Genomic DNA, 61,754 nt, shown 5'->3' with positions numbered 1-61,754 from the left:
AAAATCCAACCACAAGCCAACCTTGATTGCTAGTTTAGTTTTCACCCATGAACCAAACGGATATTGCAGGTATGAAGCACAGAGGAAGGAGCATCTTTGGCTTCTCTGTACCACTATTACCGCACGTGCAACTATTAAACATATTCCCTATTTGATGCTCTTCAGGCCATAGGGAAACTGAACACCAGCTGCTGGTTCTCCTTGCAAGGTGGCTTACGTGAAGAGGTCTCACAAAGCGCTCTCTGTCACCGTTTTTTATTGCCATGCAGGATCCCCAGCAGAAACCGAGGGTACTTAAACAGGAGCGAATAACTCACAGGTGGCTGCCCTGTACTGTGTTCAAGTTTACTTTGTTCACTTTTGTGTCAATGCTATTTCACGGCAGTAAAACACTGTATTTAAGGCTATACATACGTATACATTTAATGGCTCTAGGTGAGGCTGTACCACTGACTAGAAACGGCGCCTCCCAGTGATTTGCAGGACGACAGCAGGCATCCCCAGCTGAGGTCTCTCTCTGGGATCCATCTCCCGTGGCACCTCTCTCCAGGATGGCTGGGTGAGCTCATGAGGAGCCGTGGCAAGCAGCCCTTCAGCCACCTGTGCCTCCTCATACCCCTTAGTAAGGGGCTGACTGCCACTGCCTGCTTTGTGGCGCCGGGTGCCAGCATGAGGAGGGCCAAGACAGATCCACTCTTGTTCTGGTCTGCTGCAAACAGGCCTCAAATGGACTGTGGAAGCCGGAGAGGATGACACAAGCCCAAGTTAGCTTGCTTTAAATGGGTCTGGGTTGCTTTGAACTGCATACTGATGTGGGCCTGTACTTCAGCTATGCAGTCTGTCTCTGGGATTTCCCAGCCCTATGAAAAACTTTCATTCTCTGAACTCAGTCATGGTGCTGTTAGATCCTACTTACCAGAATTGCTAGCTTTAAAAGACAATGTGGATGATTTTTTTTTTTTTCAAAGTCGATTCCTCTTTATGAAGTTTGCAGAATGCTTTGAACTCCTTCAGTGAACTGAGCTATTGAAGTGCAAAGTGATATAATAGCTAAAAGCACTGCTGTTGAAATATGGAAAGCCAAAGAATGGTTTTGACTTGTTCAGGTTTGATGAGGTTACTGGACGCAGTGTGCAAGGTAAAGCAGATCAGGTCAGACTGGGATTCACCAGGACCTGGAGCATTAGTCTGTCGAGATGTGTTTCTAAACGCCATCTTAGCCAGCATTAATTTCAGGATAGATATGGCCTCGCGGCGTATGCTGCTCCCAGGCATCATGCAGTTCTGCTATCTGGGAAGAAACATGTCTTTCACACCTGAAACAGTTACTGCTGATTTTTCATTAAAAAATCGTTCCTTCTTCTTCGGTGTAGTCACACGTCTTTTAAGCCTGTCTTCAAATATAACCCTGTTTGTGTTTTCCCTCACCAGTGGAAGGATAGCCTCCTCTAACCCATTCCATTGGAGCAAGACACATTTTTTTAAGTGCAATTTCTAGATCCTATCTAAATTTCATTTAGTTATTTCCAGGCAAAGAGACATCACAAAGCCTATTATTATTTAAATGTCTCACTTGAGCTCTTAAATTGACTTTGTAATGTGTCCTATCTGTACTATAGCTGAACCTTTTTGAAAGATATTATTGCACACACAGTATTCAAATCACAAGAACATGCGAATCTCAGACTATTTCGTACTTTAACTGTACCTTATGTATAATTAACACTTTAGATATAATCATTTCTCTGATGTTTAGCGATGCCTCAGTCCTTTAGTATGATCTCTTACTAAAGTCTCCTCCTGTGCAAAATACTAATGAAGCCATCAGGCCTCTAGAGAAATTAATGTTAGCAAATCTGCTTCAGGATCAGGGCCTCAGTTACGCAATATCATAATTTTTCTGCATGGTGTTTCAGGTGGCATTCTTTTTTTTTTTTAATGTCTACAGGAAATTGTAGCCATAAAAGCGTAAGCATAGGCAGGGGGACTCAGAATAATTCCTAAAACTAGTCTTAAATGCATTTTGAATTGATTGGGTCTCATGTTGATTTAATAACACATTTACGCAGCAGGCTGCAAAATCCCCAGTATATTTATTCCATTGCTAATAAAATGATTTTTAAAGCACTTCAGATCATCATCAATTCATATCTACGCTAACATTTGAATTGGATGTGTATGAAAAAAAAACAAAAAACACCAGTAATTTTAGTATGAATCTGCTAGTTTGCTTTACACTGTAGAATGCATACACCAAATAAAATTCTGAGCCTTATACAGTATGCCTCATCTGAAGCCATTCTAGTCAGCATTTCTTTAAACTCCCCCATGAATTGGCATTCCTTCTTCCCACATGTGACTTGCCTTTATATGAATGGTCTAATTTTCAGAATAAATATTTACAAATCCAGTGGAAAACAACAGGAGATGCAGTGATCATTTCAGAATCAGATGCTAAATACCTACCTTTCTTTCAGGTGAGGGGGGAAGTTGAAATAATATATTTGGTACAGGTGACATCTGTGCATCTCACATTTTCAAAGAGAATGCAGTTCCTGCCTTAGTGGTAAAATCCAAACAATCTTTGCTTGTGCAGGGTATTGTAAGGAGATCTGAGCATCCTGGAAACATTTTTTGTTGCCTGGGAACCTAACTATCTGCACCTCCCTAAGGTGGGCCAGCGACTGGATAGTACCTAAGCCACAAGTAATAGAAAATGCTATAAGAAGGTGTAATGTATAGAAGGAATTCCTATTATACAGAAAAGCAAACAAATAAAACCCTACAGATCAATCTGACCCCCTTCTATATATTTGTTTGCACTGTTAGGAAAAGGAGGAGGAATTAAATAGAGACCTAAACACGGAGAATCAGTAGCAAAATTTGTGTGAGTTCAGGACAGCGTAAGAGTTTTTTCAAAGGTCCACTGCTGAAGGCAACACTGCACAATTTGGTAAACACACAGGAAGGTGAGGAAGTGAAATAACAGACTAGCTTGGCTGAATCATACGATCTTCAGTGACATGAAAGAATTAAAAAGTAGGTCAAATTACATATAGAACATGTACAGACAACACAGAAAGATAAAATCCCAAAATGTTAAACCATTGGAATTAAAAGATAGCAAGGAAGCTGGAAAATGGCATAGTGAGAAGAACAGGGAAAAAACTGTTCTGGAATTCCAGAGAGGGAGAAATCTATTTAATCATCATCACCCAATCACTGATGATGCTGAGACACCGGTATTCCTAATGTTATTTTTTAACCTTGGTCTTCAATTTAAGAAAGCAGATGTGATTTCACTGCTAGCACCATTGACAAAGGACTAAAAGCTTAGGCAAGGAAAATGAAGAAACTGCCTGGAAAATACTTAGATAAGTTAAAGCTTTTTGGATAGACTGGACCTGATGAAATTCCCGTATGTTTCAAGCAGTGTTAGAGCTGCAGCTTGTTTTATCTCTGAGAATAAAGAAGAATGAGGGAGGTTCCAGAAACAAACAAACAAAAAAAAAAACTGATTTGGACAGGCAATCCAACCATTTTTAAGCATACGGAAAGTAAAGCTATAAAATATTAAGCTAGATACATAAAGATATAAAGATATAAAGATATAAGTAGCAGCATGGGTTTGTCAGTAACAAGCAAGAGCAGATCAATCTAGCCCACTTCTACCAGATGGTAACAGGCTTCATGGTCACGGATAGGCTGGAAAAAGTGAGCATCATAGGGTTTCATATAAGTTGCTCTTACATGAAAGGGAAAAAAAATGGTTTAGAGAAATACATCATTTGAGTGCAAAATGATTGGGAAATAATTGGTACTCCCAAGCTGAAAGGATGTATTGAATGGGATTTCATGGAGATCCATCTTGAATCCAGAGCTACACGGCATTTTCATCAATATCTCGGATGACTAAACAGAATGTACTTATTCACATGCAAAGACTGTATCTACAGGAAGAGGCTCCAGCTATGCTGGCATACAGCATTACAATTCAGATGGATGCTGGCAAATTAGAGAAGCTGAAATGCCACTGAATAAGGAGAAACAGAAGGTTCTACACATCCAGAGGAATAATCAACTGCATAAATACCAGGATGGAAAAGCAGTTCTTCCGAGGAGAGATTACGGATCACAAGCTGAACAGTTAGCAGCGTTAGGCTGTCTTACATTATGCTGATGCTGGAATGCAGAAGTAGGAGTATCAAAGATAAGATAATGAAAAAATCATTTTGATCTCTCCAGCCATTGTTACTTAAACTGGAATAGTTTGCTCAGTTTTCAGTCCTGCACTCCAGGATAGTTGAAAACCAGCTCAAAAATAAAGAGGAGAGCAACAAAAATTGCAAAAGATTTAGGAAACCCATCCTACAAGGAAAGGTCAAAGGGACTGGTGTTCATTGGCCTGAAGAGGAGAGAGAGGGCAGACAGAGGTATTTCATGTACGTAAAGAGGAAAGAGAGAATGAACTTGCTTTCCATGTCTACCAGTTAGGTTAGGTATTAGGAAACTTCCTGCTTGCAAAACCAGTTCAGTAAGGATTGTACATTACTCAGAGGGACCAAAATCCCCGTCACTGCAGGTCTTTAAACATCTTCCTGCAATACAGCAGGGACAGCTGATCCGCACTTGAGATAAGAGGAGGAACTAGACAGCCTTTCAAAATCCCTTCCAGCACTATTTTCTTCATCTGCCCTGGCTGTAACTAAGGCAGGGATTATCCTTTGTTCTTTGTTTTCAGATTTTGCTCTAAATACTAGGTTTAGCGACAGGCCATGAAGAGTAGTCTTAGGAGCAGCTGTAAATACGTAAATCTTCTTGTCTTTCATGCCCCTTCTGCAAGCCTATTAAACTGCCTAGTGGCACAGTAACTTAACAGTACGCATACTAGATCCCATGTGCTTCAGAAAGCAATTTCCATTTAAGCTCCCTGTCTCGATACCAAATTTGATTGGAGACAATCTGAAGACAGCCTTCAAAAAAGAAGCCCTTTCAGAAGGGTAGTGGCATTCCACAACTGTAAGCCGATGGAGTTTGTTATCCCAGATGTATTGGCATGGCTCACCACACAACCTTGCACACCAGTATTATCCATTCACAAATGGTGGTAGAACAATTATATTTAATAATCATCAAGATTCCCATCTCCCAGACCAAAACAAAAAAAAAAAAAAAAAAAAAAAAAGACAATATAATCCCAACAATTCTTCAGATTTCCCAGCTAGCATTTGCTTTGTGTGTCTCCAGAAGGTTTGATTTGTGTTCGGTTTGCTTTTAATTAAAGAAAAAGAAAGTGGCATCATGATTCTGCTCTCATTCAAATTTAACTAAAATGTGGTATCCTCCCCTGAAATTAAAGCTATTATACACCAGTGTACACAGATCCACATGAGCAGGAACAGATCCCTGATGTATTTATACTTTACGAAAATAACATAAATACCTCACATCAAACAAACACTGCATACCCTTTTAATATAGTGATCATTTATGACAAAAGAACTTGGAAATAAAGGTATGCTGCTAAAACCTGCATAAATTATTCAACAGAACAATAAGGCAAGATAATTATTACTGGATTCATTCAATTGTTCCGTGTTTTCTGCTTTCCAAAGAAGGTTCTGCAACATACAGAAATTGTTTATTGTTTTATCTCAGCCCTCATCTTTGCAGCCTCCCTGTTCAAGGGTTTTCAAGTAACACATACATTTCTGAAATGGACAGAAAAGAAGCCAAGCCAAAAATTTCCAGAAAATTATCTTAGGAGACTACACTAAATATCAGCTGCCTGAAAAGATGTTATCTTGTGAATAGCATAAGTGAGTTCTTATACCAAAAGTTTGTCTGTGTGATGTCAATGTTCATTACATTACGAATCTGATATAAATAACACAAAAAATGTTAAGGTAAATGTTTTTAATACAAGAAAATTAGTGCACTTAGATTTCATTTGTACAAACATTTGTATGCAAATGCAGTCCTCCTGAGATGCATCTAATAATTCCAAAGTCAGGTAATTGTTTTAACTTTATATTAAAACTATGAAAATATAATATAAATGTGTCAAAACATTTGGCAGCAACATTTGTGTAATAAAAAGGATGCTTAAATACTGTGTTCTGTGATTACAGGCTCCCTTTTACAATCTTTTATGTTCCTTTGCAATAGTTAATATTTTCTGAAGAGGAAATGAAATAATAAACAATATTTCAGAATGCACAGCAGGTTCTCTTCTTACTTTCATTTAGATCCACAACATCTAAGTCATATAATACACAGGACTTCTGTAAAACAAATAAAAGCAAACATTTAATTAAGATAACTGCAGTACAATAGTTGAAAAACTTGAATTTTCACATATTTTAATATGCAAAAGACTCGATGGGGTCACTGGATATATTTTTCCTTTAAATGTTTAAATAAAAGATTGGAGTTTTCTAATAAATTAGAGGGAGACTGATGCCCATGCAAGTCACAGCTCGATGTATTTAAATTCTATAGCTGCCTCAAAGGTCTCTTCTTATTCTGAAGGTGACAGAGGATAGAAAACATCTTTTGAGGAGACACTACATACCATATGAGCTGATCCTGTAAATTTTTACTCACGTGAATTATTTAAGAGGTACAGGTTCTTCTGATGACTGCACTGATTTTCACTGATTTGGTGTTAACTACCCTAATCTTTGAAGTATTGAGCATGAGGTGCAAAAATCCAATTGAAAGGAATAGGGAAATATGGATCAACAGTACTCATTAGAAAAAGGCATAGATTATTATTTGTCAAAAATGGTATTGAACTGGTTTGTGAAATTCACTACAGTTCTCTACTTTGTTACTTGTGTTTTTGTTTTTTTTTTAAACAAACAAACAACCAAAAAAAAAAAAAAACACAAACAGAAATGGCTCCAAATGGAAGCAACCTAGTCTTTATCAGGATAGAAGCATCGAAATAGCACTCCACCCTTGTAAAACATTTATTTACAGATTGCAAAAGCAGATTTAAAAAAATAAAATCAGCAAAACCAGCACTCTTCCTTTCGGCAATAAACTTAACTAGATAATTACTGCTGACCAGAGAAACAATCAAAACCAGTTGTGCAATAGAGTACTAGTAAATGTTGCAACTTTGGACTCTAAAAATATGAATATTGAATCCTGAACTCACGGACAAAGACATTGAGATTACTGTCACATGCTTTGAAAAAAGAAAAGTCCAAACTTTTCTACTTGCCATTCTGCTGTATGCTTCTTGGCAGGTTTACCCAGTGTATAATGATATACAGAGAAGTAAGCGCAACCACTGGAATCACTGCATTCCTCTCTCAAACCAAACTTAACAGCCATAAACAACCATTTCTCACAATAACAAGAAGGTTCCAGAAAGGACAGATATCTGAGCTGGAATTCATGAAATTCAAAGAACAGGAAAAAAAGGAAGAAGAAAAAAAATTGCATCATGTAAGACAATGGCAGTCATGATTTACAATCCAGAAATTCCACATACAGTGTCACAGAGCAGGCTGACTATATCCAGAAAAGTTCACCAAAAATTATTTAATTGAATCAAAATGAGGGGAAAATAAAGGTTTCCTCATGTTAAAATAAGTACTATTCCCCTATAGCTGAGAATATTTAACACTAACTAAAATTCCAGAGAAGATGCATAATTTTTTTTTGTTTGTTTTCTGCTATGTAGGATGCTTGAATACATACAGTGGCGATTAGGTCTTGTGCTAGGTGGAGACTGTATTTGAGAGTTTTCATGTGTAGACTGTAAAGTATGAAATCCTTTTCAAAAGAAGGAGCAAGGCAGAAACTAATGTAACCAACCATAAACTTGTCACCTCAAGAACATGACACCACTCTGGTTCAGAGATAAGATAGGGAGGAAAAAAGATCTGGAAGATAACAGTACAAAAAGAAATTTAAAATGTGCTCTGTTGAGAGCAAGCAGTAACGCTGAGTGTTGATTACCGTGGACGTAAGCTAAGGAGGTTTCATCTCACACCTTTCTCTTTGCAAGAAGAAAATCAGTCTAGGTAGTAAGAGTGTTCCAGAAAAATAAATATTTGAACAATTCTACTATTCAAGTTTCACTTATTTAACTTCAGAGGAAACAGATAGTTTTGAAGTGTTGAGGGTTATATCTAACTTCATGCTTTCAGTTAAAGGGCAGTGATTTGCATATTCCTTAAACACTGAAAATGCTTATTTGCAAATATTGTACTGCTGGATAGTACTTTTGGGTGGCCAGTAATAGGTACAGCAAGGATCCTCAGGTGATTAATAATGTTGAAATCTATTTCACAATGAAATTGTTCATACCACCTGTAAAATCATTATCTGATAGTAGTTAATCAACAAATTATCCAGGACAGAAAGACAAGAATGGCCTCTCCACCAATAAAGAAGAGGTGACAATTTTGTTTTAAAAGTCATTGAAATGTTGATGACTTTAAGGATCACTTCAGTTTGATAAGACTCGTAAAAGATCTTCATCAAGCAGACAAGCTTGGGATTCATTTAAGCAAATGTGCTAGGCACACATTTTAAAAGTACATATTCATAACCCAAAGAGATACGAGTCCTGCATGAGGAGCTGAAGCAGAGACAGTAGTCCTGCGTAGTGCTGAGATCCAGTCAATCTCTGTGAGAGGTGCGGCACCCTCCTCTCATGAAATTAAGGAGGGCAGGTATGCAAATTTCCCCCATCTCAGAGAACAAGGCAAGCAACATTCCTTGCTCTGGGCTCCCTCCCTCTCAATACATCCTCCTAGATCACATTTCAGCTCAGCCTGTTGAAACTCACTTCCCTACAAGGCAGCCAACAAACAGCAGAAAACAGTGAAAAGGTGAGAATAACCAAAGTGGTATCGAGAAGCTCAAGTTTCTGCTGCAGCATCTTGGGCAGAACAAACCACCAAAGAAACAGACGCCATTCTACTCCACAGTGATTTCAGTAAGACATTGAAACCTACTGGTACAAAACACTAGTTTTTCCTGCTAAATACCATAGCAGACATGTCTCACCCAACAGACAGGCATCTCTTTAAGTGTTTTGAGCTCACTGCCGAATCAGTGGAGAAAATCAGGCAGAATCAGGTGCTGCCCGCAGCCATCTGTCTCTCCTCACTCGCTCTAAGCAGAGGTTGTATCACTCACTGACTTACAGTACCTGACCTCGCTGGAAATCTGCTCAGATTAACAGTGTTAAAACAAGTTGGATTCCCCTACTCTTGGCAACAGTTCTTGATATTTTTATGCTTTTTTAGGTATTTTGGAGACGGGGTTCACCATGGATTTGAAGAATGATACCATTTTTCAACATTTCAATGCCTCTAGTGTGTCTGCTGGAAAACTATTGGCTTTAGAGAAACAAGGACAAGGGGGAACAGGCTAAAATTGCGCCGGGGGGGAGGGGGGGGGGGGGTGGTTTGGTTGGATATTGAGAAAAACTTCTTTACTGGGAGGGTTGTTAGGCATTGGAATCGGCTGCCCAGGGAAGTGGTGGAGTCACCATCCCTGGAGGTCTTTAAAAGACGTTTAGATGTAGAGCTTAGTGATATGGTTTAGTGGAGGACTGGTTAGTGTTAGGTCAGAGGTTGGACTAAGTGAGCTTGGAGGTCTCTTCCAGCCTAGATGGTTCTGTGATTCTGTGATACACAGAAGGGACTGTAACTGAAGTTACTATTACTTGTAACTTCTTGAAATTCTGACAAAGATTAGCAAAGCATAGCAGAGGACCTTGTGCAATGAACTTCATTGGACTTCTGCACCTACACAGCCAAAAGAGAGAGCTCAGTTGTTAAGATCTGTCCTACTATCTCTTTAACCTGTCTTTTCTGCAATTCTAAATTTGAAATTGCTTGTTCAAAATTCAAAACAGTCATCTCCCAACAGGAAGGGCACAAGCAGTATCAGCAAGAGCTGGAGATACGTTAGCAGGGAGAGTGATCAATGTTGGGGCAGGGACAGGAGTAGGAGAGGACCAAGAGAGGATAAGACACAATGGGATTCCACTGCTGCAGAACACTCCCATCAAGAGATGGGAATGGAAGTCCTTGTTCCCAAATCCTACTATTCCACAATGTCCAGGACACATCTAATCCACTGGCAAAGTGTGGATCTCTATCTCCCTCTTCTGTTAATAACACATAGACTCTAACAACATTGTACTGCAATTATTTCACAAGCTTAAGAAGACAACTATGCTGTTACTCTAAGAAACCCCAACCCTACTGATACCTGTGTAAGGATTAATATCATCCAACCTCAAAAGCCCTATTTAAGAGAGCAATCAGGTTGCAAAGTCACGATCTTGCAGAAGCAACAAATTCCAGAAGTAAGCCAACTGTGTAACTTTACTTTGGTTTACTTGAATTTATTTAACTTCAATCATATGAAACCATAAAGGCTGTGGTACAGAGTCCTCTACAAAGTCCTCAATGTAGAGAGAAAGGCACCTCCAGAACACAATTATATCTGAAGATGTATTTCATTCCATTGAATATAGATGATTTGGCCTTTGAGCAACCTGGTCTAGTGGGAGGTGTCCCTGCCCATGGCAGGGGTGTTGGACCTAGGGGATCTTTATGGTCCCTTCCAACCCAACCCTTTCTGTGATTCTATGATTCTAGACTACATCAGACTTGTCATTTCAACTGCCTAAGGTTGCTCACTAAGATGAATCTCATCCTATATGCTCAAACATTATGATTAAGATCCAGAGATTAAGACTCAACATTTGATTCACATGACCTAATTACACGTTACTGTTTCCAGAAGAATACCTGGCTCATTCAATGTTCAGAACAGACCTTTTTGAATTAAAGTAGGTGTAGAGCAAAATTAGTCCTTACATTGCTCCAATGCTATGTGAGTTGGTACCATTTATCCTTTTTGCTTTAATATCTGTACCATGGTTCCCATGTGTGCAATGCTGAATATACTACCTACTGTTACTAAGAAGGTTATGAAGATAAAAATCTAAAATAGATCTCAAATACAGCATTAAGAGCATTATGAAAAACCTCACAAAGAAATTAATATTCTGTGGTCAGTACAAGATAAATAAAGGGTAAATAAAGCCTTGGGCTTCGTGCATGACTAAGGATAATAAATAAACACTGAATGTGCACTGCTTGAGACACAGGGATCTTTAGGACACACTAACAATTCCCAGAATCTCAGCAATAATGAAGCCTGATTTCCTATAGATTTGTGTCCTGCACTGAATTAAATTTGATATCTACAATGCGAGCTCCAGCTGGAGTAGCTGGTCAAAGCATTTTTCAGTCTCTCTCTGTGTAGTTACCTCTGTCTAATACTGTATGAACTATTGCCGAAGACCTTCTTTCTGCAGAGTGCTCTGACTCTCCTTCACCCAGCACCTTATTTTCAAGGAAGTATAATCTCAAAAATCTTGTTGCTTTGGAAAGGAAACTAAAGAGATCAAGGAAGAATAGAGTTGAGGCCCACCATCTTTGAATATTCATCTCAAATTACATCTAACTGTTACACTTTCCGTGTTAACCTCAACAGCACAAGGAAAGTTCTTAAATGGGTTTTGGCTGTTCTGTGCTCAGAAGATATGTATTTATTTAATATAACATTAAAACAATCTTAGCAGTTGATCGATTTTGGGATGTAGGCAGAACATAAGTTTCGGATAGTTTTATAGCAGTCTTCAGAAAAGAGCAAGAACTGCATTTTTTTTTCTTTTCTTTTTGTTGAATACAGTTTCCATCCTTCTGCTCCTAGTTTAGAAAAATACCAACCACCACACCCACAAAGACAGAAACACAAAGGCTTGTTACATTTTTTTAAAAGCTAGTTGAAGAGAGTACTGCTCGTCAGCCATGAAACCAAACAACACAAAAGCGCAAATGCTAACTGCATTCTGGGTGGTATTTCGGGGCTTTGGTTGTTTTTTGAGGACTGACTCACAGGTACAAATAGTTCACTGGCAACCTGAAGAACTGTTAAGGAACAGCTGTCAGCAATTAATAAACAGGTTTAGGCAAATCTTAAACTTGCAAGAATTGTGAATAATAACAATAAAAGTTATTTGTCAACGTGTCTAAGCAAACCTCTGGAATAAGTTGTAAGTGCCATTAACATTTGTTTCCACTACAGCCTTTCCAATACAATCAAATCAGTTATTATTTGGGGTTTGGAACTAGATGATCTTTAAGGTCCCTTCCAATCCAAGCTGTTCTATGTTTCTATGACTCTATGTTTTTATTTTTATTAACTGAGAACGATTGAAAACTGAGTTAACTATTCTCAAAAATATGTCATGACTCCACACCTGGAACCAACGTAAGCTTTCAAATAATATCTGATTGTTTTAATGAGATTTTCCATGCAAATTAGAGCTGTGGGTTTGAAACTCATCAGAGAATGTTTTTCATGGATTATAAATATCTGAAAAATTGACCAGTGCTTTAGCTATATGAATCACTGGGACATGGAAGTCTTCTCCCTCCCCTAAACCACATAAAAGTAAAGCCTCAAAAGAAGACATAGCATGGTCTTATGTAAGTAGTCTGTAGGCTTAAATCCACACTCTAGAAATAGGAAAATGCAGGACAAAATAATGACAATATAAATCTGCCCTTTAGGTCTGTCACATTTTAATGTATATATATATATAAATTTAATTGGGAACTCCTTCAAACTGCAACTTGTTCTAAATTTCAAGAGAATAAAGAAGCTCATTACTTCTATATGACCTCTACATTTCCAGACATTGATCTTCCCCATCTACATGTGTATTTGCTATATAACTAGTTAATAAAGAAACGCCTAGATTGTAGATGGTGAACAAGAATGTATATAGAAAATCCTAGATTTCCCAAGATTAATGTAGCCTACTACAACGGATCTGAAAATGGTCTATTGTCTGCCCGTCTGCCTGTCTTACTTCTGAATGGCCTAAGCCCACTTCCAAAAGACATGGCCATACTAGACTTTTTAAGAGAGCTCCTTCAAACAAGTTTTCTGGTAAAGCAACGGCATGCTTCCACTGAAGCATCTCATCAGTCTGGGATAGATGGTCCTACCACAGAAGTAAGCAAGGCCCTGCTACCTCAGATATATGTGTCTTGGGCCAAAATACTGTGCAATGATGTATCTCCTTTTTACAATCAGCAACTACGTATTTTAGCATTGCAGAATGGATGTATGACTGAAATCTCAGACTGGCAGCTATCATGTCATTTTTCACAGCTACTAGTCACACTTCCTAGCACATTTTTCCTTCTCCAAAATTTCATCAGTTAGAGGAAGTTAAAATTCAAGTAGTACATTCAGATTTCACAGTTTTGTGAACAAGCAAATTATTTTGTTGAACCTGAAAACCGTGATGAGACTGTATGGTAGATTTATTTATTTTTTCCCTGTGAATTCTTTCTTATCAGGCCAGTGGCAAAACCAATTGGGCTAAAGGAGTCCTTGTTTAAATCAACAAATGTCTTTCACTACAAATAACAAATGACACACCAAAGTAATGGCAAGTGAGGCCCCAACAGGGATTGCAAACATTTCTAGATGGAGCAAAATGTTACTACAGACAAACTTGACAAATTCTCATGGACATATTTTCCAAACACGTGTACACAGACTGTACAATTGTATTTTCAAGCAGTTCTAATTCAAGCCATGCTGGAGTACAATGGTCTGAATTTGTTTGCATGTCCACACTATAAGAGCCATGGATTTTCATGAAGATTAGTAGGAATACTAAAATTGCAACTAAAGTATAATGAATGCAGACAATCTTGGAGTGAGAAATACCCAAACACCTTTTCTGCATGCTGCAGAGAACTCTCTCAGATCTTATCCAAATGCAATATGCAGAAATGTTAGCTTTGCAGATATTTGTCTTTGCAGCAGTTATGATCATAGCTATTGCTTTGTATCTTTCATGCTGCATACTAACAAATATACTATTTATTTACAGTAGAAAGTGTCTTTTTCATTTACAAGAAATTCAAAGTTATCTTGAGACTTTTTCTCAGCTATTCAAAGACCTGCCATTCTCCTCTTCTAAATGATATTTGGCAGTTGAGTTTCATTTTCATGCTAAGGGAGTCAAAATCATGTATTTTAAAAACAAAACAAAACAAAAACAAAAACAAAAACAAACAAAAAAAAACACACCCACAGCTTGTGTTATTGTATATTGTATAGTAGGACAGGACCTTGATTTAGAAGCAGTCCAGCCCTGAGCTATTATTCTGACCATCCCCTACGGCTATTTAATCAAAACACTGCAACTTGTGACTTTGTCAGTAATTTTGCTCATTTATCTTTATTATGCCTTCAAGAGTATTCGGAATGGAAGGCTAGTTTTGTATAACTAATATTGGTGATGAATGGCAATGATAATGCATTGCATGAAGAACATCCATTAATGTCTAAAATAATATTCTACTGTCTAAAAATAAATTGCAATGCAAAACATTTTCATAGCTAATTAACAATAATTCAGTCCTACAAAAGAGTTTTGTATGGCAACTCTGAGTAGCAAGGACCTTTACACCAACACAAGCTAAGTGGTTAGAGATGCCAACTCTGACAGCTACAATATTGATTCTACCACTAATTAACTCAAATCTTTAAGTTCTAAGATCTTCAAAAGCACTAGTGTAAATCATCCAAACAAACAACTATGATCTTTGGATAAAACATTTGATTGCTGTACATAAAAGGTCTGCTCTTTCCATCTGCATGTGACCTCTTCACAGTATGCATATTCTGAGGAAACCTACAGAAAAAAACGAATCTTCCTGGCACAGAAGTGGAACTACAGTGTAACACTCCCCCCCCCCCCCAGTATTAACACTTCTGTTGAAGGAAACTGTGGGAAGGAAAACCACTAATGCAGATTTCCTGAATTTTCACCTTCTCCTTGAACAATATTATACGTTTCCTTCTTCTTCTGTTCTCTCCTCCCACAATTCTTCTTCCCCATATCCTCCCCATACGTCTACAGTTACAGGATCCCCCCCAAATATAACTACATAATGCAAAAACAGTCCTGGTTGTGCTTTGCTAAAGCTATCCTGTGTTTACAATCTTGTTTACCCGATCTCCCCTTTTCTTTCTGCTCAGCCTACCTTTTCCAGTATCTCCTTAGTCAAGAGTGAAAATGCATCCTCAATGTTCACATTATCTTTGGCACTGGTTTCAAAAAAGTGTATCCCATGTTCCCAAGCAAGCTGAAAAACAAATGTAGGCAACAGGATAAAGAGTCTTTAGGAAAAAATAAAATATTTACTGATACCAATAGCAATAGATATGTAAATGCTTCTGACAGTTTCTAACATGTTATATAAATGTTATATTTAATGTCATGTTATATTAAGTAAATGTTATATTAAGTAAATGTCAGCTCAGTGAAGTACACTGTATTCATTCTCATTTCATAAATTTCAGGTAAGTCTTAAATCAGTCTTCTTAAATTTCTCTATTTTCAAAACAACTTTTTGATCTATCTTTTAAATAAGAACAAACTGTAGTGGGCCTCTTCTCAATGTTTTGACTGATTTGGAGAATGAATCATCTCCTAGGCAATTATTTAGAGGAAATTAATGGAATGCCTGCAGAAAAGGATAGATAAAAATGTGACAAAAATGTATAAAAACAGTCATGATGAAATAAAAAAAGAGATGTAGCATTTCACTAAAGAGGCAGAATAGCACACAGATAACAGACACACAAAGAACTGATGTGTATGTGAAAATATATTATGGTAATAGGAGAACCAAGAAAATACTTAGAATAAATCTACAGTACAGATATTATGTTGGTTAATTTTATTTTATTTTTTAATTATTTAATTTTTATTTTTATTTTTATTTTTTGTGTCCCCTCAATTCCAGCATACCTCTCTTACAGCTGGATGGATACATATTGGCATGAGGAAAAAGGAACTACAAAATTCAGAGCTTTTTAAGGTCCTGAACTTCTTCTAATTTATACTGCCAAATACATGGAGAAAAACAGTTGACCATGGGGAGAGGCTAAGTTGAGAATATTTGCCAGAAAAAAAAAAAAATAATTAAAAAAAAAACTTAGTAGAAGGCCTATTTTATTCCCTTTGCAATGAAAAATCTCTCACTACACATCTGGAGAAGGCAATCTCAGTGAAAGAAAATACTCCTACTGCTTATACTGTATACAAAATCCTGTAATTACTGACCACTTAATTTATTTGTAATGTTCTTCATTAGGATAAAAAGTCTAATGCTGGCAGTTATACTTGTTTTCAATGTGCTCTAGAGCTAACTTTAAAAAATTCAAAAATAAGGCATGAAAGCATAAGAATTGATATGCAGAATTTTAGTAATGTTATAATGAAGACTATTTTAAAGGTGGAAAAAGGTTAGCAAAATGGTTTATTGTCCAAAATACTGTAATGAAATATAATTTTGAAAATGAAGAACATTTCTGTTTCTTAAAACAGACTGCTTCATGAGAGATTCAAAACTCCTGCTGACTGCAATGAACAGTTTTAGATACTGTAGCAACTTGTAGCAAAAAAATAAGATCACATTACTGTTAGCAAGTGTCAATGGTAAACAATGATTCATTATGGTTCATAAGGAAAAATACAGGTAGTTAAAATACTGGGCTAATAAAATGGGGAAGACTGCTTCATAATTTATAAAGTACATGGGTTCTACTATTAAATATTCCTTTTTTCTTTCTTGTGTCATGTAATAGACATCTAGAGTCTACCTGTGTAGAAACTCTGATAAACACACACCATTTGAATCGCGGAATCACAGAAATCAGTTGGAAAGATAACCCCACTTGAAATGGGACTACTGCCCATATAACATAGGGTCAACCATAGCTTTGCCTACCTGACCCTTGAAATCCCCCAAGGATGGAGATTCTGCAAGTTTTCTGGGACGCTCTTCCATGGCTAGACCACCCTTTTAGTGAAATTGGTTCTCCTCATCTCCAACCTGAACTTCCCAAGCCAGGATCTGTGTCCATTGCCATTTGCTTTATTGTCTGCCAGTATTCAGAAGAGTCCTTTTCAGCCATCCTTTTAACTACACATCAATTGCTGTAGACCAGTAACTGCTCCTCAGCATCCTCTTTACCCAGCTCCCTCAGCTCTCATGCGTTGCTTCCACTGGACCTCAGTTATTTGTCTGACCTTCTCTACTATCTCAGCATCATTCTTGAAACGGGGCAGCCCGAACTAACTCAACATTCCATGTGGTTTTGACAGCACTAAAAAGACAGGGGTAATAATTTCTCCAGATCTGCCATCCATTATCCTCCTAACTGTAGTCCAGCATGCTTTTTTGCAATGCGAGGATACCATTGACTTATATTTGAGCTGGTGTTCATTGTACATTGTCAGTGCTCTGAAACAGAGCTGTAATTCAGGCAATCACTCCCTGCTTGTACTGATGCCTGCGATTATTCCCTTCCAGGTGGCAACCTTTGTACTTCTCTGTACTGAATTTCATCAGGGTCCTAGAGAATTGAAGTTCTACCATTTGGTGTGCCGGTAACAACCCTAAATCTCATATCACATGCGAATCTCCTTCTGTCATCAGATCACTGATGTAGATGTTGAACAACCAGAGTCCCACCACAGACCTCTGATGTACTCTGCTCATTACTACCAACTACACAGCCTTCAATTACTACCTTTTGCATCTAGTCCGCATTTCCTAGCTTTCAAGTGAGAATGCCGTGCGAGGAAGTGACAAAAGCCTTATTAAATTCAAAATGTATCAAAACCACTGCTATTCCCTTATCCACATCCTCATTTCCTGGTATCATAAAAGGCAATCAGGGTGGCTCACGGGATTTGCCCTCTGTTGAACATTTCAGATCACATCCTTGTCCTTTAAATGGTTGGATAAGGATTTAATAAATCAACAAGAATGAATAAAGAACACCGAATAGAGAAGATTAATCAGAGAATCACAGAATGGCTGAGGTTGGAAGGGACCTCTGGAGGTCACCTGGTCAAACCTCCTTGCTGAAGCAGGGCCATCTGGAGTAGGTTGCACAGGACCATGTCCAAATGGCTTTTGGACATTTTTGAGCCAAATGGCTTTTGAGCCTCTCCTCCAAAGAGGGAGACTCCACAAATGTATGCATTAATGTATGTACTGTTCCAATTCTACTAAGTATAGTGGCAAGCAAGTTGTCTACAAATGTACATAAATGAAAAAAAACAACCCATACCATCAGCCCAGTATTAATGCAGCAGCAAGTATGAGCTTTGGCTAATCTACCTCAAACAACCTGGAAAGGCACACTCTAAGAATTTTTACCTTTTTTTTTTTTTTTAACTGTCAGGAATATCTTGAATAAATCTGTAAATAAAACTAAATACCAAACTGGTGGTGATCATGCTACTTGGAAACATTATTTTATATCATCCTTGAGAACAGTTTGGAGATCTCAAGTGAAATAAGCTCATGTCTCACAAAATAAATAAACAAACAAATAAATAAATAATTGCCAGTATCTCTTCCAAAGCTAAGTTTAATTCCAACTGTTTATTTCTTTTAACTAAAAATATGGTAATTCCTAGTAAAATGCTGCTATGATTTCTTAGTGTTGAATCACAGAGATTTGTCTGTAATATTCCTAGCACTGTGGAGTATTTTTTTTTCACGCATATTTACCTGTAAAATCAGTTCTGAAGTCAGGCACATGAAGAGCAAAAAGGAAAACAAACAAGCAAACACATCTGTCTATTTCTGTTAGAAAGATGTGACAAGAAAAATGGGCACATTCTACCAAATTATGTAACCTTCAGCTTTTTTACTTATTTTTCAATGAGAAAAATAATGTTATTTGTTTGGGGAAGAGGGGAATTGGAGGAGGAGCCCCAAAAAGGTTGAATTCAAACTTTTCTCAAAATGAATAAATAAAAGTTATTAATCTAAGAAAATACTTCATAGTGTTAAAATTAAGTATGTCAACTTATGAGTGACCAAAATGATACAATTACAAAAACAAGCTTTAAAAATATAATTTCTCTGTATTAAATTAGTTTTTACACGGGCATACCATGACCACTCAGTTATGACAGCTTGTTACGGAAATGCCAAAATCCATGGTAAGATTCCCGGAGAATCCTTTGATCTGTGCAAAATTCTGAGCAGAACAATGCTTACAGCTTATACTCACAGGGCAATATGAAATATATAAGTGCGAATTATTATGTGGCAGAGTTTGCATTAAACCATTTTCCCCTCTTAATATGGTATTTCCTTTCTCAGAGTGAGAGAAGAATATTAGCTTACCCTCTGCTAATGCAATCTTTCTCCAGCTAGCTCAGTCAGATTCTCTAGCATTTTAACATCACATTAAAAGAAAAATAGTATAACTGAAGAGCTGCCTCAGAACACAGGAGAAATCTGGAAAGCAGACACAGTGGTGAGGGGGTAATGACTTGTTTCTCAACAAAAAGACTGCATTAAGAGAAATTTTGATTGCATCGTTAAGGATGCAGAAGTCAGAAAAAGTCATTGTTAATACCATATGCAAAACCCTAATACTGCCCTCTTGTGCACATGCATCCAGTGAGCCTTCAGATTTATAACATTGTATTCCTTGAGTTAGAGTATACATGTATTTTTCAGCAACCTTTTTCCGTGTACACAGATACAGTACACCTTATGCTATTCTTTAAAGTTTCTTAATCTGGAATTATATAATTGGCAAGAAATTATCAGTGTTCTTTTCCTCAAACACAGTATAACCTGCTGACTCACCGTGCCTAAATGCATAGTAGAAGGGTTTGTTCCAACATACATACAACAGATGCATACAATTTTCAGCTGCAAAAATTACTGGTATATACTCCAAGCTAAACTGCAACATTAAGTCAGCACCACAGTTTCTTCTGCCACTGCATGCCTCCTGGATTTCCTGACAGGTTCTCAGTGACGGTCATTTGCCATCGCCTTTAAAACAGTACTCCCCACTTACCAGTTCTTCTTCTATAGTCTAAACTATATTATACTATAATTAAACTATAATCTCAGCTGTACAACCCACACAGTTAGAACTAGGAGGGTAGCTGGATGTCCCCTAAATGTATCTGTACAGTATTATTTAGAGCTATTTATAAACAATGAAGATCACAGTGCACAGGCTGCCAGAATAGCTCTTTACAGTCAGACTGTAGCAAAAAATCATTGATAAGTACATCAAGTACTATAAAAATGATGCAGAATGTACTATGCATTATATTTTAGCATTCCACATTACAACAGTACTCTGGAAATGTAGATGCTAAAATCTTTGTAAATATAATTTGAAAAATACAATTTCTACCATAATGCCTGAAACTATTTAAGTTCATTGTAACTTTTAAAATAAGAATCAGTATTCTGAAGAGAGCAACTAGGAGATATTTAATGAATTTCTGTACATATATTTAAAAAAACAAACAAACAAACAAACAACAAAACACAAAACACAACGAATGACATTGTTCTTCTGGAGCTATTTCTAACAGAGTTTTTGGAACCCAGGAGCCTTTTATCACTTTCAGTGTAGTAGTTCATAGTCACATACTAAGATACTTAGCAGAAGAAAGCACCAATGATCAATACCTTTTCTCCTTTACGTTTTGGAACTACACGTTCAGACTCCTTATCACACTTGTTGCCCAACAGTATTACGTCCACTTCATCACCTGCTTTCTGAAAGAGAACCAGCATTAGTAAGTGTCATGTTAGGAAAAAAGCAAACAACGTAAGCCTTTCACTTTCAACTCACACTAACCTTCAGCACTATTCCCTTGAAAGTAAAGGCTAAATTCTGTCCTGACCTTTTCATCTGTGGAAACATTTTTCATGAGTTCACAGGATTCTGAGGAAAACATCAAGACTGCATGGAGCAGAGAAAAGCCGCTTACAAGCACAGGGCATAATTTGGAACATCTTTCAATGCGGTATAAAGTATATGGTGCGTGGGTGCTGTCTTCTGATGAATGCTTGATCTTGAGGTTTTAAAGTGACTGGAAATGCCCCAAAGTCGCAGACACTGCCCTCCCTGAAGTAACGGATTCATGGATTAGCATGTTAGTCAGGTCTACATCTGGCACTCAAAGGGAAAAAAGGAAAGAATTTGCTGCACCTGAAAGAGCACCTCTCTGTACTTCACTTTTGCACACAGACAGTAAAATTACATTCAAGGTGCTCAAACTCAACATAAAAGTTTGATTATTCCAAGACACTCAGAAGAAGGCAATAGATTTTTAATGAAGTAAAAATTTTAAAACCTCATTGATTTCAGAAGGAAGAAAAATCTAGCTTTTTGACCTTGTCTCTATCCTTCGTTCCACTAATCCAGTTACGTACATGATGACTCTGGATGCTTTACATCAGTGTTATTTTAAGATAAGCCATTGTAACTCTACATGACTGGAATAATGACAGGGAAACGGAACAGTTCAGCAACAGAATGTGGAAATTGCAAACTGACAGTTGTTGTGAAAAACACAGTATTTAAAACCACTTTTGATGCTTCAATGGAGGAAGCTGAGGGTCTTAGTCTAGAGACAATGCACATGTGATCTGATCCCATGACATATTCTGAAAGTAAATGCTCTCACAGCTCCTCTGACGATTCAGATAGTTTGATCTCATGCTACAGATCTCTCTACAAGGATGCTGATGAAATCTCTGATCCCTAATAAATTCTTAATTTTTATAATACTAATAAAGCCGTAGGGTGTCTCTATCTCTTTCAGAGAGGATTAAAACTAGCTAATAGCTTGAAAATTTTTCTGTGGAAAGACTGAAAGGAACAGGTATATGCAAGTATATTCACCTACCCAATGTGACAGAAGATGCCTCATCTCCAAATAAGCAACAAGAGAACACTGATAATTCATCATTACAGCTGCACTACAATTCCGATATCAGAAGAAGCCAAACACTTTGAGCATTCACAACCACAATTCTCAGAATCTGTACCATAAGACAAAAACAGGCACAGACAACCCTCTTCCCCAGAGCACTCACAGCTGCACATGGACACAAGTACCCCCGACAGAGAAATTTAAAGAAAAATCTCTATTCATTAAAGGATGACAGAATCGTTATTTTTTGTCTTTTTTTCCCCTCTCTTTTACAACTAAGTTGCCTCATTTGAAGAGTACAGCAGTGGGCACAATTTATTATTAAGGAACACCATTTCACTTTTTTAATCCACTCTCATTTTAGAGTCAGCTAATCTCATTTCATAACCACAGCTGATGTTCAAGACAATGCAGTATTAAAATGAAGTAAGCTCATCATAAGAGTATAAAGTACAGGCCAAAAATAATGAATCAGTCTAACCTGGATTAATAGACCAAAATGTTGGCTGTTCCAGAATGCGCTGGAGCTTTACTCATTAAGGTGAATGGTTCTCCTACATAAAATTGCATACATCAGTCCTTAAAATAGGGTAGAGTAAATAGACAATTTAATCTCATCATGTAATCAACTTTTTATTTGAAAGAAGGCTGTATGCAGCTGAGGGTTTTACCAGTGACATTTGACTTCACTCTGAAGCAAAAGGTCAAAAGAAAATGCTAGCATCCTTTCTGTGCAAAAACATGAAATCCATCCTGTTGTGTATTTCTGCACAAACAGCACAACTTTTTAAAGTGGAAATGTTCTCTCTGCACAATTTCAAATAATAAAAACATCTGAAGGGTCTAAATACCAGGCCTTTCAGTATTTACTTTCATAAATAACTATATTTCTACATTAATACAATTTCATTATGAATTTTCACTTTGACTGGATTTTTTTTAAAGTTAACATCTTGAAGTTTCTTCATTTTAGAAAACTAAAGGATATAAACCAAAATTACCTTCATTTTAAATTTTGAAAACTGATTGTGCAGATGAAGTCCTAAAAAAATTACCTCAACATGAGTAGGCAGAAGTTTGACCATGTGCTCAGTTGGCATAAAAACTGCAGAGGTACACTGATTTCCATCGGCCAAAAATATGGCTCTTCAGTGCTTCTAAAAGCTCACTGTGTATTTTCATCCTCTTTTATTTATAGCATAGGAATAAGCCTTGCAAATGCAAAATCTATAGCTAAAAAGAGGATGATTATTTTACAGTTGTTAAGATGCTATTATGTAAGCCAGCTAACGGAGTCAGGAAGCATTTCTCCCATGTCATGGAAAAGTACTATTAAAATTTAATCAAGGCAAAAAAAAAAAAAAAAAAAAAGAGAAAATTTCTTTTTTTGAGCAGTGAAAAAAAAATGTTTTGTCTTGGTATTTCAAAAATACATCCAGAGTTTTGGTTGACTCTTCTCAGTTTTTATTCTGCTTTTAACATTTCAAAGTTCATATTCCACTGAAAATTCAAATTAAAAAAGTACGAACTTGGAGAAAACCTAGACTATATATATATATATGTAAATGTATTTTATGTCCAAAAAGGCTACATCAACACCCTATTTTTCTTTGAAATTTGAAGTTGTGAGATTTATTGAGGCCAACCAAGTGTTTTGACTAGTTTGGAAGAGTTTGGAGTTACCAGGTTTTGGCAAAAGCTGGAGTCAGGCTGCTGCTTGCCAGCTGCTGTGTTGGGTGGCCACATGAGGGAGCAGCACCATAGCCACAATCTCAGTGGTGCCACAGACCAGACTAGGAACACGGCTCACATCAGGTAACACCATCGTGTGCTCATGCAGCCTGCTCCAGCAGCAGCCATCCATCCCTGGCCCTAAATAACTACAGGACCACTTAACTTTTACCTAACCTGTGTGTTCAACCTGGTAAATGCATATTCTAAGTCACCTTGACTATGTAGGTAGTAAGAGAAACCAAGAGTGCAATATGGAGAATGCCTTGCTCATTCTTTTTGTATGTATTCTTTTTTCTTTGATGTTTTTCTGCACTTTTTCTCATTCTGCAGAGAAACTTTTCACAGACGTGTTGTGAATTTATACGTCAAAAGTAGCACAAACATCTGTTTGGAAAGAGAACGGCATCACATGTGTACTTACAGCTTACTGGGAGACCATCCCTTCACTTAAATGGTGAGAACAGACCCTACCGTGAACGGGTGGCCTCAGCCTGCCCCCTGCAGCACGCTGAGCATTATTAATCCAAAGCTCATCCAGACTCCTCTTTGCATCTATCCGGTGAAGCATTACTTTTTCCTTTTCCTTCCACCATGTTTCCACAGCATAGCTGTACAGGGCTGCACTGTTTTGGTAATCACTGATTACAGCTTGAAAGGGAAATGGAAGTTTGCTTGCAGGTCCAAACAGTGAAACAGAACCCAGATCTGATAAAAACACTATTGTAATGCTTCACTAGTTTGTATGTAAGGAAAATGAGTAGCATTAATGTAATTTTTCAGATATGAAGATGAGATCAGCACGCAGCGAGATGAAGGCAGAGCTGGGGAAGGTCATAAGGCAAGGAAGTTTCTTCCTCCTACTTAATAGACAACAATACAAAGAACTTACCCCTTCTACTAATGAAGAATAATTTGTTAAGAATACAGTGTCCCCACATTCTCTTTGACAGCATCATTTGCAGTGTTCAAATTACGATTCTCACAGATAACTCTTTCCACATATTTTTCCAACGGCCATGTTTTGACCTCAGTTACAAATGCCTCATTTCTGGGTTTTGGTGGAATTGTACAAGTGGTGGAATTGGTTTATCTATTAACAAACTTAGACTTGATTGGACATAAACCAATTTATCCTCAAACCAATCTGGGATTAGAGATAGAGCAATTTAGCAAAATGACAAGGACAAGAAATTTTCAGTTCTAATCAGAGTCGTAACAACAAACTCATCTACGAATTCAATCCTTTTGGCACCAGGCTTTCCCATCTGAAGAAGAAAAACTCAGAGCAATTTGAAGTCAAACTAATTTACATTTGCAAAGCATTTTGCTGTGGAGCTTTTATTTAAATATGATGCAGATATACTTTCCAAGATCCTAACTCTCAGATGCATCGCATTGCACAGAACCAGAAAAGGTTCTGTTCACCACACCTATACATCCAATATCCTGGATGAGGGGTCACTTATTTCAGATACCACAAGAAGAAAGCCAGTGTATTATAAAAACACCAGATTACATCAACCAGTTCTTGCACATGATTTCCAGCACAAAGGTAATTGTTAGGAACTGGTAATGCCATCTTCATGGCCACATCAGGAAACTAGCACAAAGAAAACCAGGGCCTGCCATCTATGTCAAAGTTTCTGGTGACCCATACCCCATGTGTGAATCATGGAGTGATTCAGGTTGGTAAGGACTTCTGGAAGTCATCTGGTCTAACCCCGTGCTCAGAACTGGCCCAACTTTGAAGTCATGTGATGAGGTTGCTCAAGGCCCTGTGGAACTGAATTTTACACATCTCCAGAGATCCAGATGCTCTCTGGGAACCTTTTTAAGGATTTACTACTGGGAGTAATTTTTTTGCCATTATGTTAACTGGGATCTTCTTCAACACATCCTGAAAAGAACTGCTTTCTGCAAATGGATTTGGTACACAGTTACTTGTATTTGATTTTTAACAGCCAAATAGAATCAGCCTTTCTGAACTCAACAGTCTAGAGGAAAAAAAAACACAACAAAACAAAACAATAAATATGGTATCACCTATGAATAAAGAATGGTTGCAGGTTCTAAAGTAATTTTCCTGCAATGATCATGCTCCTAATGAGTGCATTACAAATCCAATATACCTGTACTGGATTTGTCAATGAAGTCCTACAATGCTCAGTTGTGAGTATATTATTCTAGTAACCTTTTTATATACAATCCTGTTACTTAGTTCTGCTCTAGTATTGAGCACAAATGTTAGAACAATACAGGTACAAAACTATAGTTATGTCTTGAATTTCCTTAAACAATAATTCATTTTTAATAGGAGAGTTGCCATATTCCAAACTTAAAATAATTTAAATACAATGATAACATTACTGGCAATCTGATTGCAATAGCACTGACTGACCAGTTTTTCTAAAATCAGTGGAGTTTCTAAGAATGCTAAACTGCTTAGATTTTTACAGCAGTTGAAAATAAAAATGGCTTAGCACACTGAACAGATTTTTAAAAATCCTTCAATTTAAAAGCTCTGTGTAAAAAGAATTAAAAAGCAAGAGTGCAATTGTAATAACTGAATCACCTCAAAAATCCTGTTTGATTGGTTCAGGTATAAACTTTACCTAACAATCTGTCTTTTAACAAAACCTGTACCTGTTTCCTTTTTTATTATTTATTTTTTTACTATTTTTATTTTTAAGGATGCTGTAGTAACAGCCACTTTGATACTGGGCATCTGTGGGGAATTAAATACTGGTTTGCATGTACAGACCAAAGCAAATTCAAGAAATATTGATATGCTCCAGCAAGTAATTAATTTTCATGATATGCCCTATGTTGTAACAGTTATTGCTTAGAAACACTTCTTTTACAATGAAAAGTCCCACATATTTACACCAAGACAGTTCAGAAATTGATACTACACTATGATTAAATTATTTTTATTATTATCTAGCTCCATTACAACACTCACTAACTGCTAGTTTTAAGATTGGTACAATCAATCATGCAATTTACATTCCTAGAAATTGTTTGATATATTTTTTTTTATTTTAAAATAAGGAAGTAATTTTGGGGGTAAGATTAAACAATGCAATTATTAATAGCTTGAGCATGTTTACATGAAAACTTTTACGTGTCATGACCAGAAAGCAGGCTCATGCAGGTGTGATTTCCTGATGGATTCGAGCAGATCTAAGCTTTACCACTGTAGGACTGTGGCTACAAGTGCTCTTCCCATCCTTCCCTCCCCTTGTGAATCAACTATCTTGTTGATGTATTAAAGATGATAGGGCAAAATGACCCCTTTGGAGGCAGTATGAAGTTAGATAAATATTTCATACATATATATGTGTATATGTATCACAGAATCACAGAATGGCTGAGATTGGAAGGGACCTCTGAAGATTATCTAGTCCAAACCCCTGCTGAGCAGGACCACCTAGAGCACGTTGTGCAGGATGGCATCTATGCTGGTTTTGAGTATCTCCAGAGAAGGAGACTCCACAACCTCTCTGGGCAATCTGTTCCAGTGCTGTCACCCTCACAGCAAAGAAGTGCCCTCCCATATTCAGCCAGAATTTCCTGTGCTTCAGTTTGTGCCCATCGTCTCTCATCCAGTTGCTGGGCACATGACCGGCTCCATCCTCTCGACACTCTCCCCTCAGATATTTACATACATTGACAAGGTCTGCCCTCAGTCTTCTCTTTTTCAGGCTAAACAGGCCCAGTTCTCTCAGCCTGTCCTCATACAACAGGTACTCCAGGCCTCTCATTGTCTTCATAGCCCTCCTCTGGACTTGCTTCAGCAGTTCCATGTCCCTCTTGTACTAGGGAGCCCAGAACTGGATGCAATACTCCAGGTGAGACCTCACCACGGCTGAGTAGAGGGGCAGGATCACCTCCCTTCACCTTCTGAATGCAGCCCAGGATACCATTGGCTTTCTTGACCACAAGGGCACATTGCTGGCTCATGGTCAGCCTGCTGTCCAGGCTGCTCTCTCATTGGGACTGCTGTGTCAATGCTATCCATGGAGATATATCAATGGATATATATGGATAATCTACACTTTCAGCTTCAGGTAACAGTAAGCCTACTGTCAGATTGTGTGTTCAGTTAAATCATAGCTCATCCAGTTGTTACTTTTGTTGGTTTGCCTAACAGAAGGGAACATGCTTTCCTTAACATAATGATAAAACATGTGTGAAGTTGTGTGCAGACAAGCCACTTAGGATATTTTCATCAAGTCTCCTTTGTAAAACATTATTTAAGTTACACTCTGTTGACAGTAAGACTTCTAAGATAGCCATAAGGTCAAGGATAATATTGTACTAGGTCATCATAGATAGTAATGTTCTTAATACTGAAGCAATGTAAATGCAATGTCCTACCAACAGTATAAGATACCCAAAGTACGTATTATGGGATATATGACCATACATAGTTCATTAATTCATCTGTATACTGAAGGTGTGACAAGAGAAAAGGATGTCTTCGATGTTTTTCTTTCAGAGCCTGCTTTTCCAAGATGAGCTCTTCCATCCATCCATCCATCCATCCATCCATCCATCCATCCATCCATCATGTCACATTCCTACCAGTTTGCAGAGGCTGTAAGTATTATAAAAAAACCTGCCTGAATGTTTACTTGATTTTAATCAACAAAGAGCATTATCTTGTTTGGATTCTTACGCAGCCATACTAACTATAAACTTTTTGTGTCAATACATAGAAAATAGACCTATCTCTACCCAACAGCACACATCAAGAGGGACTGAGAAATATTATTCAGGCCGCTAATGGCAGAAAAAGGGGGAATGGTTTTAAATTAAAAAAGGGAAGATTTAAATTATATGGAAATTAGGAGGAAATTCTTCACTCAGAAGGTAGTGAGGCACTGGAACAGTCTGCCTAGAAATGTTGTGGATGCCCCATCCCTGGAGGTGTTCAAAGTGTTCAAGGATGGATGAGGCCCTGGGCAACCTGGTCTACTGGGAGGTGTCCCTGCCCATGGCAATGGAGTTGTAGCAAGGTGATCTTTAAGGTCCCTTCCAACCCAAGGCGTTCCATGATTCTATGAATACAGGCTCCTGGCACTGGTTTACAGGCAGCTCAGTGATCTGATGCCTGACAATTTCCTCCCTAGCTCCTTCCTGACCTTGTTCCCACACATTCTTCTCCCAGCCTTCCTATTCCTCTCCCTTATGACAACTCCATAAACTGCCAGACCTTTCTATGAACCTCTTAAGCTCACTAACACAGCGGAAAACTACACAACTGTTTTTGCTGTGTTAATTTTTCACCACATTAGTGAGGTGGAGTGAAGCTCAGAGGGGTCTAACAAGCTCCAGAAGCAGCACAACAGGAGCAAACTTTCACATGCAGGCAAGTTTGTAGGAACATGCTCCCTGCCTGGCAGTCATGCACTGCTGAATCCCTTCCTATGTCACATGCAAACAGACTTTTCTGGCTGCAGTACCACAAGCAGATGAACTAAACCAACAGTTTGCTGCACCAAAAAAGGGCTGACCCTGCTCTCTGCTATTTCCTCCCATTCTCACATGGGAATATACAGCAAAGAAAAACAGGATGTTTCATTTGATTTGCTTAATATGATTTTTGGGATGAGGTGATGACATAAAAAGTAATGAAATTAGGAAACGGCAATCACTGATTATTATATGGAATTTTGACATTGAAGCTAATTAAAATCCTGGGAGAAACTCACGGAGATTGGCTTGTAGGTCTTGTGAACAGCCACACCGGTGACAAGAGCACTGTAACATAGTATATGTGAAACTGGATTTGAAGATGTGTTTTAAACGTACTTCAGAAAACACTCCTGTATCAGCAAGGGGTTGCTCTGGATAATCTACACGGTCCTTCAGTTTCACATAACATTAAGCTTACTATCATACCATGTGCTGAATTAAATATAAGAAATTGTGGTTAGAAACATACAGCTCCAAGAACAACAATAAATTTTGTGCAGTCATTTAAAACATTAACTGCAGTAATTCATTAACTACCTTCATTAAAAGGTCAACTGCTGTGAAATATATTTACCTCATGGATATCTTTCATCCAGCTTGTGATGCCTTGAAAACTGTCCATATTTGTGATATCATATACAAGCACAAAGCCTTGTGCTCCACGAAAATAGCTAGTACTAAGCGTATGGAAACGTTCCTGGCCAGCAGTATCCCTGAAAGAAACCATAAAAAGTCACCAATAAATGCATAAATAAATTTAAAATCAATGAATAAACTGTAGAACCCCTCCCTTCAAGAAAAATCACTTTATTTTCCAGAGCTGAATACATTTTGAACCGTGTATGGAAGGAACAAGTGAATATAAGGATGGGAGGAAATCTGGGTGCCAGGTTTCAAGTATGTTTAGCAGTCAAAGAAATACACTGAAGTTTAGGTTGAGTAACACAGCCCTACTAGGAAAGCTAACCCAGTGACTGAAGTCTGAGTGTAACTTCAAGCTCACCACTTTATACACAGTTCAAGTTCACTTCCTTGTACATAGTTAATCAGCAAGATGAGTTCAACTCAGGTGGCAAAAAAAATAAATAAAATCTGGAGTACAAGCACTGCAGGTGTCAGATGACATCCTACACTCTGACTAGTACTTTGTAAACTGTGACACAGAAAGTGATCTGGTTTAGATGGAAGACAGGTATTTGAAATGAAACGTAATATACTGGGATGCAGAGATTCCTACACACAATTATGCCTTGAGAAAGCTGCCAACAAGCCTTCAAAACTTTTGTATTAGAACCTGAGATGGAGTAACTGAATATCTAACACTGGTCAGATAATTCAGATACAGAGTTACTCCTTGAGAATTAAATACTGATAACTATAGATAACTGTCTGTATTGGATGCCTGTAGACATAGCTGTCTGCATTCCTATATACCATTTAGAAAAGCCTCAAAAACAAACAAACAAAAAAGGAGTGTAAGTTCCCAAAGATTCATCTGAATAGTTTTCAGTCATTTGAGCCTGCATTTGTTGGGTAATGAAACATAACATTTTCTTGCTTTGTCACTTCCCTCAATGTTCTCATACAATTAAATATACTTAATATGGTTTGTAGATCTGCATTGTGTGCATGCTGTTAACAGCAAAGTTTTATTGCTAAAGCAATCTAGCAACAACTCTCTTTTTATCTTACTTTAGTTAAAAAGAAAGTTAATGCAAAAAAAAAAATTTAGTTAACGCAAAAAATATGCTCCCCTATCCGAAATTAAAATTTTAAAATGACCTGCTACATAACAGTTGCACTTAAATGCAGGCACACACATAAAAGCAGATGAGATTTTTCATGTGGTAATGCACGTTAATTGGCTTTCATTTGTGATATAAATTAAAACTTACCATATTTGAAGTTTCACTCTTGTATCATTAAGCGTTATAGGCTTTACTTTAAAATCAATGCCTAGAAGAAAGAAGAAAATCTGTAACATTTCTTGTAACACGGATTTGCTTTTGAAGAATGTTTCTTAGCTCTAGTTATCATGCAATTTTGAACGGAAGGTGAAAAGGAACTCTATCAAACAAAGAAAAACTAACCATATACATTCAAAATGGAAGCTGTAAAAGGAAATTATTCAGTGGTGAAGACAACCACGTGCCAATAAATACAATGGAGGGGCAGGTCAAAGCAAAGGTGCAGGTATTCTGAAACGACATGTGCTTATTTCCATTATTAGACAAATGATAGGACAGCAGTTGCATGGCTTATGCACAGTAATACTTGGCAAATACATTGGTGATTTCAGTTGTTTCCAGTTTCATCAAAAAGGCTATATATAGTTGGCAACAAATGCTTACAAAGCTGTTACACGCACAATACCATTTCTCAGTCTTCAGTCCCAAATCCCTAAAAAAAATAATCTAGGGTTACATGAACAGGAATAGAAATTATTTGCATTAGTTAAATGCAAAGACAAGCATACACTGGATTTCATTCAAATCAACAACTGTCTCTGCTTTCTCTGTAGTCTTTATCTCTGTGTATCTCAAAGCCAGAGTGTTAATGCTAAAATCAGCCACTAGCACTTGAAATCACTGCTGAATATCATCTCTACATACATTACAAATCCTTCCTCAAAGATACTTTCCTTATAATTTATAGTGCTTTATTATATTATCAAATTAGGATGACAAGTGTGGGAAATCACACCTGGATTCGTGCCTTGCTGAAGCTCCAAACTTAACATTAGAATCTGTTTGCTATCACCTGCTACCTTGGAGTGATGTATTTCCTCACTATCCTGCTGAAATTTGAAATACATTTCACTGATTTCTCTCTTTCTCTTTTTTTTTTTTTTTTTTCTCCCTGAAAATTAACCAGGCAATTCAGGCAATTACATTAAGTCAATTACATTAAATAAAGGTAAGGTAGCATTGTGGTAGCTGGCCCTACTGCGTTCTCCATGGCCAAGAATCCACAAGGTCAATACAAAAGGAAAGCATTCATGGCAATAAAATATCAATGCAGTGAAGGAAATGTTCCCTTCTTTTTATTTCTGAAAGCATTTTGTGCAAATCTTTGCAGAGTACATGTTCACATGCAAGATTCCAATGGTAGTAACATTTTCATGTGCATGTGGCAAAAGAGTTTAAAATTATTATGATAATCATGTCCTTCACTTGATGAATTTTTATTGAAGCTTCAATAGCAAGGGAAGATGAAATAATATAATTGGTATCTGTAATTAATATTACACAAAGCTTCCTTGATGGAATTAATAATAATGTCTGGAAAGGTAATTTAAGCCAGATTTGCTCATGTGCTCATGTCAGTTGAAATTTAAACGTTACAGAAAACATTTGCTCCTGAAATTCACATGGTTTTGTTTAATTATCTGTATCACTTTCTACAATTGATGTTAGAGCACTTGAGAGGGACAAGGCACTTACTGGGAGGCTGGAAAGTCACTTTCAAATGGTGCAAAAAATTACACTCCACCTAGGGATTCCCAGACCCATAAGAAACAGTTTTTATTTGACATACACTTTAATAATAAATTGATATAAGATTTTTTTTTATTATTTATAAAAAGGGAAGCAGAGTGCTGAATCAGACTAAAACTTAATCTAAATTAAAATAAGGCATATTGACTTCTTAAGTCAACTTCAAAATTTATTGACCTAAAAGGTCAATGAATGTTAGTGAAAAACAGAAGTCAATATGTTCTGCATGCATGAATTGCTCATGTCTTTATATGAAATTTCATGCAAACTTAGCAAATTGAAAAGACAAAAAAGAAAAATGAGAAATAAAATGCCAAAGACAGCTCACAGATTTCAGATGCTTTTAGGCCCGTGTACTATACAATATGATCAACATAACGAAGCTAGCATTGATTACTGCTCTTGGGATGAACGTTATTTGAATGCAACAGCTTGTACTTGCTTCTTCTAAGCTGTCAAATAAAACCAAGAATGGGTACATGGGGTACAAGCTCAAATTCTAGTTGTTATTTCCAAGTTTTATATGCGTATAAGTTTTATAGCCATGAGATCAATTTCTTTTCTTTACTTACAAAATAATAAATGTGGACGTATTAGGACTGAGAGACCTTGAAGACAACTAGGTCTAAGAAGCATTAAAATAGTTGTCCACACAGGAATTCAGCTGTGAATTGCCCATGTCCTCCCTCAGCATCTACGAAACAGTCTTTGACCATGTGCAAAAGTCCTCCTCAGAGACGTCTTCTGCAGCTGGCCTACAAAATTACAAAACACTTTTCATCCCAATATAGCTGGCAAGGTCCTGATATAAAAGGCACAAAAATACGTTTATACAGATTAAAATGTGAGTTTGAGCAACTCAGACAGACAGCAGTGTACACCCCGGTGCAGCTCCTAGCCAGTCATACAGCATCTTCAGCTTTCTCTGGGAAGAGATAAGGAGCTGGTATCAACTCCCAAGCTCCCATTGAGATAAACATAACGTGTTTACCTTCAATGTAATTAATTTCTGTTGATAAACTCTACTTTGTTTCCTTGTAAAGTAAGAATTGGGGTATCCACACGTCAGAACTGGCTGTCATAGTGCATTGAAGACAAATGCATAAATCACTTCAATTTGCAATTTCACTCTTTGGTCTTGTATTTTAGGCATAACAAATCTTTATTTATTTCTTTATTTTTTAATATGAGCATTTTGCATTTTAATATAAGCAAAAGTTGTGTTTTGAATAAGATTTCAAAATGAAATTATCTTTTTTTTTTTTTTTTAATCCTAAAATGGGAGTTGAACCACTTTCAACTATGAAAGTCTGGAGTGACTCACAGCTCTACAGAAGTTTTTCCCTTCCTGTTTGACCACAGCCACTATAATCCAGCAAAATAAAAACCTTACAACTGGTGAGATCACAATCCTGTTCACTTGTATACAAGAGGGTTTGTTTTTGTTCGTAAACTTTCCCTATGCCGTTATATGCAATGCCATTGTTTAAACAAAAACATTTATTCTTTATAGTCTACCATTGCCTACTATTCATAATACAATGCATCTGCCTTATGATGCATATAAGTTTAATTAGAAAACTATAACTGCTTATAATTTACCCAAACTGCATAATTGAGGAGGAGGAAGGGCACCCATCCTTGAGCATTTAAGTGCCACATAAACTGCTTTCAATGAAAATTTACTGTGGATACATTTTTTGTTTCATTTCATAAAATACATTATTTTAGAAAAATTCACTACTGGAGCCTACCAGAAATTTTGTAATTTTGTTTCCCTGCAATAACAGTAGTTTTTGTTTTTGTTTTTGTTTTTTCCTAGTAATACAAACCCGTGAATCATGATGACAAAGAAATGAGACTCTGCAGTTCCAAGACAACCTTTAACTTCTGTGAGCATGACCCTCTGTTGCCCAGGAAGGAGGTGACATATGATTTTGTCAGGAAACTCAGATGGCTGAGAAACCGAACAGCCTGGATAATCTTCCCTCTACTCTAACCAACGTTCCAGCTGGACAGGTAGGGTGAAATATCAATTAACATCAGACGAGCGTTCAACAGGCTGCATGACAGATAGGGTTCATTTGGCTGAGCTTGTGTGAGACAGGCATGCAAGTGAAAACAGTCATTTTGATAGCATAGAAAAAGAGGAAGAAGACATCATGAACAAAAAAATCTGAAATGTTGCGATGAGTCTTCTTCCTTTACACCATTACCGACCACAACCATGATGCAAAGACTCAATTTTCTTGGTCGTAGCTGTCCTTGTGAGCAAGGAATTTCCACCTTCAACATCACCACTTCGATAGCCCTCACCCACAATCATATTGATTTTAAAAGTCCATACTCTAACATGCTTCATAAAATAGAATTAAGTGGGATGCCATGTTTCAGAAATAACTTGAAAAATCATATGGAGTTAACAAATACCAAATTTGGGTGATTCATTTATAATTCAGATAAAATACATGCTTTAGAAGTTTTTAAATAACTCAGGAATAAGTTTCAGGAAGAAGTTTTATTACTATAAATTACTATTACTAAATAAGGTTAATCTTGGCCCATAATGGTTACAAAGCTGTTTTATCTTTGCTATTCTTTATAGTCTTTTAACCCACAACTGGGGAAATATATTCTTAATATCATGATATGCTGGGGTTTTTGACTCTGTGATAGATTGGATTAAGAGTACAAAAAAAATCTGTGTCAAAATTACAATCTCACGGTTACGTATCTAAGTTCCAATAGAAAATGGATGAAGAAAACTGATGTTTATGATGTCCATGATGTTTCTCATGGATGTTCCTTGAACCTCTTTCTTGTTAAACCTCCTGTAAATTATAAGGATCAATTTCACTACATTTCTGCTAGTTGCATCCTTCCCTTTTTGTCAGTGTTGGTTTCAGAAGATGCTTTGCAAGAAGATGCAGGAAAATAAAGGGTGGGTTTAGCTTCGTCAGTGCTCATGTGGGCAAGTCAAGTAATTTCATGTAAGTCCAGTATTCCCTGTTACAAAATAGGACCAAATGCTGCCATAGATACTACCTATTATTTATTGAGTTAAGCAAACCCTTCCCACACTGAAAAATATATAGGGCTGGGGATGTTTGAAACATAGGAAGACGCAATTTCTTGTGCACACTTTCTGTTAAAGAGCACAGAAAATGGGTTCAAAAAATAAAATACGGACACAAAGACTTTTAAAAACAAAAATTTCCTGCTCAAGGGACCCGTAAAATTTCTGTAAAAAGCAAAACCACTGCAGCCCCATGCAAGCCTTCGCACCGATGACCACCTGCAGCATGAGGAGGGCCAGCTTTGCTGCTCCCCAGGCGCTGTGAGCCGGGACCACGGTGGCAGGGGATGGCTCCTGGCACCCTGCTTCTGTGGGGGTGCAGGGTTGGTAGCATGGGGACACAACCCCAAATCCCCTGGGTCTACCAGCGCCAACTGCTGCCGCCTACAGCGGTGGCTCCGCTTTAATAACCGGGCGGGCGGGCACTCACCGATCGTGGCCAGGTAGGAGGAGGAGCAGGCAGGCGCGCCGGGCTCCGTGTAGCTCCGCACGATGGAGGTCTTCCCCACGCAGGACTCGCCGGCCATCACCACTTTGACCAGCAGCGCCGGCTGCCCCTGCCCCAGCACCGCCATGGCACGGCCGGGCCCTGCGGGGGCCGCGGCCGCAGCTCGGCGCCGCCACGGGGGCGGGCACCGGCGTCCCTCCGCCCGCCGAGCCCGTCAGCGGCTGGGGGCCGAGCCGGGCCGGGAGGAGGGCCGGGAGAGGCGGGGAGGTCGGGCTGAGGGACCGGGGGTGCTCCCCGTGCCCCCAAAGGGCTCCTCTGACGGATCGAGGTGCCGGCCATTGGGGTGGTGGTGCCTCCACCGCGAGGCTGGGCTGTGGAGCAGGGCTGTGTTAAACCTCCTGCCGGTACCACGCAGCCTTGAGAGAGCATTATGAAATTCTGGAGAGTTGTTGTGATTTATTTTGCCATGTGGTTTCATCACAGGGGATGAAAGAAGGAACTTTCACAATGCCCCGTAACACTTCCTCAATGAAGCGCAGAAGTACACTGTCTGGTTTGTCTTTGCTTCCTAGCGTTAGAGACAGAGGAAATAACGTTTAAAGAATTTCCTCTCTTTCACTTTTGATTTGTCTGTCACGGCGGCTTGTGGTATAAAGAACAAACATCTATCGACCACGTGGATTTGCTGTTTATGTCTGGATGTTTTAACTCCCATACACACTGTCCTAATAGCAAGGCCCTTAGCCGCTTGCTGATGCACACACGGGTGTGATAGATTGAGGAGTGGGACATGCTCTGGACTAAAAGTGCTGTTTACAAATATTTGTCTTTATCTAAGCCTGTAATAACTCCTCAGACATTTTCATCTTCACCCCTTCAAGCAACCTGCAATCAATTCACATACCACTGAACATCAGAGTCAATGTACTCACTTTTTTTTTGTGGAGGACAAATTAATGAAGCACACAAATTAATAAAGCACAGTTTGGGAAGTCTTCTTATCAAAGGCCCCATCGGCCCCCTCTGAACCACATACAAACCTGTATCTCTGCTAGCCAGAATCAAACTGGTTCGCCACAAACCTTTAGGACTTTGTGGTAGCAGATTTCTAAAGGGGAGCAACAGCTTGTTTCTCGATGCATGCAGTTCCTGTGATTGCTAAAAGAATGAGAATTTCTGCTGTGATTAGCAAATAATCAGTAGGAAATGACTGATAAAAACAACTGCTGAGTTAGCTGGTCTTTTCAGGAGTCATTTCTGAGACATGACTGTGTAAAAAAAACACCACTGCCAAAGAAAGTATCTGTCCAAGTGTTTCCATGGGGGACAGAAAAATACTGTGCGTTGATAAGACATTCTTGAATGACATTTCTGGGAAAAGTCTTTATGAGATACTTTCATCTGGCATGGTCATATGATGAAAGCATTTGTAGAGCTCTTGCAGTGCAATAAAGCTGCAAGTATGCGACTTGTTCAACAAAGTGAAGACTTGAGGAGAACAGGATTTCTGTCTATCAGGGATTAAACAATAAGGATAAGAAAAGAAAAAGAAAAAAAAAAGAAAAAGAAAAAGAAAAAGAAAAAGAAAAAGAAAAAGAAAAAGAAAAAGAAAAAGAAAAAGAAAAAGAAAAAGAAAAAGAAAAAGAAAAAGAAAGAGAAAAAAGAAAAAGAAAAAGAAAATAAAAAGAAAAAGAAAAAGAAAAAGAAAAAGAAAAAGAAAAAGAAAAAGAAAAAGAAAAAGAAAAAGAAAAAGAAAAAGAAAAAGAGCTGTTTAAACAAAAGGATAATAGAATGAGCAGATACACAGTGACCATGAATGTGGCTGAACTAAAAAATATGAAGTTTCTAATGAACATTCTTTCAGCTGAGGTAAGCAGGAGATATCTTGGTAGACAGAACATGATGGGCCTATAAAGGATGTTATAACTTCCAGCAATAGAGGAAAATTGGGCTTCATGAACCAACATACTTCCTATGAGAAACATCCCCTACTATCTAAGCAATTTTGTAAAGTTCTGCTTCTTCATTCAGAGATGTGAAGCTACTGTTGATTGTCCCAGATCTGAACTATGGTAGGGTTCTAGCATCTTCTGGTAGCTCTCATGGATCAGAGATGGTGATGTGTATGGGGAATCTGTAACCTGATTCTATGATTTATGGATAATTTAACGTTTGCAACACCAGCTACGTCTCTAGTCAGCTATGAATCAATACCACTTCACTCCCTCCACCTCCTGTCTGGCAGGGATCGGCAGGGAATTCCCCTGCCATCCTGCAGTAAAACTACCTTGCTGCATTACAGCAAATTTGCCCAGAAGCAGAAGAATTTAATCCACCTGTGCTAGATGTATAGCTTGCCAGGAGCAGCACTGGCCAAAAGTGAGGAATCTGTAAGACCACAAGTTCTTCTGCTAAGCTGTCAGAGTGACTAAAAGTGCTTCTACAGAGCAGCCCAGAAGAGCAGGACGGTAGGGCCTTTCACTTTGGTTTCTGGTTCAGTGCCTACCCAGCACCTCAGTTCAGTGGTGTGCTAAGGGCCTCCAGGCAAATCCTCCTGAGAATCAAGAATCAGTGAACAGAGCCATGCCAAGAGCTGCTGGAGGGGCTGCAGAAGCGAGGACAAGGCTGGTGAGTGCTCTGCCATGTAGACTGATGCGCTGACATGATGCATGACACGCCCATGTGTGCAGCACATTAGTTTAGAGATATACCTGAAGACTTTGTCTTTATGGTGGAGCCTTCTCCAGTTCTCTGCTCTGAAGCTGTCCACAAAACTGCCTTCTCCAGGGGAGGGTAATGCTGCGCTGCCTGAAGCAGCTAGGTTTAGATGGTAGCGTGGACTGATGGTGTTAGCGGTGATGTTACGTTAGCTCATTCTGTACCCTGTGTTGTCTGTCATGCCAACCTATTTAAATTAAAAAGTATCTCCAGAAATTTTGCACTTTCGAGTGTTGATTTATGAGCAATATACAAGGCTGAATTCTAATTAATTTCTTAATGAACTGCCTAATGCCCAAGGTTACCATTGCTGTCAGTGGACTGCACTATAGCTTTCCTCACATTCCTATCCACAAGGGGACAGTCTTTCCATCTCTTACCACCGACTAAAACAATTTAAAAGTTAGCTCCTTGAAAAGCTACCATGAAATGAATTGAATCTCATTTCTTTTAAAATAGATGTTCATACCTTATAAAACATTCCACATCTTCGTCAACTATATGAAGTTACTGAATTTATCGAACTAGTCATAAGTAAAGTTAGTTTAATGAACCTAATGACTTGAAAATAATGAGTGTACAGCTACAAGACAATCAGTGCAAAGCACAAAATAAAGTTGCCGTGATGTACTTTGAGATATTCTTGGAAAAAGATGTCTTTTCCTCTCATTCATCTCTTTTTTTGGATGGGTTACATACATTTCTTTGATGCTATCTTCCCAATAATGTGATAAATAGTAATAATAATATCAGCAGATTTTTTAATAGAATTTTAATGGGAGACCTTTTCATTTTAACACAGAAAAATGACTAGAATTATTAGAAATTAGTTTTATAAAGTGTTAGATTATCATGACATCACTTTAATTTCTCATTAAATACTCATGAATTGTTAGTATTACTAACAATGATACTTATATCTTTGTTTCTTATAGGAAAGGTTCGGTTTAGGAATATCTTAGTTTACTCCCATAGTAACAGTGGGCTTCTGGCATATTTTTTAATTCTCGGAATGCTTACATACAAATGTTGGGATTCACCTCCTAGTTTGCCTTAGAGTTTCCTACTACACAGAATGTGCACTAACACCAGTCTCTTATGATGAGCCGGAGACTTGTTACAATAGCTGATTTTTAATATAGCCAAATGTCCACAAAAGGTGGGCTAACTTTTCACTGCAGTTACAGAAAGTACTGTAACTTGCTCTGAATGTAAGGAGGAACCTAGTGGTACCATTACAGATGCCACAGCCTCCTTAATGAAATAAAGCTTACCAAGTATTGCAAAGAGGTTAAATATTATTTTCCATTTGAGATTATTTTGGTGTAATATTAGAATACTAATTCAATTAAACAAATTAGCAACATATTCATGTACTTTTCCCTGAGCTCAAGGTCTAAGATACAAATGGTAATGAGAAGAAAGAGCAAGGTTTAATTTGGATTTTAAATCCTCAGTTATAAGTCACTGCTCATTCCAAGATTACTCACTGAATAGATTCTGTTAAGTGACAAAAGTGAAACTCTTTGGTTTCATTAGTGTTAAGATAAAATCACTTCTGAGTGGACAAAAGTGAGGTAAATTATTCGTGTTAGGCAAAATAGGGTTCACTAATCCCTAAATTAAATTTCTGGGCAAACTGTAAAGTATCTTAGTTATTTAAGAGACAGGATTCATTCTTATACTGGAGCATAACTGGAGTATAATGTTCAAGATTTCATCAGAAAACAGTACATCTCTCAGTCAGAATGACTCGAATGTTGGGTTACTGATGAAAACTGTTGAAAAGTGATTACGGTGAGATACACGTTCTTTATAGCTGCTTATGTCCTGTTTTGGAGTTGCAGGGTCTTTTAATTTTATTTTCCTTAATAACAGAAGTCATCATTACTTGTTGGGTTAGCTTATTACCCTCAGTTAGCCCATCTCTTGATACCTCCTGGTTCAAAGTCACAGTTGTGACTTAGTGATAAGGACAGATATTAACAGAACAAAATAAAATAGTGCAAGACCCCCTTACATCAGGGGTCCTGACCTCTTCAGAAACTTAGAACTGAGACAAAAATAATGTTGCCCTCAGTCTTGTCTCAACGCCATTTTTCTTGGGCCCACAAAAGTTGTTACTTTCAGATATTTAGGGAATTGCTAATAACAGCTTTAAGAACTGCTTTTATAGTTTCCATTTTAGAAAAAAAAAAAAAGTACTCTTCCTTCTGCAGCTCCTCTTGCAATGTATGTTTTTTTTTTTTTTTTTTTTTTTTTTTTTTTTTTTTTTAAATCTGGAGTAGCAGAAGGACCAGCTGTTTTAGGAGAGCATAATGACTGCTGTCTGTGTAGTTAATAAAACCCTGATTGTACCTGAGGTTCACTCAGAAAAAATCACAACATTATGGTAGGTAGGGGCACAAATGTTTTTTTTTTTTTCTTAGCTTGAGCCTGCCTCACCTCTAATATTGAAATATCAGGACGTGGTAAGTGAAAACTGAAACTTCTGACCAGTTCTGGTGTCTCAGTGATGGACAGCTGTCAGTCACTTACTCACTGTCAGCCTTGCTCATTGAACAGCCTGAGAAGTGAGAGCTTTAAATATGAACACTACTTCCAGAGTGGCTTGGACTTCCCTGTTACTCTAAACTGTGCTTTCTGTGGGTCATTGGTTAATTATCTGTCAAAAGATTTTCAAAATCATTGTTTAGTGTTACATTTCTAAATTAATTTATAGGAACCTAGGAAGTTATCTAGCTGCACAAATGGTAAATGGAAGCTGCTGGATCCTCAGAAATTCTGTAATTAATTTTGCTGCCTACATACAGCTTTAGAAAATAACCTATTAGAAACTAATTCTTTAAAAAATGTAGTTACCAGAGATGGCTATACTTTTATTAGATAGAAATGTTTGAAATTTTCCATACGCTAGGTTACCAGTAATTATCTCTGTGCAGGTGCTTCCCTGAGCAGCAGGAGCAGCGTCTCAGGGCAGCCAGTTGCCCATTGTCAGGAGTGAGCAGCTCCAGCAGCCGCTGCACAGCCCTGGTGAGCACTTCCAATTACACACTCCAGAGTCCCCACACCACACCACACCGCACCGCTGATAAGTCTTTCAGGTGTCTCAAGCAATATATGTACGTCTCATATATATTATATCATATTTGCTTTCTCCCCTCCCAGGAATATCATCAGAGTGCATGTAAAAACACACAAAAATACAAGGAGTGTTGTCTGGGGTGCTTTCCTGTTCAAGTGGCCACTTACTGTAATGGGAAAAGGAAATTGTGTTTGATATGACTTGTCCTTGGCAAAACTAGGTTTTCACCCCTAAAAAAATATTTATCTCCGTTTTTTGGATGTTGAAAGTGTCAATTATCTATAATTTGGCATTTTCACTCTTAGTCTTTTTTTAGATGCATACTTTGCCCATCTATTGGATGTGAGTTAGCAGCTTCTGTTTTATCTAAGTTTCTAGGGAAGTTAGTTAGGTTGTTCCTCCTATGGTCTGCACTCAGTTCTCTGTATTTAATAATAATTAAATGTTTTGTTAAGAATTACCAAATAAGCATTTTGTGACTCTTTGAAACAAAACATATTGTAGTAACAACAGGATTCACTTGGAACAACCAGGCCTCAAAAATTTGGTGAGTGCTAGTGTTGTGGGAGAAAATACATTTTCAGAGAGAAATGCTGACATGATCATTTGATGCAGGGTTTCTTTGGGTATTTCCAGGATCATATTCATCCTGAAAATGATTACTACAATAAGGAAACTACTACAAGAGAAAACTCAAAGACAATTATTTAACTAATACTGATGAAACTGTGTGGTATCATGCTAGAAAAGTAGTTGAGGTTTTCACAGAATGTTTATGGGAGGATCACAGGCTCTATTCCTTACTCTGTAATACCAATTTTATTAGATGGTTAAATAAATTATATTGGCTCCGAAGTAAAGAAAGGCACTTCCTAGCAGAAGTAATGCTGCAAAACTTTACAAAGTACAGTTTATTTGGAAGACAAATGAATCTGAGTAGTTAAGAGAGTTAAACGCAAGGAATTCAGTCTGGTTCTGTAATAGGCATGCAGTGCACATTAATATTGTCTCCTCAGTGCTTAGAACGTGCTCAGGTCTACGAGAAGAAATAAACACCTCTCGTGATTATACAGTTTACGGGCTGAAACCCAGAGACAAGGGGCTGTGGTACATTTGAGACAGAGCTGCGTGTGTGTAGGAGCAGAGCAGGTCAGAGCCAAGCGAAGCACGCTGGACACATCCCGACACGCAGCTGCGGGAAGGATGCAGGGGAGATGAGAGCTCAGTGGAGCAGAAAGCCATAAGGGCTATTTGCCCTTGATTATTTCAGAGGGACCGGGAAGTGTTATTAAAATATACATGTGTTATTAACGCATTCCTCTGGCCATAGTGAAAGCAGTGATTTTTTTAGGAGAGATTTGGTGGGTGAGTGGCTTAATGAACTGGAGAAAGGAGAATATTTTGCATAGAAAGTACTGTTAGCAGTAGAATGCAAAGGGTTGTGAGAACAGGGCAGGTTAGAGGCACTTGCCAGTTCTGTGGAGGCAAAGTCAAGAAGTCAAAGCTGATAAACCAGGGAGAGTTCCTCATTGTGTTCAAAACAAGTAGTGCAGTGATCACAGTGACAGGCAATTTCAGCTGATTGAAGAGAAGTAATACGAATAAATGAAAGACAGGAGGATTTCTGTAACCAAAGTGAAAGACAACCGAGGCAGAGAGAAATTAAGAAAATAATTTAAGGTATAGTAGGAGTAATTTATAACCATGTGAATCCCTTAGACTCAAACAACTACAGCAATTTATTTATTTCAGCAATTCAGTTTATTTTGGGTTTATGCTGTGTATGTGTGTGTATTATAAAAGATAGTTTAGGACTAAAATTATGCATTAGTTTGGTTTGCACATTGAAAGTTACCACCCATATTTATCTCCCACATCTCCTTAAATGAAAGTAAATGAAAGTATCCTGATAAACAGCGTCACTGCCTGTCTTCGTGTCATTATTTTTTAGCTAATTCTCATATGTCTGACTTCCAGGTAATGCTGGCTATGAGAAGCAAAATCTGAAAGTGTTCTTACTTATGCAGCCAAAAACATCAGCCATCCTATCCCGGTCTTTTCTTGTAGAAAATGTGTGCTGAGGACTTTGCCACAGGAATATTTATTATTTGTGGGGAAAAAAAGGGGAGGGGGGAGAGAGGGAGGGGCAACAATCAGCCAAAGAAAAAAAAAAGGTGGAATAGTTTTCGTTTTATTTTTAGATGACTGTTTTCTGATTTAATGGATGCTGCTGTTTTTACACGTTTTCACCAGTTTGAACATATTTTGCTGTATATCAAAAGCACACAGAGTTGTGGCTAGACCTTCATTATGTATCATATAAATCTATTTAAGTGAATAAATAAATAAACACTGCCATGATGGACTAAGAGTGAGAGATTGCATTGATGCTATTAGGAGTAAAAATGTTTTGGAAGTACCACTATCATATCATCTGTGAAAATGTAATATAGGCACATGCACACACAGCACCTGCAGAATTTTTTCCTTAAGATAAATGTCAAAAACACAGAAGTCCACTTTCATTTGAGTAACCAACTGACATGTTCTTCAAACCCACAGAGAGCCTGGCAGATAGCAGTGCATCTTCCATTACTCCTTAAATTTTGAATATCAGCTTATTTAGTATTCTGAAAGCACAGTAAAAAACAATATGAGTATTCAATGCCTAGATCTTACAAGGTTCTTCTTAGAAAAGAATGCTGTAAGAATAAGGCTAAATCAGTATCAGCTAAATCTGTGGTAGATAATGTAATTTATGTTGCTATGTATCATGTTAACGACTCCAAAACAATGTGCACATTATATTTTTTTCATTTGCAATTTAGGATTCTCAGCATAGTGATGCAGAGACAAGGATAACCCATGTTTTCCATGAGAGATTCATGGAAACTGAAAAATAAGGTCTTTTAATAGTTCATGATAACTGTTTTTCTTGGCTTAAGTGTAGGTTTTAAAAAATGGTGCTCATTGTTTTGCTTGTAGTTCTTTCATGCATGGACAATCATGCTGATGATGCATTTACTTCAAGTGAATTTTCCAATTGAAAAAGTGCTCTTGAGTAGTTTAAGTACTATGAATCACCAAAAACTCATCTAAGTCCCATAAAAGTGCTGGCTGCAAAAAACAGCCCTGAAAAGAAGACATATTGGGATTGTTCTGCATGATTCAGCTAAACAGAAATATATTTTGTCGACACAGAAGAATGTGAAGAATTTGACAGTTCTGTAAAAATGAAATTATAATCTGCTAGAAAGACAGAAATTAACTCTTCTGGAACCCCCTGGTTATATCCCTCAGTCATTCCTCACTGGTCTGAAGCAGAGATTCTGGATGTGAGGACTTCAGCCCTTGAAATACGGCATTTGTATGGGATATATTTCATTCCTTATGTCTTTCTCTACTTTTTAATTTGGTATGGTCTCTCTTCTTTCTCAGTTTTCTTTGGCATAGTCTGATTATTCGAAGTTTTTTTTTTTTTTTTTTTTTCCCTGTGATCATTGCCTGCACCATTTGGATAACCAATGTTTCTGAGACAGTGTCTGGTTAGTATGAATGCAATTTATTTATTACATATATGATAATATTTCCACTGAAACAACTTTGAGTCATAGGTAGTTGTCAGGGAAACATTACTGATTTTCAAGTTATTATTCAATTCTTTTGTAATTTTTACTTAAGGCTACCTTTGGAAGCAGATAAAATTAGTAAATTATAGCACTCAAGCCTTTCAAAAATGTAAAATATTTATTAATAATTTCAAAATATTAAGCTCTTGTCTTAGATTTTTTTTAAACTTATGAAATAGCTTAAAGTTGCAATTAAAAAAAAATAAAAGCAATTTAAATATACCGAGAATTTTTAAAAAGCTGATGAAGCTTTACGTAGCTCGGATAACACTGTGTTACCTCAGGTGAGCAACGAAAGTGCAGGGGCTTCCTCGTGGTTGGAGTCTCTGTCAAGATGAAGGGCCCTGGGCCCTGCATCACAGACTGCTGGGCCCATGTGGTGCTCCTTAGGGCTTAGATGGTCGCGGTGGTCGCAGCGTGTTTTCTGCTTGCCCTCGCTTACACAGCTGTAGGCCATCTAGTATTGTGGATAAGTTTATATATATATATAAATCAGTCCCTGGGGGCATTTAAGGAAAGGTTGGACCTGGTGCTTAGGGACATGGTTTAGTGGGTGACATGGGTAGTAGGGGGATGGTCGGACCAGATGTCAGCGAGGGGAAAAGAGCTGTCTCAACCCAGTTCTGCAGACTTGGCGTTCCTCAGGTCATGAAGTGCAGTCCCACAGAAAGAAAGTGCTCAGTCCTGAAGCACGGGTGCTACTGCAGGGATTGGGAAAATTCTCTCATGCAGATATATCCATAGGCAATCACAAAGCCTCTGATAGCTGCCATCAGCACCACTCCCGTTGCGGTAGGCAGGGCAGGTGGCAGGAGCATCCCTGTACAATATGGTGCTCTGAGGGTTTTGATCCATACTGTGCCATCAGAGGGAGCCCAGGTGGGCCACAAAACCCACAGGACAAGGAGCCTGAGCTCACTAGCCGTGTCGAGCCTGTGGCCACCCCAGCGTTGAAGAGAGGTTGAGCCCCAGATGGTTCGTAGCAGATATTTTCCCCAGGAGTATTTTCAAGCCAGTGTTTGTTGTAGATGGCTTTTAAATTATTAATCAAGTAGCCAGGAAAGGCCTAGACGAAGTTTTGGAACTGAACTTTGAACTTGAGGAAGCTTTGGAACTTTTTTGAACTTGCCGAGGCAATCAGCTCCAGGGCAGACACGTTCTGAAGCGGAGCAGAGGATTGGACAGGCAGGGCTAATTTTTCCGGCATCGAGCCCACTCGAGGGAGCCACCAGGACCCGGCAGCCCTCACGAAGGAGGCAAATGAGGTGTGAACGAGGCGTAGGCGGAGCCAGCATCACCCCCTCCCCGGCCATTCAAAAGCTGCCCCTAGGGAGCGCGGGCAACCAGGAGCGCAGTGAACAGGACGGGCAAACAGGGCATGGCACAGCAGAGGGCAGTTAGTGCAGGCAGGGCGAGCAGGAAGGGCAGAGCGCTCCCCCCCGCCCATTTGAACACCTCCTCTAAAGGCAGTCTACCGCTAGCTCAGCTGCAATGGTCTCCACCAGGCACAGTGCACTCTTCTGGAAGTCTGTACACACCCAGACTGACTGCACACTCAAAACTGCGTCAGTTCAGGTCTCTGGGTGCAGGGAGTGCCTGAGCCTGTTGCTACCACCTGCAGGGGGCACACAGACTGTGTGCGTGAGGTGCGAGCAGGTGGACGACCTGGTCTGCCTCATGGCAGAACTCAAGGAGGAGGTCGAGAGGTTGAGGGATATCAGGGAGTGTGAGCAGGGTTATCAGAGAGCAGGAGATAGACTTGTGGAGCAACTCCCTGCAGGGCCTGAAGGACAGGTACAGGGGTGAGACACCCCAAATGGGGGTGGGCCCCCTGCCCTGTTGCTATCGGGCAGAGGGAGGGGACCTAGGAGTTGAGGAGGAATGGAAACAGGTCCCTGCTCGACATCTCAGGCGATGTCCCCCCCCACTGGCCCCACCTTCCCAGGTGCCCTTATGCAACAGGTTTGAGGCCCTGGAGCTCGAGAGACTGGTAGCTGAGAAAGAGGTAGAAAGTCTCCCCAGGAGGATGCCTAGGGCGAGGAAGTCAACTCCATGCCTCAGGACTGCCTCCACCAGGACAGAAAGAAGGGTGATTGTTATGAGTGACTCCCTTCTCAGGGGAACAGAGGCCTATTGTCGGCCTGACCCTACCCGTAGGGAACTCTGCTGCCTCCCTGGGGCCAGGTTCAGGGACATTGCCAGAAAGCTTCCCAACCTGGTTCTCCCCTCTGACTGTTATCCTCTTTTAATAGTCCAGGCTGGCAGTGATGACATTGAAGAGAGAAGCGTGAAGACTATCAAATGGGACTTTAGGGGACTGGGACGGTTAGTGGATGGATAGTACAGAGAGGACCTGGAAAGCCCACCTGATAAACACGTGGCTCAGAGGCTGGTGCCAACACTGAAATTTTGTGGTTTTTTTTTGACAATGGGGCGCTTTACTCGGCACCCAGCCTGCTGGCCGCAGACGGGTCCCTATCTCTAAGGGGAAAACAGATCCTAGGCCAGGAGCTGGCGTTGCTCATTGAGAGGGCTTTAAACTAGGTGAGAAGGGGGAAGGGGCTGAAACAAGGCTTGTTAGAGCTGTGCCAGGGGGAACAATGGCAAGGCTGGGAGAGAAGGCAATGGCCCAACTGAAGTACATCTACACCAATGCACGCAGCATGGGTAACAAACAGGAGGAGCTGGAAGCCATCCTGCGGCAGGCAGGCTATGACTTGGTTGCCATCGCGGAAATGTGGTGGGACCACTCTCATGACTGGAGTGCTGAAATGTCTGGCTATAGGCTCTTCAGAAGGGACAGGCAGCACGGAAGGGGTGGCGGTGTGGCTCTCTATATTAGAGGCACTTTTGACATCGTGGAACTTGAGGCTGGGAATGAGAAGGTTGAGTCCCTATGGGTTAGGATCAGTGAGAATGGCCAACAAGGGAAGCATCCTGGTGGGGGTCTGTTATAGACTGCCAAACCAGGATGAGGAGACTGATGAGGAGTTCTACAGGCAGCTGACAAAATTTGCGAAATTGTCAGCACTTGTTCTTGTGGGGGACTTCAACTCCTCAGATACATCTTGGAAGCATAACACAGCCCAGAGAAAGCAGTCTAGGAGGTTTCTGGAGAGCGCTCTGCACCTGGGGCACAACAACCCCAAGCAGCGCTACAGACTGGGAGATGAGTGGTTGGAAAGCTGCCTGGCAGAAAAGGACCTGGGAGTATTGGTGGATAGTTGGCTGAATATGAGCCAGCAGTGAGCTCAGGTGGCCAAGAAGGCCAACAGCATCCTGGCTTGTATAAGAAGCAGTGTGGCCAGCAGGGCTAGGGAAGTGATTGTCCCCCTGTACTTGGCTCTGGTGAGGCTGCACCTTGAGTACTCGAGTAGTGTGTTCAGTTTTGGGCCCCTTGCTACAAGAAGGACATCGAGGTGCTCGAGCGAGTCCAGAGAAGGTTAATGAAGCTGGTGAGGGGTCTGGAGAACAAGTCCTACGAGGAGCGGCTGAGGGAGCTGGGTTTTTTCAGCCTGGAGAAAAGGAGGCTCAGGGGCAACCTTATCGCTCTCTACAGGTACCTTAAAGAAGGCTGTAGTGAGGTAGGGGTTGGTCTATTCTCCCACATGCCTGGTGACAGGATGAGGGGGAACAGACTAAAGTTGCACCAGGGGTGTTTTAGGTTGGATATTAGGAAGAACTTCTTTACTGAGAGGGTTGTGAGGCATTGGAATGGGCTGCCCAGGGAAGTGGTGGAGTCACCATCCCTGGAGGTCTTTAAAGGACATTTAGAAGTTGAACTTAGCAATATGGTTTAGTGGAGGACTTGTTAGTGTTAGGTCAGAGGTTGGACCCGATGATCTTGAGGTCTCTTCCAACCTAGACAATTCTGTGATTCTGTGAAGAATGTGGAAATTTGGCTGGGTAGTTACAGTCCCAAATTCTGGGAGTTTGGTTACAGTTTCTTGCAAATCTGGAGTAACAGTGTCTGAAATGTCCTTCAAAGGTGAAAGAAACTTGAGAAAATTTGAGCATTTATCCCATGTTTTATTATTTGCTAAATAAGCCAGTTAGCCATACTTTGAGTATTAACATTCTCATGCTGTTCTTTGAAATAAAACACTCTATGAAGGTGAAATGTAATTAAGTAGCTCACACCCTCTGATGAGCTATGAGAACAGTAACTGTAGAATAAGCAGGAATAAATAAATAGTCTTTTGGCCTCTACAGCTTCTTAAGCAACACAGATGATGTCTTCCTCTTCCCCACTAAAAAAAAAAAAAAAAAAAGAAGTTTTTAAAAAAATGTTGGGGGAAGATATTGAGGGAAGGAAAGCTATATGAAATGAATGGTTATTACCCCTTGAAGAGACAAATAACAGAAGATGCATTTATATCACAAAGTGAAAATGATCAATGCTCAGTTCTAACTCTGCTTCATCATCTTGAAGACATGACTCTCTTAAGTACAAGCTCTGTTTTAAATCAAGAACATTTGCTTTGATTTGCAGTTAAACCAAATCAAGCTTCCATCTAGGTCTACAACGCACCAAACCCCTACTCCTCCCCTCCTCCCCAAAGGCAAAAGAGTGATTTTGCATAACATTTGAAATATTGATCAAACAATTAAATGGTATTTGGGGAGAGAAAACAAAACAAAACAAAACAAACAAACAAACAAAAAAACATTGAGAAAGGCCCATATGAATTGTTCTGCAAAACTCCTACACTGGGGCACAGATTGTGCAACTTTATGACAAACTCACTTCCCTTTTCAACATAGAACAAAGAACTAAGTTTGTTTTTCTAAAATGTTTCTCTTTGCAGTTTGCCTGTTAAGTTTGAATATTGGCACAGAATATTCAAATGGTATCAAACTAATGCTTTTGGAGAGAAGAACTTTTTTTGTTTTGTTTTGTTATTTTTTGGTGGTTATTTGCACATCAGGAATTTTGAGGTCACTGTTAGGACTTTCCGAAAGTCGAATGGCCAAGAACTACTTTTTGTGCTGTCCAGTCACGTGCATATTCCCTCTTTCCTACTCTGCACAACTCTGATTACACTGTTTTCACAGCTGCCTCATCCGTCATCTCCCAACACCCTTCCTGGGGTTTCCACCCTGCTTATCTTGCCAACATTGTGCTTCACAGGGCCAATAAGGTGGAAGAAACCAGGATGGGTGATGTAAGGGCTGGAAGGAAGGGGAGGATCCTCAGTACTGATACCTGACATGCTCCTCTGGATGAGCAGGGGCTTCACGGTAAGCGTATTATGGACTGACATCTACATGCAGGACTGTACTTTTGTATTCCCAGTCTTCCTGCCTGAGACTTGGTTTGTCACCTGTTCGCTGTCCTGCTTCACTGCTTTTCCTCTCCACTACACAGGCCTGCTCCCCAGCACCGTATATGGGGAACAACTGTGAGTTAGAAGGAGAACTGAAGCAAACTGTGAAACCCCACTCTGCTATTGTTTGCAAGCTGGAGTTGTTTGTGCTATGTTAGGGACATGACTTTTCTTAAATTAAATCAAGACCTGAGAAGTGACGTACCCCAGAGATGACTTTGTTTGAAATTTGGAGTTTGTGGCTGTTTAAGCTGAGGAACAAAATTACTCCAGACTGCTTCAGGTTGTGGCTAACCAAAGCAGTGCTGACAAGTCAATGGTGGTGCTGTGGTTGTGGAGACTGAGGCAAGTATGGTGGTAGTTTATCCACAAGCGTTTGTCCACAGTGGTTTCACTGAAATAAGAGTAGTTAGCACTAAGGGTGCGCTTCAAAGCTCTTCTGGAGCCATTTGTAACACACATTATGCAGGCCATAAGAGTGTGTCAGCTTAAAAGAGTACTGCAGAGAGGCTGACCAAATCTCGCCTTCTGAATAACCTAGAGATGAAAACAAGTAATGAAACACGTAGCAGGTAAGTTACAAGGGATAAGCCTGGAAAATGATAAATACAAGGTTTATCTTTAGAAAGCAGGGAAAGGAAGAGCCAGAGACTTATAGAACAAATAATCAAACTAGCTGCAAAGACAAATTGGGTTATTCAAGTATACAAATTGTACTAAACCAGCCTAATTTCCTTCTATGACGGGATAACAAGACTTGTGTATTAGCAAAGAAGGAATAGAGTCCATAAATCACAACTTTGCCGAAGCTTTTGTAATGGCTACATATGGAATCCCCTTGAGTATATAAAGGAAATATAGTTTAGATAAGTCAGTGCTAATCCATTTTGAAACCTAAAGGATATAGTTATTAATGGTTCACTGTCAAACTCGAGCCTGGTTCAAGGGGGAATGTCCCAGAGGTCTGTCATGGATCTGGTAATACTGAGTTGAATATTCATCCAGAATAAATTTCAGTAACGACATTGTTGGTGAAATAAAGAGCATACTTGCTAAGTTTGCAGCAGACAGCAAGCTGAGGGAGCTGCAAACACTCTGAAGGGCAGAATTAGGATCCAGACTGTACCTGGCATTTTGGGGAATGTGATAAGAACAAAACACTGTATAACTTCATAAGGGAAAACCCTACTCTTATCAAGAAAAATTTGTACTCCAAAACCATAAGAAAGGGAATAAATGACAAGGCATAAAAGCCACGGGGAAGATCTCGGATCTAAAGTTAAGTCAAAAAGTTAAACATTGTACTGGCCCGTATAAAATAAGGCATTTTGTCTTCAACATACATGAAGTTTTCTTCCTCTGCTCAGTGCAGGTGTGGTGTCAGCTGGAGAATGGTGTCAAAATGTTTTCAACACTTCAAGCCCTTATAGAAAGATGCAGGTGAAGTGAGCTGGATCCAGCCATTTTCCTTTTCTCTCATCTGGACTCACTGACAAATGAACTGGGCTTGTTCAATCTAAAGAGTAGAGAAATGAAAGCAGACAAATTAACCATTTTTAGAAACATAAATAGCAAAGCGGGCAGGAATAACCTCAAAGAGGTCAAACATAACCTGTCAACAAGTAGTAAAGAGTCTACAATGCATCATGAGAGATTTACTTTCAGTATTAGGAAATGTCTGAGAGCTACAGCAATGAGCCAATATTATACATTATCTAGGCAGATGCTGGCATCATCATTGTAGGGGTTAGGGCCTGGTTAGAAACTGCTCAGGAAAGATTAGGTATAGCTGATGAGTGGATAGATGGCCTTTCCAAATCCCTTCCTGTGTACTATGACCCTATAAATGTGTTGGATTAAATATCAGTGTAATAAAAGCAACTGAAAATAGTCTTCAGCCAACAGATGTGATAATAAGATTTCAGCATCCCAATTTCAATGTTGTTCTTTCAGGTCCTCAACAAAGCAGGTCAGGACTGGCCCTTGGCATAAGGGCCTGTCTAAACCATCAGATCACTGAGACCAGCAAAACAGCACAGTCCTGCCCTGTGTCCTGCTTATGCCTCAAAAGTCAGGTTGGAAAGTGTGAGATCATTAGACCAAGCTCATGTCGAGGTGAAGAAACCTTTCCAGGAGCACCATCTCTATCCTCTGGAAGAAGAGAGAGTGGCAACACCTTGGCTCCAATCCAGCACTGCCCTGCTCTTTCCCTTTATTTTATTTTATTTTTTCTGAGGCAGGAGTAGAAATGTGCTTGCATTTTGCTCACCCTATTGAGCCTGTGCCATCCTTGCAGAAGAGAGCGATACCAATCCCAGTAAACTTTCTGTGACTATCTCAACAGCCCAAATTTTAGTAATTCTTTAGCTAAAGTCACCTTTGTCTGGGGAATACAGACATCTCAAGAGAGAATTTGAGGATGTATAATGAAGTCCTTGTGATCATCTGTTATAAGCCAACTGGATTGTGAATTGAAGATAATTGGATGCACTGATATAATGAGCTGAAGACCCATGTGACAATTAATAATTCTATCTAAATAAAGTTCTAATTCAATATTTTTGGTAATGTAACACTAAGTGTAATAGAAGAGAATAATATCTTCCTTCTCAGTTTTTCACAGATGAGTTAGACTGCAAACTCCTGCCTGCATGCTTAACCTGACTTTTCCAGAGCTGTTGGCACATATGTGGTCTTAAGTGGATGGACAGGCAGGGATTTAGAAGGGACACTGACAGGTGTCAGTACAATAAGGTAAGCACGTTCTTGTGCCCTGTAATGTATCAACAGTCGTATAGCCATATAGCCCCTTTGCACTTCCCCTTTTGGTCAGAGGTGCAAGTCTTCATACGTACAGTAAATTTACTTAAAGTCTAGCATCACTAAGCTGTGATCTGAACACCTCTCATCTCTAAATAAAGTGCAGGCTTTTCAGCAGAGTTCTCTCCTCTCTTCTGTAGCCACAAACATGGTTCATGTTTGTACTGCAGTAATATGGGACTCCTTGGGTCAGAGTATTGCAAAGAAGGATAAAAAAGGGATCTGAAGCTCATGGTTCTAGTGGTTCCCTAGTGGAATCACAAGACAAAGAGTTTAAAGCCTGAATAAATTTTAAGTTTTTGAAGTACCTACTTGGTGATTAAACATTTCAGGTTTTCACTAAAGCTGTGGATAATATTTCTAACATCAAAACTCTCTGAGAAAGATGGATATGTAATGGATCAATAAGAGGAATGACTGTCACATTGCCAACCTGTGCTTTACAGTCACATGCTAAAGATGAAGTGGAGATATTTTCTATCAATCCATTGCTTTTGAGAAATTGCTCGGCCTCCACTGAGTCACTTATCTTTGTGGCTGTCCCATCATTAATAATTATATGTAAATAATATAGATGCTTCACTCATGCAAAAAGAACCCCAAGAGCACGTTAAGCCTCTCCAGTATTCAGTTCCCATCTTCTATCATTTTATGTGCTGTGTAAATAAATTCTGTTCCACATAAATACAAGGTTGAACACATACAGTCCACGATTCAAAGATGATCTGAGGTGCATGCTTCACACCCAAGAGTCCAGCTCTTGAGCAGTATTCCTTCCAGCAGACCCAGATCACGTGCTAAGTAACTAATAGCATGATACATTTCTCCTGGCAGCTCTGCACCCGGACACGCTGGATGGCAGGACACATCAGTGCTTGCTGCTGGTGCCTTCTGGAGGGCCATGAGGAGCCCGTGGTGGCTGCAGTCCCACCAGATATGATGGGAGCAGGACAGGGCAAGGAGAGAGCAGCAGGAGGTGAGTGGGGAGAGGAAGGGAAAACGCTCACTGCTCCCCCACCTGTAACCCCTGCTGGGCTTTAATTTGCCCTCAGTCCTCTGGCACCCCAGCTGTGCTCCTTGTTTGTAGAACCTCCTTGCTGCCTCTGTCTGCAGGAGCCTTCAACCCCATTGCTCTTCTTCTATCAATCACCATGCCTCCTACATCAGGCAGGCAGCAGGCACCCAGCGATCGCCTGCTCTGCGGGTGCTAATTAGCAGCCATCACTTTCCACCTATGCAAAAGGTAGGAGAAGGAGCAACACCACAGCTCTTCGCTGAGCACAAGTTCAAAGCTGTTCTTTCCAGGGAAACACTTAATGAATCAAAATCTCAAGCAGGAGAGACAAATTAAGCAGAATGAATCCTATTGCTGTGAAATTGGTTCAAAAATGCAAAGAAAGGCAACACAAAATACAAACATTCCTTCTTAATGCTAAAGTAAAGGATTAATATTATGAAAGGAGTCTAAGGAGCTATTTAATCCAGGGCAAGTTTTTAAGTCACCTGTTACCACTGAGAGTTTGGTGACTCCACCTTCTGAACAGTTAGCTCAAGTCCAGGAGAAGCACATCAGCTCCTGCATTAACAAGACTTTATTTTGATAAAACACAGTCTAACAACCACTATTTTGATCTCTTTTATCTAGTTATTTAGACTTGAACTTGTGCTAAATGTAGAACTGGGAAAATTTTAAGTGCTGAGTCAAGTTCATAATGAGGAAAATAACAAAAGTAGTAAAGAGGAAGAGTCCTCTCTATTGTTCCTTTGCAGTAAAACTTCACTTTTACTTACAGTAAAGACTGGGGGTAAATGATAAAGAGGATGTAGCACTGCTGTTTTGTGGCATGGCTGGGTGGGGACAATGCAGCTGGTGCACAGAGACTTCTTCATCCTGTGGCTGCTTCCACCTCTGTCTTTCCCTTTGCACCGTTCTGGGGTGATGGTCCCTAAACAAAAGCATCAGTTTCTACAGCAAGCTGATGCTTGAGGAACAGGGCATTTCACAAGGCGGTGGTGGTGCTCCAACTATCTGCACCCTGGGGACTGTTTTTGTGGAGCAAAAGGAGTCATCCTGTGCCCAGAGTAAGGGCTTTGCCCTGTGCACAGCAGCTCAGCGTCCTAGCTGGTGCCTGGCTCCTCCTATTCTAGGAAGCCAAAGCAATATTGCTCTCCACTGGTCCTGAAACTAGTTTAGCTGCTAATGTAAGTTGGACAAAATCATTGTCTATCCCATCAGGGGTGCTTTGGAAGCCAGGCTGGGCTTCCCGAGCTGTGCTAGTGCTGTTCTGTCTCTGCTAGGAGCTCTCGCTTTTTAGCACCAGTTGCAGCAGGGGCTGTGGCATGGCAACGCCACTGGAGTGGGCACCCACGCTCTGCAGGAGGCTTTTGGTCAGGGGATTTGTTGCTCAGCTTCTGCTCAGAACAGGTGGGAGCTTTGTTCAGAGTGAGCTCTGCAGTTGTCCACCACAAGCCTCTCTAAATAATGGATTTGCTGTCATCAAACAGCAGTGTCTCTATCTCAGGAAAAACCCCCTAATACTTCAGGTCACTAAGGCCTGCAGTATTATGCACGCCTTCATTTTAATGTATTACATCTGCTGATCCTCACTGGTGGCAAGGAGGAGGTGAGAGCTTACTTGTAATACCTCTGACCACACCCTGCTGGCACTGGCTCTAAGGCAGAGCAAGGCCATCATCAGCTTTGGCTCTGTGCAATTCCCGAGTAACAGAAAGGAGATAGCTGCATGCTAAGACCAAGGGAGGTGAAATATTTCCCTTGTTGTACTGGAGTCTTTCACTTGCCTGCTGGTGACACTGGGGAAGCAGCTAGATAGGTATTTCTGGGATGGTGATCCTCAGTGAAATGATTAACTGTCCTGGCATTTAAGTGGTCATAATTAGGCTTCCTGAGAACAACCCTTGGAGATAAATAATAGAAATTCACACCTATCTTGGTCCTACATTTTTTCAGCCTATTTGGAGGCAGGCTCAATGGGAGAGTGGGAAATTAGGTGTGTAAATCTCCTAGAGCACCTTGGGCACTCAGCACTTGTCCTAAGGAGCTTTGGCAGTCGCTATCTTGGCCTCACTCATTCAGTCTTTTAACCTGCTGTTCCCAGCATCACCTCCTTGAATAAAAATGTTCCTGCCTTGCAGTGCATGCTTCCCTGAGGGCTGCTCTTCTAAAGACCAACAAATCTTACTTCCATCCTTATGTGGATGCCTCTGAATATGGCTTGGTACACCTAGAATATCAGTGGGAAATGAGTTCAGGACCACAGTGTCTGGTTGAAGTACAAAAGATTTTAATATCAATACACTTACTGGAAATCACCACACATAAGAATAACTTCTTTAATTTCCACCATCATTTTTTTTTTCAGTGGAGTTTGAAGAGATGCATGAGAGCGGCTTGGATTCCAGAGAGGTTTCTTGCAGAGTCGAGGACTTAATTTTAGAATAATTTCCAATAAGTCACCAGGAAAGATTATGAGCTGTGAGGTCTTGCAGGATATTAAGAATTATATCACTCCTTCCAAAGTTATAAGCAAATCCTATGTTGGTGTGATAAATAACCCTATGGTTAACAAAAGACAGGGAGCAACAAATGTCCTTGCAAACTAGAAGAGGTCTGTTTTCCAGACACTGAGGTAGTGAGAGCTACAGTTGTTGTTCTAATGCTGTTAATGGGCGACAGTATGCTAATTAGTCAGATTAACTAAGCGGGTGAGTCATGCACTAACCCTTCTTGAAAGAAAGTGCCCATTTTGAGATGCTAAATGAGAACATAAATGCAATCAGGCATACAATTCTTGAAAGATAAGACGAGTGCAGACCTGCTTGTTAATGTAGCCAGTGAAATTAATTCTGTTTTGAAGAGGGGTGCACTTTTTCATATTCAGGGTTCATTTTAATGGGAAAGGGTACAAAACCTTCAGATACATACAGTGCATTTCACTCAGGTCTAAGTGTCTTTAATGACTTAACATTACAAAGATATTTCTGATATTCTTTGCTGTGTTTGCACCTTCAGAAAGACTTCCTTTTTTTTTTTTTTTTTTTTTTTTTAATTAGAGGCATTCAAATGTTTCAAATGAAGACAAAACTATAATATCTGAAAAAACACAGAGCCCTCTCATCCATAATTGACGCAAAAATCTTAAAAATGTTTATTGTGAATGCTCAAGACCTTATGCTGCATAAGTGCTGTCTCCCCACATTTGAAAAAGTGGCACTGATGTGTGCAGGGACTGAAGCCGTGGTATGGTCATGGTGCCGAGTGAGGAAAGGTGCTGAGTGCCACCCCCACAGGGAGGATTGGGTTGTCCTTCTGTGGAGGAGGTTGGTGCTGTTTTTTTTGGTGTGTGAGATCCATCCTTTCTTGGTGGCCACCCACTACCACTACATGCATGTTAGCCTATTGTAAACTTTCTCTTCATCGCTCACAGAATCTCAGAACGGCTGAGGTTGGAAGGGACCTCTGGAGGTCATCTGGTCCACCCCCCTGCTCAGTCATGGCCACCCAGAGCAGGGTGCCTAGACCCATGTCCAGGCGGCTTTTGAAAGTCTCCAAGGAGGAGATCCACAGCCTCTCTGAGCAACCTGTGCCATTGCTCCATCACCCACACTTAAAGTGCTGCCTGGTGTTCAGAGGGAGCCTCCTGTGGGCCAGTTTGTGCCCATGGCCTCTTGTCTTGGCACTGGGTACCACTGAACAGAACCTGGCTCTGTCCTCTTGGCACCTTCCTTCAGGTATTTACAGACACTGGTAAGCTCCCCCCTGAGCCTTCTCTTCTCCAGGCTGAGCAGTCCCAGTTCTGTCAGCCTCTCCTCATAGGAGAGTTGCTGTCATCCCTTCATCATCTTCATGGCCTCCAATGGACTCCCTCCAGTAGCATAATGTCTCTCCTGTATTGGGGAGCCCGTAACTGGACACAATACTCCAGTGCTGAGCGGAGGAGAAGGGTCACCTCTCTGGACCTGCTGGTGGTACTGTGGCTAATGCAGCCAAGAAAACACTTGTAATGGTGTGGGGATCAAGAAAACATATAAATGTGTCGTGGTTATACTCTGGTGGGAAGCCAAGCTCCACTACAGCCACTCTCTCACTCCCCATCGTCAAAGGGAAAGGGGGAGAAAATACAATGCAAAGGGCTCAAGGGGTGAGATAAGGACGGGGAAAACACTCAACAATTATTGTGACCAGCAAAACAAACTCAGAGCAGGGAGACAGTAAGATGTTTGCCTATTACTAACAAGCTAGAGAAGTGAGAAACAAAGGAAAGAAACCAAAAATGCCTTCCCCTCATACACCCTCTTCCATCTCCTCCACCCAAGCAGTGCAAGGGAATGGGGATTGGGAGCTGTGGTCAGTTCCTAACGCTTCATCTCCACCACTCCCTCACGGTCCCTCTCTGCCCCTGCTCCCCGTGGGGTCCCTCCTATGGGATGCCGTCCTTCCCAAACTGAGCCTGCGGGGACTGCCCACAGGAAGCAGCTCTTCAAGCACTGCTCCCACACGGCTCCGTACCATGGGGTCCATCCCCTAGGAGCAAACTGCTCCAGCATGGGTCCCCCACGGGTGGGCGGCAGCTCCCCCCAGACCCCTGCTCCTGTGTGGGCTCCTCTCTACGGGCTGCAGCGCCGGCCCGGGGCCTGCTGCTGCGGGGGCTCTCCATGGGCCGCAGCCTCCTCCAGGCCACATCCACCTGCTCCACCGGGGGCTCCTCCACGGGCTGCAGTGTGGAGATCTGCTCCATGTGGGACCCATGGGCTGCAGGGGGACAGCCTGCTCCACCAGGGGCCTCTCCACAGGCTGCAGGGGAACTGCTGCCGCATGCCTGGAGCACCTCCTGCCCTCCTGCTGCACTGAGCTGGGGGCCTGCAGGGCTGCTTCTCACTCCTCTCTCTCGGCTGCTGTTCACCAGCTTTTTTGTTTTTTTCTTTCTTAAATCTACATTCACAGAGGCACAAATAACATCACTTATTGCTTCATCTCCAGCCAGCAGCAGGGCCCTTACCCAACACGGGGCAGCTTCTGGATTCTTCTCACAGAAGCCACCCCCATGGCTCCCCTGCTACCAAAACGTTGCCACATAAACCCACTACAAAATGGCGCTAACAGCCATCACACACTGTCAATGCTTGAACTAAACATGGTATCCAGACAGAAATCTCTGTCAGTTTTCCAAGCTTCTGGCATGGAGATGGGAGGAGGCACCTGCACGCAAAGCTGTGGGCCCAGCTCTTAGCACCTCTTCGGCCATCACACCTGCAAGTGGTGTTTGCTTGTGCCAGCACCTGCAGTAGCCCTGCTTCCCGGTGGGGTTGGCAGATAGACAGCTTTTGGGATGAAAGCTGTGTCTCTGCATGGGCTGGGCAGTCAGACTGTGCTGTGAGGAATATTTACACTGTGCAGCTCTGTGGGAACAATGCCTGTGAGGTTTCTGTGGCCATCAGGACCCCCAGAAGAAAATGAAGGCCTCACCAGAGCTCCAATAGGCACCAAATTCACTAGCAAAATATTCTGCCTCACGCTTGGTTTTGCTTGTGTTCTGTCACTCATCATTTGCCAGAATTGGTCATTTTTCTTAAAGATTTCCTGTACTTCCAGTCTGATTTCGAGACAGCTCCTGGGCAGTAGGATTGCAGGAATGAGGGCTCCATCAGTCTTCTTTGCCTCCTAACCCCAAATATTTCCAGTGCCGTTGTAATGGCTACTGTTCCCATCCTAAAGGTGGCTGCACTTAGGTGACTGGCGAAGTGATCCCCATATATTTTTGCAATTCTCTGAAGTGCCTTGAGGCTTGCAAAAGGCACTATATAAATCAATTAATAACAATATCAGAGGTCAGTCAGCCAATAAGAATACAATTTAGTTTAATGAGAGATAAATAAGACAGACAGAGTGAGAGGGGAAAGGAGCTACAATGCTCCGTGCTCAGTGCCAGGCTCTAAATATGCTAGCTCCTCGCTTTATCACAGTGATCATCAGAAACACGAAAGATAATTGTGTCATTGCCATTTCTTAGTCCAGTGTAATATCTATTACTGGTTTTGATGTCTTACTCAGCTCTGTGCCAGTATGATTTTAGGAAGAGTGTACATTATTTTCATGAAAACAAATATGAGCATGAGGAAGCATTTTTCCCTTGCGTGCAATTCCTACTAAAGAATTTACATTCTTCTAATTTACTGGTTTACTGCACCACTTAGTGCACTCCTGAGATGTGCAGAATGTCCTCGCAGTTAAGAATGTGCAGATGAAATTTACCCTTTTTGCACTGAATCACTCACTCTTCCCTTGGAAGTCACCATGCTCTTTCCTCCCTCTAAATCTCCTTTAACTGTTCTAGTGAAGAGTAGATTATTCTGCACAGTCACAAAATGGATCCAAAACACTGGCTGGTGCTTTATCTGGAATTTAAGACAGATATTTTTGCGACCAATCTGGTTTTAACCAGGTGAGTGGAAAGACATTGCTTTACATTTGATTCTTCCTAATATATGGGACTGCAGATGTAGAAATAAAAAGTCTCCACTCTAGCCTCAAACAAAAAGCTGGGCTGCACCATCCTCATCAAAAGCACTGTTTGGTTGGACCAGATGATCTTGGATGTCTTTTCCAACTTTAATGATGCTATGATTCTGTGATTCTGTGATTTAATAAGTTGTCAGATGCAGAGGATATGGGGAAATATTATCTAATGGGCTAGGGGACAGGATGGAGGAGGCCTGCGTGGCAAGAAGTGGAGGTGCTTTATGTTCGTGCCCCACCAGCACACAAGCTGCAAAGCCTCTCAATGTATCCATGTCCGCACAGACCTGGTGGGATGTGCTGGGTGATGCTGAAGAGCTGCTGGGGAGGTGGCAACTCCTGCCCAGCTCCTGCACGTGCCCTTCATGGGAGCACCCTGGGGCCCTGACAGGGTGGGAGCTGAGAAATGTTCCAGGGCTCGGTGTTACAGAAACTGCCATTAGCAGCAGAGCATGAAACATGTGTATAAAGCAGAATAAAGCAGAATGAAGCAGAGAGTGAGCCAATAGCTATAGGGCAAGGCTGACTTGGGCTTAA

General features: G+C 39.9%; 1 protein-coding gene across 1 annotated transcript; it reads right to left on the bottom strand.

The window, feature by feature from the left end:
* Window positions 1-5,824: 5,824 nt before the first annotated feature.
* Window positions 5,825-36,426, bottom strand: LOC309875332 (ras-related protein Rab-10-like). Its single transcript, XM_082754664.1, has 6 exons — window positions 36,084-36,426; window positions 30,976-31,036; window positions 29,655-29,793; window positions 20,613-20,702; window positions 15,123-15,224; window positions 5,825-6,284 (listed from the first exon to the last, which is right to left on the bottom strand). Exons 1-6 carry the CDS (start codon window positions 36,226-36,228, stop codon window positions 6,210-6,212), a joined length of 612 nt encoding a protein of 203 aa, XP_082610790.1. The 5' UTR covers window positions 36,229-36,426; the 3' UTR covers window positions 5,825-6,209.
* Between the last annotated feature and the right edge of the window lie 25,328 nt (window positions 36,427-61,754).

Source organism: Aythya marila (genome assembly GCF_965140915.1).
Source record: "Aythya marila genome assembly, chromosome: 2".
Lineage (NCBI taxonomy): Eukaryota > Metazoa > Chordata > Aves > Anseriformes > Anatidae > Aythya > Aythya marila.
The sequence above is the reverse complement of the archived record's forward strand: the minus strand, read 5'-3'. Positions and strand labels throughout refer to the sequence as shown.

Bases quoted from the DNA above. Each gene is read 5' to 3' on its own strand.
- LOC309875332 (XM_082754664.1), bottom strand. From the start codon at position 36,228: ATGGCGGTGCTGGGGCAGGGGCAGCCGGCGCTGCTGGTCAAAGTGGTG. The intron at 31,037-36,083 runs GTGAGTGCCCGC...TCTTTCTTCTAG, and splicing joins CTCCTACCTGGCCACGATCG to GCATTGATTTTAAAGTAAAG. The intron at 15,225-20,612 runs GTATTGATCATT...TTTGTTTTTCAG, and splicing joins CAAAACGTAAAGGAGAAAAG to CTTGCTTGGGAACATGGGAT.